The sequence below is a fragment of the Equus caballus genome, chromosome 1, assembly GCF_041296265.1.
Source record: "Equus caballus isolate H_3958 breed thoroughbred chromosome 1, TB-T2T, whole genome shotgun sequence".
Taxonomy (NCBI): domain Eukaryota; kingdom Metazoa; phylum Chordata; class Mammalia; order Perissodactyla; family Equidae; genus Equus; species Equus caballus.
The window spans coordinates 156,324,775-156,396,863 of NC_091684.1; the positions used below are offsets into that span (position 1 = coordinate 156,324,775).

Sequence of the window (72,089 nt, forward strand, 5' to 3'; positions counted from 1 at the left end):
TGTGAGAAATTTTGATTCTTGTTTTCTACATAGCATTCTTCCTGATTCTCAGTAAGAAACAAAGCTTATGGATTAATTAGGACAAATGTCTGTCTGTTAGTCAAGATATCACAAATATACCTGGTATCCCTGACACTAATATAAATTAATTACTTTCATTTTCAATGATTATTTTTGTCAATAAACCTAAGTGGAATTCAAATTCATAAATTTTCAAATGGTTGTTCTCTTCCATAAACATTAACCTTTATTTAGGATTTGGCGGTGTTAGATACATACATAAACAAAATGACTTGATGGTATTAGAGAACGGATTTTCTATGACCATAATCATGAACATGAACTTAAAACTTGGTCTAGAGCCATCCTGAGTTATGGGAAAGAAGTGAGAGTCAAGATCATGGTGAAGAGAACTGACAAGAGAACCAAAATCAGCCCACCATCCTATTATGCTTATCAAAAGTCTCTGATATTTGGAGGGTATCATACAAATATTTCAAGTAATAATAATAATAGCCAATTTTGAAGCATTTTTCATATCCCACCATTTTTCTAAGCCCTTTTTTGTCCTCATTTCACTTAATCCTTGTAATAATTTCATTAGTTAGAGAGATATTCTCTTCATTTTACACACAGGGAAACTGACATTTAGATTAGGTAAGTAACTTGCTCAGGGTTTCATAGCCATTAACTTACAAAGCCCTCAAGCTGGAGCCTACATTAACCACTATGACATATTGTATGCATGCACAAACCTCTTTCCAGGGCAAATCCCCAAGGATTAAAAAGCAGCAAGGGGGGGAGAAGTTCTTCCAATTTCTTTTTCTCCTTTGTAAAATTTATGCAATATTGCTACAAATCTCTCTCCATGCAGTGGATTAGGAGAGGATAAAAATACTTGTAACCCTTGGACACTTTTCTGGAGCTTCTTCCACTAATATTAAACAATCCCTATCTACATAGGTAGGGTAGACCAGAGGTCTCCTCAGGTATATTAGAGTTCTTGCAAATTAGATGAGATACAAGGTTAATTTCAAAACTTACAGTACAGTGAATATGCTTTGTACTCTCTTACCTTACTGCTTTGATAAATGATGCTCCCTGGGCTGAGCATGCCCTGGCATCTTTGTCCCTTTAGTCCCTTTACTCAGACACAGTCTTCAAATTCCATCCCAGATGTCCCTGGCTCCAGGGATCCTTATTTGAATCATTTTCTATTCCAAGCTGGCTTAGATGTGCCACTGTCACCACCATGGGCATTCTTAATCCAATACGTTTTGCTCTATGATAAAGCCTATTATACTTTTCTGAACTGTAATATTAAGCAGGGTCTAGCAGTGGTCGTTTGTCACCTGGATCTAAAGCTCTTTTTCAATGTTTGGGAAATGCTTCACCTTATAAGACTTGGTGAAAAGTAGACCTCACTTTTCTGCTATGCAGTAAACACGTTGTGTTCACGGTGACTTTGGAAGATTTGGATGTGCCTGGAGTGAGTTTCCCAGAAAAGAAAATTTCAGGGAAGGTGGGCAGAGTTTGGGAACGAAGTCACACCTATATGGGAAAGTTACTAGACTCTTTTTCAGAGTCAGCTCTTACTCTTCTAACTAAACACCAGATTGTGGATTAATTGGTGACCATATGATCTGAACAATTTATTGTAAACTGGGTTTACCTGGGGCAGGCCCCGTGGCCGAGTGGTTAGGTTCGCGCGCTCTGCTGCAGGCGGCCCAGTGTTTCGTTGGTTCGAATCCTGGGCATGGACATGGCACTGCTCATCAAACCACGCTGAGGAGGCATCCCACATGCCACAACTAGAAGGACCCACAACGAAGATTATACAACTATGTACTGGGGGGCTTTGGGGAGAAAAAGGAAAAAATAAAATCTTTAAAAAAAAAAAACAAAACTGGGTTTACCTAATACACTAGCTATAAACTCAGGAAGGCCCTTAATCACTCCATTGTCAGGTGGAAGTGGTACATAGAAATTCAGGCTTAAGCAAGTCCTGAAAGCACAATTATTTTAGATGAGCATGAAGTTTTCAGTCCAGTGCAGCTAATCTTGCCACATAGACAAACCTTCTTCAACCTCTATTGATGGATCAATCCCTATACAAGTTGACTAAGAAGGAAAACATTCCAGCTTGATTTACACATGATGTCACAGGTTAGATTCTCAGGAAATAGATACTGAGATGTAGTTTGGAGTACAGAACATTTATTAGGAATCAACACCTGAGAAAAGAAGGGAGGAAAAGCAGGATTGAAGAGAAGAAGTCAAATGATGATGGAAGATCAGCAAAACTTGGTCAATCCCATGGGAAACTCTAGAGCATATTCATCAGCATTGTCCTCCATTGGGCCAAAATGGCCAGGCATTTACGCTTCTACCTCAATCAGTCATTGGGTATGTGCTGCCCTGGGAAAGTTATGCCCTTTGGCAAGGTGGCTTTGGGCACTGAGGCAAACCCTAAAGGAGCTGACAGCCGGTGCCTGTCTGATGACAGATGAGGCAACTAGCCCTTTCTTAGAGGATTAACAAAATCCTCCTAGTGAGGCAGAACTTTAAGTGGTCTATCTGATTGTTAACTTTTCCTTGAAGGAAATATGACCTTAAGGAAAGCTCTTCATTCTGAGATAACAAAATCAGAAGATTGCTGTCAAGGAGGTTTGATGAAGCATCACTGGACCCCTTGGGATCAAAATGGAAGAACCTTGGTTCCAATGTAAACATTAACAAAAAGGCCTCTTTGGTAGATAAGGCTGTCAATAATCAGGTGGACAAGGTGACTGTCTTTGTGGATGTTGATCAGCCTCTTTCCACAGTCTCTCTAACTCCTACTCAATAGGCTGGAAAACAAAGTGGTCTTTGTATCAAGGATGAAGGTTATGCGGGAGCTCAACATTATGGACCTCACCTTCCCAAGGCTGACCTATTTACTTCCACTGATGAGTGATCAATCATTTAGCAGCAGGAGCCAGTGTTGAGTGACCCCCTCCCTCCCAATATGGGATAATATCTCAGGAGAGCCAGCCATCCAGTTGAAGTTCAATTGCACTGGATCCTTAAATCATGGAAGAAATGGCAATTGAGTATTTTTATCTAGTGATAGTTTTGCTTTCCCTGCTCACCATGCTAATATAGCGTCACCATCTGAGGAATCACAGAACGCCTTATTAAACTTTGCAGTGCACTACAAACATGCTTCCAACTAAGGAACATTCACTTTATGAAAACAGAGGTGGTGACAATGGACAGAACTGAATTCTCTAAAAGCAGTTTTTTAGAGATGGCCTTTAGAGTTTGATGAGATGGCCTATTAAAGACTCAGGCACTGCACCGGCAGCAAATTCTCTGAACTATTAGCCAATATATTTCTCCCATCATCAGAATATACAGGTCTTGGAACCAAAGGTTAGAAGTTGGAGAGCCTCCTGTTAATATTAGACCTAGTGTTCTAATAACCCACTTAAAAATTTTGCTCCTCTTGCCCTGTAACTTTGGTTTAGAGTTCTCAGTCCCTAATGAAGGAACATTTCCATCAGCACACATGGAGCTCTTGTCTTGAATAACTATCAATAGGTTTGCTGCTGCAAAATGGGAAAGAGGAGGGAATGGATAGGACCTATAGAATCCCCCATAATTCTCTTTTCGGTGGTAAAATTTAATGGAAGATAATAGCAAACCTGTATAGGAGTACCACAAAGCACTCAGATCCTTCAGTGATAACAGATTGGTCAGAGAACCCTAACCAAGAGAGGTGGTGGCTGAAAGAAAAGTGATAGAAGAGGGAAATAATGACCAAATATAGCCTATAAATCGGCTTCAGAGATGAAAACTATGGCTCTCATCCATGTTTAGTTTTTTGCTCTGTGTTGTATGTAATTATAAATTTTAACTTATTTTCTTCTTCTTTCCCTTTCTCCACTAACTTGTATAGATGAGCCGGGTGGTGTTGAGCCTTCCAGTCTAGTCCACACATTATAGTTAGATTTGTGACAGAACGAAAGGAGAATGGACACGGCCCAGAGATCTTGGCTTGTTGCTAGCACCAAAACTGTGAATTTTACTCCTCTTGGGAAGGGGGTAAGAGTGTTTGTGGTATGAGAGATTTTTGCATCATGTCAATGAAAGCACTTTTTAAAGTTCAAGTGTTTCTATTGTAAGAAATTTACATGTTCCTGGAAAACTCATGCCCTGCAAAATCACAAATAATTACAGAATCTAACAGAAAAAATAGACTGAGGCAAACATTCAAAACCTATGCAATTTTGTAACCAGAGAAATGACAAGTACAAGAAATTTTCTAGCCTAGTTTTTTCTTTTTTTAAAAAAAAGATGTTATAATTCCTAAAAAATATTACAGAATATCTTGGGCTTTATCTTTTTTAAGTAAGTTGCATGTAAAAAATCTGCTGAAGAGTTGAAGCTGCTGATCAGTGGAGACAAGGGCAAAATGCAAAAAGATTGGGCAGAACCATACAAGGAGGACTTGTTGAGCAGAGCGCATGCCCTAAATAAAACAGGAGGGAGAGCATGAACGGGCACCATGTAGAAGACTGCACTCCTCCACGTCTTGCTGAGGAAGCATTCACCAGTTGTTCCTTGATAACACAAAACGTCCGTAGGCTGAGAAAAATCATAAACAGACCAACGCAACTTCTGTGTTACATTAATATCATTCCCTTATCAATCATTGCCTTATCAATGAATTGTGTCTTTATAGACACACCATAGCAGGCTGTGTAAGTAAGGAAAGAAGAGAACACATTGATTTCAGGTAACCAAAATCAGGGACTATAATGGACATTTGTCACTGTGGTTGTCCTATATGTCAATACCATCCTTAAATTTGGAGAATTCCACTATAGAAGCTGAAATATCAGCTATTCACTTTCCTGGCTTCTCTTTTACCCAGCTCCAGGCACAGAACCTAGGCTCACAGTTGACAGACCCACAGGAGCTTTTAAACCAAGAGTAATAATGCAAAGAATCGGAGACTGGAAGGAACTCTTTCAGGGGGTGAAGACAGCAATTGCAGCAAAGTCAGTGCACTCAGCAGCAGGCAGCATGGGCAGAGGTGAACGCAGCAGCCTCCAGTGCCCCACAGCAGAGGTGTTTCCAGAGCGAGCAGCAGGGTCTGTTGCTTGTGCCTGTGGCACAGATGCCCTTGCTGCTTCCATAATGGTGCCATTTTGGACACTGTTTCTGGCTATTTCGACTTAAATCTGATTCTCTTGCTTTATGGGTGATTCTTTGAGCTACCTCATGTCCTTTACTGAAATTCTTTTCCTGCTTCACTCAGACAACATAGCTTATGTAGCTTGCAGCTAAGTTCCCTGACTGTCACAGTTGATTAGCCTGTGAATGACTTGAGAGAAAGAACTGTACCTCTTGTCACTGAATCCAGAGTGCCCAACCTTGGGCCTAGAAGGCAGGAAGTGCTCAATAAATGCTTATTTTATGAATAAAGGAAGTGGTGAAGTGATCGTAGGAAATCTATTGGCCACAAAAGCAATGAGATTCAAGTCATTAAAACAATAACTAATAGATTAAAACTAGAATAGCTTTAAGATACTAATATGATCCTAATAGTAAATAGTAATATTTTGCACAAATGGCAGGCAGTTCTACCATTTTATCTCAGATAACTATTTCCTGTTAGACTTGTATTAAGAAAATAAGACTTGGTATCTATCTGGTTTGTGTTTTGGTTGTTTTATTTTTCCTGCCTGGTGCTAAGATATTTGTCACAGTTCCCTTCATTATGCTCTCAACTCCCTGACATTTCTTGCTGCCGACCTTGGGAATTTTACTAATTATTCAGACTATAACCTCCATCAGCTGAAGAACAGCGACTCACTCTGAACTGTATAGCACTCTGTGTATAACTTTGCTTGAATCTAAAACCTGTAATATGTCAACTCTGCTTCTGATATTTTCAGAAAGGTAAACAACTGAAAAAATAAGGGGATTCATGATAATAACAGAACAAGAAGGAAGTAAAGAAATTATTTATAGGTTATTGAGAGTTGATATTTACATGCAAGATTTCCTTGTCTTTCAAGTTCAATGATTAATAATTAAGCGAGGATAATTCAAGATGTCTCATGGCTCCAGCAGCCCTTCCTCAGTATTCCAACCGGAAAAGTTTGGACAGGCATTAAGAAGCCAGCGTCTCAGATCTCTAGATCAGAAACAGTCAAGGTAAGAAGACAAGGTTAGAAATGAATTTGAATGAAGTCGGGCTACAGGATATACTGTGACCTGCTCTTTTGCACAGTAGCCGACAGCAAATGCCTATATGCCCCTTGAGTAGCATTTTCTTTCTCAAAAAGGAAGTTTTTGTTTTTGTTATTGTTTTAATCTAGACAACAGACAAAAGGGAAGACTACACATATTAGCAACATACTTTTCTCCAAGCTTTTTTCTTTCCCCTCAAAAAAGGTGACATGATACAAGGGAGGAAATACATGTATAAATACAATGTATTCGTTTTGGATGTGGATTCAAAGAAATCGGTGGGCATCACTGTTCCTACCAGCCTAGGCTGAAAAGTGCTTTAGTTAAGCAATTTCCCAGGTCTCATTCTACATGTAAACACCTCAGATTGCTATCTGTCTATGAAAAATAGAGAAATGCAAGAAGGAAAAGGCCTACTGTCTCCTCACATGACTGACAGTCAATTTTCTACTATACTTTTCTTTTCATTTTAAAATGTTCTTATTGAGCCAGTTTCCAATGCATTAACTTGGGACAGCTATTACATTTGAACATATTCCACGCTGGCAAACTGCATTTTGGAGTCACCAAGGGTCCCTTGATGCTTTACCATCAGCTGACTAAATTAGTCTCCATTCCTATCGTTTTACACTTGGATTGATGGATGCATTACCTCTCACTCTTGAACTCTAGGAGTTGTTATAGACTCTGAGGAATAGCATGGGGTTCATATTAGGAGTGAAATGGGCCCCGGGGCCCACTTAAGCAAATGCTCATACTGTAAAGATCACCGCTGGACTTTGGTTGGTTCCTCAGATATGAAGGAATCTCAAGGAGGTGAATTGGTTTGAAATTCTTCCTAGAGATGCACGATTACTTGGGAAAAAAATGTTTTCATTCTATGTGCAAAGTAGTAGGCTAGTCAGCAAGGAACACGCAAAAGAAGCACAGGTTCACTATCTGAGTGGCAGGCAAAATAACTTCCAGAGAATTGCAGAGAGCAAACCAGTTTGGCTGGAACAGGGGAGGAATGCCTTATTCTATTAGAACCTGTCATTGCTCCATCCAGGCCCCTGAGAATCCCTCTTACCCATCCATTCTGTGCATCCAAACCCCAGCTTCTCTGTGCTTGGCTTCTAATGGTTTCCACCGGCAGCTGTCTTCAGCTTGCCTTGGGCTAGGGGAACAGCTTTGCCTGCAGGTGCAGAGAATCAGAAGCACCTAGTAGTTTACACGCCAACACTTCCCTCCTGGGAGGAGCCAACAGCCAATAATTGACTGGTGTGGGAGTATGAAAGTCCAGCCCCCTTGTGTGGAGGCAGGACCTGAGGTGCAATTTACACTGCAGAGTTCTCCAGAGGATCAAGCTGAAGCTTGAACCCTTGCTTGGCTTCTTATTTCCTGTCCTGCTTCCCCGACTCTCTTGCCAGTTTTTCCTGAGGACACTTCTTAATAAATCAGCTGCTCAGGAATCCTTGTCACAGGGCTTGCTTCTGAAGAAGGTGACCTAACAGACCTTAGCGAGGAGTCAGGACTTGTTTCTGCCTGAACGAGAGATGGTATTGGATCTGGAAGTGAGGAGGGAGAAGCACTCTATCCCTAAGATGGCAGAATTAACAACATGAGTAAAGGACCAGGCTGGAGTCAGGAACTGGAATGGTGTATTGGAGTGCAACAAAGGGGGTGATATGGCTGGATTAAAAATTATATAAAGAAAAAGGAGAAATGTCTCTTCTTTTCATTTTTACATTCCCTTCAGGAAGTAAGCTTTTTAAAAACAAAATTCCCCTTCCTAAAACTTACGATTTAATTTTTTTTTTCCTCCCAGAAAAAGCTGGGAGATAAAATCATAAGTACTCACCTCAGGTTTAAAGATGTGCAAAATTAATCACATAGAAGGCCGAGAGGAGAAAATTTCTCTCTGGCCCTTACCATGCATGAACAAGAGATTGCGCTACAGTCAAGGGACACAGATAAATTAAAATACTCTGTTTATTTGTCAAGCACATACTTGAAAGTGAATGTTAAAAAGAAAATAAATGTTAATTAAAAAAATTAAAAACCACAATTATTCTTTAATCCTTAATACGGCATGCAAGGACCTTCATAATCTGGCCCTATGCCACATTTCAATCCTTCTCTTCCTCTATTTTCCTCCATACACATAACCGGTTAGCACTTCACTAAGCTCCTTGCCATTGTTTGAACACACTATACTGTTTCACACTCTCATGCTTTGCTCTGCTGCTCCTTGACATGCCCTTCTATCTCTTCTTTGGCTGATAAACTTCTACTCATATTTTAATGCCCAGCTCAAATTTTACATTCTCAGTTACCTTATCCTGTCTTTCCAAGCAATTTATCATTTTTGTCTCTGTGTTTATCATACCTGGAATATACCTTCAAAATAGCACTTAGAATATTACCTTTAAATGCAAACAACAACTCCATGGGATCCTGGAGAAATGTGTTCATTTCATCTTTGTTTCTTCTCCCCATTGTATTGCCTAGCACACTCCCAGCTCTCCGTTAATGTCTGTGGATTTTGAAATAAATTGAACAAATATGTATTAGTAAAGTGGAACCAAATTACAAAACCTCTTGGATGGCAAACTAACCTGAATTGTAGCCTATATTATAGGGTGGAAAATTTGGAATTCTTTGATTAAGAAACTCCTTCACTAAAATTTTTGATTTAATGAAAACATGTGTTAAGCATCTGGTGAGAAAGAAAATCATCACTATTTGCTCCTTGCCTCTAGGCTCTAGATCATACAGTGTATTTCTAGTAGCGAGGATGCCCAAACTAGCCAATAAAATTGTGATTAGTTTAAGCATTTCTTATTTCATATATTCACCAACAGATTTGAGAAGAGAAGTGATTTCCTAAAAGCATAATGATCAAGAGCAAGGAGTTTAAGTCTGGGAGATTTAGACTGAAATCCTGACGTTGCCAATTACAACTACGTAATTTTTGGCAAGTTGTGTTTCAGTAGTGAAATAAAGATAAAGGCAATGACCTCATACAGTTGTTGCAAAGAATAGTGTTCTGCCTCAAATATTAGTATTATAAACAGTAATATTATTGAGGCTTTCTTTGACAATTATTCCTCCTTTCATCAGGGAGGATTTCCCCAGGATGCCCCCTTCAAAATGTGTCAGCATTGTTAATCCAGAGGTGGTTAAGAGAAGAATGGGAATTCCAGATTGAGGGACCAGTCATTTGGAAGCATAAAAGCGTATTACTTGTTCAGACAGTATCATGGCTCAGTTTTCTGCTCCCATCCTCACACCTCCTCTCATAGACTGAAGCAGTGGCTAACCTAGGTCTGAACTCCTCAAACCTCAATATCCCCTTGAAGTATGATGGGCTTTCCAGGCCTAGCTGAGCTATAAAAATAGCCTCAAATCACTGACTGCTTTTCAACTCCCCTCTCCTCTGTTGGATCGACCTGGCCATAGGTCCTCTGGTTCCCAAACAGCAACTCCCCTGCCAGTCCCCTTTGTGACATAGGTAGCATCTAGGCATTTGTGACCACTATAGGATCAAATGTATTTCTTTACAAAAGACTGTATTCTCAGGACACAGAGTCTCATCTCTTCTATTTTGAATTTTATCTGTGGTGACTAATACTACAAAGCATAGCCAGAAATTCTAAAATATGAGGGAATCTCTTGATTTGAACCATGTTCTGATAAAGTGAGAACAGGGGCCCCAGGTGTGCTCTGGAGGTTTATCAGTTTCTCAGATTGTCTCACATTAGGAAAGAAGCTGTAACATACTCTAAACTTGTAGGTTCCTCTCTCCTTCTTTGCACATATTTTCTATCATTCTAAGGCCAAAGGTCTTAGTTGTTGAGAGAACAAAGTCCTTTTTCTGGTTCTCAAAGCTCTGCTTTATTTTAGGTAAAAACTGTTTTCCATAAAGGTCCAGTGACGTGGTAGAGTGGTTTCACCTACTTTTGATCATAGACTTCACCCGTCATCATGGCGTTCCACGTCCTCCATTGCTTCAACTCTTCTTCAGCAAGCCCACCCCACACTGCAGGGCTTGCGCTCATTACTGTTCCACCTAATAGGCTTTGCATTTGGAATTTCCAATTTCCCATTGAACAAAATGGGCAACAACCCATCCTCCTCAGTAAATGACCCCCCTAGATGCTCATTTCCTAATTCTCTCTCTCTTTCACACACACATACACACACACTCACACAAACACAAATATCAACCACATGTGACTGACTCCACAGATAGCATATTTTCCCCATCCTAGCATAACCATAAGGCAGGATGCACAATATTTTTTTATTCACACAAAAAAACTCTACACCACTAGGAGTAATGAGAAATACATATTCAAAATCCATAGGGATTATGGGGGCATGTAAGAAATAGTTGTATTATAACACATATGCAGCATCTCACCCCAAAATTCATAACTAGATTTTTCTATGTCTCTTCCCAAAGTCCCTCACCTGCCACTCACTCTTCTTCTGTCTCCTTGCAATAGTTTCCATAGCTTCTCAAGCTCTCTTGACCCCAGTCCTATGCACCTTCCTTCCCTCCTGGCCTCTCTATAGCACTCACCATGTTTTACTCACATATTTTCCTCCTCCAAACATGCATCTCCAAGCCCTCTTTAATAAAATCCTTGAGTTTACAAAAGATTCTCCAGTTACTAGGATCCACCTGTCTTGGAAAACAGATACAGAACTATAAATAGTACATTTTTGTGTTAGAATTGCTATTTTTCCAATCACACAAAGCAGAGGAATGAGATTTTAGTTCACATGAAGATAAACCAATGGATAAGGTATTAAGAGGTTCAGGGAGTTTATGCCAGCAAGGCTTTGAAGTTTTTTTTTTTTTCTTAATTGCTCCAACTTTCCCCAAATTTCCCCAATTGATTTGGTCATTTCCACCTAGAAGTAGCTTCATAACATTGAATGGCAATATGCCTAAAACTGAATTTACCCCCTCCACTCAATCTGCTCTCCTGATCAACTCCCATTTATAACACTTCCATTTTCCTTAATCATTCAGGCTTCAAAGACTAAAACAATCTTTGACTCATCTCTATTCTTTATTTTCTATAACCAGTCTATCACTGGTTTATTCTTCTTTTGAAATGTCTCAATATGAAGTCCTTTCCATTTCACTGTGCTAGGTTGTTCAAAACTCTGCCACCTTCTGCCTGACAATTACAAACCCTACTAACGAGTCTACCACCCTCCAATTCTAATTCTTCCTGCCCATCATTGACAGATAAATCTTCCCCCAAAAGTCACTGTCCTGATGCCATTTCTCTGCTCAAAAATCTCCAACGGCTCCTCAATGCCTACTTGTTGGATAAATAAGAACAATTAGTATCGTTAACTACTCTCCAATGACTCTGATTCAAACAAGTAAGGAATGAGAGTGGATGTGAGTTTGGCTCCTCACAAGCACCTTAAGGTATCAAGACGTTGCTCACATAATTAACTGTCTTCTAGAAGTATTTTGCCAAACAAGCAGGGAAAGAAGAAAGGTATAAGGGAGGTAGAAGGAGAGGGAGAAGAAAAGAGAAGAAGAGAAAGGGAGGGAGGGTGGATGAGAAGAAGAGAGGGACAGAGAAAGACTGGAAGAAAGGAAGAAACTCACCTAAGGATAAAACATAATTGCTTCTTTCCATATTGCTTCCTTCCTTTCAACATCTGGATTTCTCTTTTCGTGTAAGGCCAATTTTTAATAAAAAACAAGTTTGTTCCAAGTCAAGAAAAAATAAAAGTAAAACTCATGAAACTAAAGAAAAAACACATGATTTGCCTTGACTTTTATGCTTTCCTGGAAGATGGAAAGCCAAGATAGCACTCTCTGTTCCAATTTTCCAATTTAGAAAGGGAAAATAGAAAAATGTTTTTGTGGCTTTCTCTCATAAAAGTCAGAACATCCTGTATATTTGAACCCTACATGGCTCAGATGTGGTGCTTAACATCTTTCTCTCTTCTTTTAAGGTTGTTTTTTCTGCCACCTTTGCTTGTGTGTTGATTAGTATGTCAAAGAGAATATTGAGACTGAGAAAGTGTAGTCTGCATTTAAGGTGCTTTATTGGCATAAGATGTAGAAAGTAAACAACTTTAAAACTGGCAAGCAAACATTTTCAATTAATCTATGCTTTTAAGAGTGAATGCAGAGGAATAGTTGAGAGAATGAAATTAATGATCAAAGTATCTTTCAATGAAAAATAATTTGTTTTAAAGAAAAAGAAATAACAAGTAATAGCTGCTGCTAATTTTAATATTGAGCTTGGTTCTTTGTCACCCTGTGGAAAATCCATTGGGAAGTAGACCGTAATGTGAAGGAGTGGAGGTAAGGTCTTTTAATTAAATTTAAAGATTTTCTTACCTATGGGAAAGAGCATAATTAGCTGTTTTCTAACGCATTTGACCTGAAGATGCTTGAATCAGCAGATAATTGAATGTATTAAAAGAAGTAGCAAATTCTAATTATGAGACTTAGTTGTGGAGTGGGGGGTAGAAAGAAGTCATTTATTATTTATTCAAGAGAGTTCATAGAAATGTAGAAGGAGGCAGAGGAAGAGGCAATTACCAACTGTCTCAGGCCCAAGACTGCGCATCTTCACACAGTGGCACTTGGGAGGGGAATTGGGCAGCTCAGGACTTGAGTCGATTTTGTTATTCCCACACAAGATCTCAATCTGAATGCCAAATAAATTACCAGTAAAAATAGACTGAAGTACTCACAGCAGTAGAATGTACCAGCTGGACTGATGCCTGCATCACAGATTAACTCTGATATATTGGGCTTTGGTATGTTGCTGTGATGTTTCTGAGGGCACATATATTCAAGTCTACAGGCTAACAAGCTGTGCTCAGACAGAGTTCTAGTGAGTAAGTACTTGGGTCATATGGTGCTTACACAAATTTAAGTCAGTCACGGTCTCCTTTTAAAGGAAAACAAGTGACATGAACTCCAAGTCTGAAATTATTTTATTATATTACTTAAATATTGATACATATGAAAGCTATGAACTTAAATATGTATTCTTACACTTATTAATTTGGGTATAATTTAAAAAACAAGACAGGTTATAAAATAAATACAAACAATAAACCAATAAAATTCAAACTAATATGATGGATGATACTGTTTTGCTGAAAACGAATCTACACTCAAAACCCAGAATATGATATTGGCTACTATGATACAGATTCTGTAGAATTTTTCATGCCTAAACTATTGTGTACCTTGTGGTGATTCATTTCTCCATCATTCTTCTTTATTTAACTAATGCAAAACCGACCTTCCTATAATATGCAGTGAGGGCATTTGGCTTTTATTTGCATTTAAATACGTCATTTGAGTATTAAGCCAAACTTTGTTCTCTCTTATTGGTCCTGGGTCATTAATGTAGTAATATTGATCTGAATAAAACTAAAACAAACATAAACTCAGATGCTGAATATAGCGTGTAGTATGTTTTATTATTTCATTCTCTTAGCAGATATAGAAAATACTATTCCACTCTCCATTCACTCATGCATTCATCTATTCAACAAATAGTGTTTGCTATGTATTAACTACTTCAGATGATGATGATAATGATGATGATGATGAATACTGTACAATCCTTGGTCAAGAAAAGAAAAATAACTTTAAAATTAAGTGTTCAGCAATAAATCATATATCTAAAGAGCTACAATTTTAGGTTATGTTAAAGCCATTGGGAAAATGCATACATACGGTTAAGAGAGTTTGAAAGCAGAGCACATCTCATTGGAATGGGAAATATGACTCAAAATTGCAAATAATTACAACAATAGCAATGAAAATGATGCCAAGGATTGTATTTCACATATACTATTAACTGTTTATCAGGTGCCAGTCACTGATTAGTCGTTATCTTACTTAACCTTCAGACCAACCTAACGAGATAGTTATTTTTTCATCATTTTATAGATAAGGCAATTGATACCCAAAAGCACACAGCTAGTAGTGATAGAGATAGGATTTTAACACAGGCAGAATAGTTCCAAAATATGAGTGTTCAGCTATATTTCTACGTAAAAGCGTTGGTATTTGAATTTGGTATTTTTTATAATTAATGAATATGAATTGAGTGCATACAATATACTTCACAGCCTTGGATGCCAAGTTAGGTAGTTCACATAATAATATATTACATGATATGATGTTTAATAAATTATATCTCATGTATATGTATATGTTACAAAATATCATTAATAATAATATAAATTGTTATAAATTTGATAATAGTATGATGGTTAATTGTATGCATCAACTTGACTAGGTCACAGGGTGCCCAGATATTTGGTCAAACATTATTTTGAATGTTTCTGTGAGTAAGAGACAAACTAAAACCTTGAAAGGCATCCAATTTTCCCATAAGGATACTTGCTGAGTTCCAGTGCCGAGAGGGAGTCTGGTTAGCTGGGTGAAATATTCTAGAAGGGACAGTGAAATCCGATGTACTCACAAGGTGCTTTGCTTTCCTGAAAAACCTCCCTGGTCCGTTTCTAAAGACATTTACCATATTGGAAGGCTCATCGGGCAGGAAGCTAAGGAGCTTTGCTGAGACTCTCTGAAGGATAGAATTGCATTCTTGAAAGTCTTTGGTACTGAGAAGATGTATTTTTGAAAGGTTCTTAATACATATCCCATGAAGGACATACCTAGAGAAGAAGATGAACAAGAGTTAGGCTGAGTTTTTCTAAACCTGCAACCATGCCTTGACTCAGCTCAATTTCTTGTTGAAGTGAGATGTCTGACCCTCATCCCATCCGCTTAACACAGGAAAGGGGAAACTCTCACTGGTAGAATACAACATCACTGGGATTCTCTAAAGCTCTTTAGTACACAATGTCCAGCATACAATTTTTAAAAATTAGAAATGAGAATAGACAAGGAAACATCATAGAAGAAGAAGACAAACAACATCAACAACGATATAAACAGACCCATGTATGATCTAGACATCAGAGTTAACACACAAGGACTTTAAAATAGCTATGATTCTTATATCCAAAAAAAGAAGATAAGGTGTACAAAATGAATTAGAATATTGAGAGTTTTAACATAAAATTGGCACCTATAAAAATAATCAAGTGGATAGTCAGGAACTTAAAAATTAAAAAATAGGGGCCAGCCTCATGTTGTAGTGGTTAAGTTTGGCACATTCCACTTCAACAGCCTGGGTTCACAGATTCAGATACCACGTACGGAACTACACCACTTGTCAGCCATGCTGTGGTGGCGACCCACATATAAAGTAGAGGGAGATTGGCACAGATGTTAGCTCAGGGCTAATCTTCCTCATGGAAAAAATGAGGAAGATTGGGAATCGATGCTAGCTCAAACCTAATCTTCCTCAGCAAAAAAAAAAAAAAAAAAAAATTTAAAAATATATATCTGAAAGTAGAACCATATCAGATAGGTTTAACAGCAGATTGGAGACACAGGGTTAGTGAAATGGAAAACACTGCACAAGTGAAGTAGATACATGGGAACATCTCAATCGCATTTATAGTTGCAGTTCCAGAAGGAGAGAAGCAAGAGAAAGAGGCAGAAATAATGTTTGAAGAGACAGTGGCTGAATGTTTTCTGAAACTCACAAAGAACATCAACCCAAAGAATTCCAATGAGGAAAAATTCAATTCAAAAAAGGAAAAACACAAAGAAAACCACATCCAGTCACATCATAGTAACAATGTAGAATATCAAGGACAAAAAGGAAATCCTAAAAAGTGACAGGGATAAAAAAATATTACCTTTAAAGTAGTAATTCTAAGACTGGCAGCTGAATTCTCAACAGAACTGACGAAAGCCAGAAACAGCAGAATAACATTTTCTAACCATTAAAAGAAAATAACTCCCAACTTAAAATTCCATATGCAATAAAAATTTCTTTCAAAAGTGAAGGTAAAATAAAGTCATTTGCTGATGAAAATCTGAGAGAATTTTGTTTTACTAAAAGCTCTACACTAAAAGAAAATCTAAAGGGAATTCTTCAGGCAAATGGAAATTCATCCCTATTGAATACTTGACAAGGCAGAAGAAAAAGAAAAACATTATTGGGTCATTTTAAAGGAATATTGAGTATATAAAATTATAATTATAATGTCTTTTGCAGTGAAAACACATGTAGAAACTAAAATGTTAAAATTACTTAAAATGCAAAAATTACTTAAAAGTCAGGAGGAAATAAATAGAGTTTAAAGGACCTGAGGTTCAAGCAGTGTCACGTTTGGCATATAAGTAATAATTTGCATTAGACTTTAATAGTCAAGAATGAATTATTACATCTTCAGTGTCTACTAAGATGATACAAAGCTGGTTTGTCAATAGAAGTGAAAATGCTGTTACCAGTCATTTCATAGTTTTAATACAAATGAGAAAATATGAATGACAATAGGCATAAAAGCATAATCAGATGCTTGTTGGGTCTCAGTTTATCAATTGTATGGTCAATTGTACCTGAAAAGGATAAGATTTATAAAGACAAGAAAGTCTCAGTATATATTGTTGGAAACTGGAAATTACTTCTAAAATATACGGTGTACGAAATGAAATTTTATAACGTATTTAGCACTCTGGGAACAAAACCATATCTCATCCTTTTAAAAGAAAAGTCATCTTTCAATACTAAACTTCCATACGCATATTCAAGGATTTATAGAGAAAGTAGAGTACTAACAGTAGTCAGGATCCAAATGCATAATGAAAATAATAAAAATTGCAAAATTTCAGAAAAGTGAGTATGCCGTGACAGAATTTTCAGGAAAATCTTCATAAAATAGATAGAATCTAAAGTAGGCCCTGAAATATGACTGGCAAACACATTTCATTTCTTGATAAAAATGGATGGCGAAGAAGAGAAAGCAATGTACCTTCCTACAATCTTTGGCTAGAAATGGAAAATGAAATCTAATACCAATAGTAAAGATCTGAATTTGGACACAATTTCACTCACAACAGTATTAGCTCTTAAGAATGAGGACCTGGGTAGGAGAGGATGACTGGCACGGAACGGAAGATATGCTTTTCAGGAAACAGACCTTTTTAAAGTTTCCTCTCGCTTTATACTTTGCTACAAGTAGAGGATGCGACTTGGGAAATCTACATGAATTTTTCATCTTGAGAAGCAAGAAGATAGGAGGACTGAGTACCAATCTGCATAGTGAGATTATCAGAAGAGTTAAATATCCAAGCAGAAGCCCTGGAGGATCAGAGCTACATCTTCACAAATTGGCTTTTTACAGTAATAAAATTTTGAGGGTTAATTATCTTACCCAACCTCAGAGGTAAAACTACAAATTATTTAAAGCAGCAATTATTGATATTGATGATTAATAAGAAAGTATACAATTGTACTTAGGTGTCTATATTTTGTAGTCTTGTCTTCAAACACTATCATTATTCATTATAGATTGGTTCACAGTTACAATTTAACATGCAATTTTTGGTTGCATTTATAAAAATTGTAAATGAAAGGAAGTGTGAGTTCTAATGGCAATCTCAGTTAACTGTGGCTGTATCTGTTCATTCGGACCATGAAGTTATTATACAGGTATCACTATGCCCCCATTGATCATTTATCTAGACTGCAGACATAGTCTGTGGAAAGAGAGAAAAATAATTGTATGCCTTTACTCGGAAAACCCCAAACTCTGAGGAAATATCAATTGTCCTGAATAATACAACACAAATACTATAGCTGGATGTCAAGCATAATAACATAAGTTAATAAGGGATTATCCAAGGCCCCCATGGCTTGTAGGATTGTGGAAATAAATCTAGAGGTGCAATGTACAGTGCTGAATCGGATCCTGGGAAGCTGTAGCAACTCCAGCGTAATTACGCAGTGAAACTTTGAGTGGCAGCCATGGAATAACTAGTACTTTCAGTTTCAACAGATGGCTGCCTTTAAACCTAACTTTCTCCAGTACCAAATGTCTGAGAGTCCCTACAAAACTGTTTAGCATATTTTAAACAGTAACTTTATAAATACTTGATAAATTTAACTAAATTATAAACTTCAGATACACTTTGTAACTCCACGGAAACAGTTTTGCTCCTGAAACAAATCCTTTGCGGCTCTGAATCCCAAACTATGTCTGGTTTTGTTTTAGATCTCAACTGAATATTTTAGAAACACTTTCATCATGTCTGAAGTAAAATAATTAATGAAAGTTACACAAACAATATTCTCTGAGGCATCACTAACCAATCACCAAGGAAGGCATGCAAAATGTTTCTTAGAAGTAGCATGACAGCACATCGTTCTAAATTTGGTTACTCCCAGAGAGTCTAAAGAAACATTATCAAAAGATATGGCTCAGTGATTATGTAGCCTCAAGTAACGGAATAATTAAGTCGTGATTTAATCCAATAATATCACTGTCCTAATTTACTCTATCTCGTGGAGCTTTCCTACCTACAGGTAAGATCTAAGGTACACGAGACAAATCTGAAGATGCAATCCTCTCTAAAGCACATTTCCCAGACCTAGAGGCCCAATTTCCCCCAGATTCAGTACTTATTCTAATAGAGTGAATCCACTATGCTGACATTCCCCATTTAAAACATTCCCATGACTAAACATCAATAAGCACATATGATAAATTACAAGATCACAAAATAGTAAAGGCCAAATTATCATAGTAAGTTATGGGTATTTTTAATACGGATGTTGACTCGTGTTTTGCTAGCCTTGCACATTATTAAATGATTGTTTTGTGGCTACTACATTAACCCTAAATGTCTGGAAAATTCTTAAAGAATTAGCACTTAGAACTCAATCAATGGAACCTGGGGTATCAGGCAAACACAGTGTTATCAGAGAAATGAGGTTCAAATGTCAATGGAATCAACAGTAAAACTAAGTTCCTGTTGAACCAATGAGCAGCTTCCACAGGGTTTTATGTTGCTCCTGCCGAATCCCGGGGTTGTCCCTAAAGTCTATGTGGGAGAGTTAAGGAGACCCAATTGCTAAGGTTACAGAGATGTGCTCAAAAGGAGTTAGGCATTTGCAGGGACCAACTCTGTCAGTTCTCCCCACATTCAGCGGATCCCATCCTCACCCCTTATCCTGATTTGCCTCATTGTGCCCAATCCTTAGGTGAGAATAACAAAAGGATATAGCTGCGTGAGAGAAACAAAATTCTTAATGTATGAATCAACATTCACAGCCTCTCCTTTCTTGCCTCCAATAAGGAAAAGTCCTGACATTGCCTAATTGGCATTTCCTTTTTCTCTGATTTTAATCACAGGGGTTAAAGACCAACAAGAAGACTATTAAGAATGTGAGAGATAGATAGAGAGGCTTTGGAGAGGCTGAGTAGTTTGAGAGAGACAGAGGGAGGGAAGGAATGGGGTATCGTATCGAGACAAACTGCCTTGGGGATGAAGGATTGGATATTCTTTCATGTTCTGCAAAAGAAGAAGCAAAAAGCAATTGCTGGCACTGTATTAAATTACTTTTGGTCACTTGACTGTGCTTCTCTGAATGCGACACCTCAGCAGGACTGGAATTTTCAGGCATAGTTCACAGCATTAGCAGAACAATGGGTAACAAAGGTAGGAGTAAGGCCTGACACACTGCTGACCAACAACCACAGGGTCAGGTGGAACCTGTGTGGACACTGAGGAGAAATAGGCCTGCTGGACAATAGAACAAATATAACCAGAGGAAAATCCAAAATGATGACCAGTATTCAGAAGTGGATCAGAAATTAGAGTGGGACAATAATTATGCAATATTTTTTATGATAGGGTATATACATTTCTCACAATTTCACATTACTGAAATCACGATGAACCTTAAAATTAAACATAGTTGAATGTGTATCATTTCCCATTCTTCCTGAAAAGCTGTTATTAGATCAATGGGGAATCTATTGTAAGTTCCATGAATGTAGGAGAACCATGTCTATTTTTATCATTATTATTAACTATTTATTCAGCACAATATATTGTGCACAAAGCTGTAACATAATAAGTCCTCAATAAATATTTGCTGAATAATCAGTAGTGTGCCAGACTTGAAGAAATTGATCATATAAGAAAAAAACAGCTATTTTTTCCTAGAAATTTTTAGTTTTAGTATGTGCCAGATGGGGTATACCTGTTACAAATATTATTGCATTTAATCCTCCCAATATCCCTACATTATAAATATTGTTATGTTAGTTTCACAGCTGAGGAAACTGAGTCTCAGAGAGGTTAAGAAACTTGGTGAAAGTTCTGAACTAGGACGGAGATGGAGCTGCTTTGAAATTCATGTCTAGGTCACTGTAAAGCCCTAGGTCTTAGCACTACACTATGTTGTTTCAAAAGAAGAAGTTAGTAGACAAATTCAGTGAAGATTTGAAGGAGGAAATAAACAGAGTCCGAGAACCAGGTCTGAGTGGAGGGGTTATGGTTGGAGTCAGAGAGCAATGAGGAAAGATAGAGATGAAGTGAGGGGCTGTGACTGCCCTGAGCTAAATTCCAGACTCAGCTGTCCCCTGACTATTAAGGAAATCTGCATTTTCCTCACTGTTCTTTTATCCTTATAAAACTCCATTCAAGATACTTCAGGAGGAATTAACAATACCAGTAGCCCGAGTTTCAGATCTGTGTAACCCACCAACTTGAACTTAGTACATAATTTAAGGCATTAATTTTCCAAATAGTGAATTATTGATCCAATGACCAAATGAAGTTCCCAAAAGTGCTTAACATACTCCAAAGGGATACCTTGTTACACTGGGGGAAAGTAGAACTTCTTTCTAAATCAGTGTGACTTATAGACATACGGATTTTGCATTTATATTACATGAGCTGAAAATGTCATGCTGTAGTTCACAGATGCCATCTACATAAACAAAGGGAATGGATGCCAGTCAGTTCCTGCTAATGTACAATAAGCACAGAATAACAGAGAAGGCAATGACCCAAACCAATTATAAACGACTCAGGATGGGGTGGGGCTCAGTATTGGGAGGTTTGGTTTTCACAGACAGATGGTTTCCTCATCATTATTTGTGGTACCAATTAAAACCGGTGTGACTGGGAGGGAGACAACAGCTCCTGTCTGCACACTGTTCTATTCTGCAATTCCGTTCATTTTGTGGGGCCTCTCCTAGTAAGCAGTGAGCCTTCTTTCTCCTAGCTACAATGATTCTTAGAGTTGATAAGAAATCGCAGCTGTCTCCTAGCCTATTACATCTTCTCAATGACCAGAACAGTTCGTGCTTGTGTAAATATGCCTTTTCCTTTGTGGAAGCTGAAATCAGTTACACACAGTTAATCACACCATAGTCTTGCCTATACAGTCAGAAACTGACATTAAAAGTCTCTCCTTAGTCTGCTCCAAACTCAATAACCCCAAAGAATTCAGTGTGTCCCAGTCAACCCTTTAATCGCTATTTTTTTTACTCTCATATTCTATGGACTATATCCAAATTCTTCATTTTTCAGATCAATAATAGGATTAAAATGAATCTCACTACAATAGCAGTTAAGACTAGAACCACATGAACCATACTGGGAGAATCACTACATATTTCCAATGCCCACCTTTTAGAGCTTGATTTTAAATAGTGAGCACATGTTTTTGACTTCTGTGTTACCTTGTAATCTAGATCTTATTCAACTATTTGTATAGAATCTGACTGAAAGAATCACTCCAGCTCATTCTTAAGTTCTACTTACTTGCCCCAAAATAGTGTTCTGATTTTTTCTTATTTCTTCCTGAGTGAATTATACTGAACATATCAATTGAAATACCAAGCTTAATAGTTTATCCAATTTCTAAGGACATTTAAATTTTAATTAATTTCTGTAGGATCCTAGTCTAAGTTGTATTTCCCATATTAAAGTGTATATATATATATAATGTATATATATATATACATTAAAGCATATATATGTAGAGAGAGTATACATACATTCCTTATATTTATATATGTATAAAATATTATATAATACATTAAAAAACTTCTAAGAGTAGTCAATAATCATAGAATCATGGAATCTTAGAGACGGAAGAACATTATGCCAGATTCTATGCCTTCAGAGGCAGCCGCCTAGTTACCTTGGTTTTCAAAAAAGGAAGATGGCAAATTCTGTGATCTTGGAGTTTATAATCCTGCCCACCTCCAAGAATGTGGATTCTAATGAGCTTGACATAGATACTACAATAAGGAAAGAATCAAAAATGCTGTCAAGGAGGGGCTGGCCCCGTGGCCGAGTGGTTAAGTTCGCGCACTCCGCAGCAGGCGGCCCAGTGTTTCGTTAGTTCGAATCCTGGGCGCGGACATGGCACTGCTCATCAGACCACGCTGAGGCAGCGTCCCACATGCCACAACTAGAAGAACCCACAACGAAGAATACACAACTATGTACTGGGGGGCTTTGGGGAGAAAAAGGAAAAAATAAAATCTTTAAAAAAAAAAAAATGCTGTCAAGGATTGTTCAAAAGATGCTTCAAAAGTCATTCATCACAGAATTTGTTACAGAGGAAATAATTACAAATTCCCTAACTAAAATTCCCAACACTGAGAGTATGATTAAATGCTTATAGGGGAGTTGGCCTTTTTTTAACTTAATTAATAGGGGGAAATTCTCCATGTATAATTTTATTATAGCTTTTCGGCAACAGATTTGCTTCCAGAACACAGATACTATGAAAACCACTGCTAAATACAAGCCAAAATGGGGGAAAGAAGAGATTCATATTAACATTGACATCATTGGACATGTAGATTTAGGCAAGTCCACCACTACTGGCCATCTGAGCTACAAATGTGGTGGGATTGACAAAAAAACCATAGAAAAGATTTAGAAGGAGGCTGCAGAGATGGGAAAGTGCTCCTTCAAGTAAGCCTAGGTCTTAGATAAACTGAAAGCTAAATGTGAGATGGTATCACTATTGATATCTCCATGGGGAAGTGTGAGACAAATAAGTATTATATGACCATCATTGATGCCTCAAGACTCAGAGACTTTTTCAAAAACGTGATAATAGGCACATCTCAAGCTAACTCCGCTGTGGTGATCGTTGCTCCTGGTGTTGGTGAATTTGAAGAAGCTATCTCCAAGAATGGGCAGACTCATGAGCATGTCTTTTGGGCTTACACACTGGTTGTGAAACAACTAATTGTTGGTGTTAAAATGGATTCCACTGAGCCTCACTCCAGCCAGAGAAACATGAGGGAAATTGTTAAGGAAGTCAATACCTACGTTAAGAAAATTGACTACAAGCCAGATGCAGTAGCATTGGTGCCAATCTCTGGTTGGAATGGTAACAATGTGCTGGAGCCAAGTACAAACATACCTTGGTTCAAGGGATGGAAAATCACCCATAAAGATGGCAATGCCAGAGGAACCACACTGCTTGTTGCTTGGACTGCATCCTGCCACCAATTCATCCAACTGAGAAGCCCGTCGGTCTGTTCCTCCAGGATATCGAGAAAATTGGTGGTATTGATACTGTCCCTGTGGGCCTAGTGGAGACTGGTGTTCTCAAACATGGCATGGTCATCAACTTTGCTCCAGTCAATGTTATAACTGAGGTAAAGTATGTTGAAATGCACCATGAAAAGATTTGAGTGAAGCTCTTCCTTGGGACAAGGTGGGCTTTGATGTCAAGAAAGTGTCTGTCAAAGATGTTCATTGTGGCAACGTGGCTGGTGATAGCAAAAATGACCCACCAATGGGAGTGACGTCAGTATCATGGCAGTGTGAACTTGCCTGGGATTTTCTCCCCTCCAACATACAATGAAAAGGAACATCCATACTCCAACAGAGGACATCCTAACACAGCACAAAAACATTGGAGAGACATGCAGCCTTAAGATGGAGGGCAGAGAGACTGGAGTCCCCCTTGGAGGAGCTGGAACAGGGTAAGAGAGAATTTCACTCCCTCTCCTAAAGACTGCTATCCAGGACCATGTGAGGTTCTGAGAGAGAAGGAACAGAGGAGGGGATGTTTGTTCGTAGGAACATCAAGGACCCCTGAGGATCCTAGAGGCAAGGGCCCTACCTTCCTATGCAGCCTAGAGGGAAGACATCTACTGGGCAAGAGCTTTTGTGGGGGGTGACCTCATCAAGCTAATATGCCAGGAGAGCAGATAGCAAGAGCAGAGTAAGAAAGACCAGAGTGCATTCAGGAGAAAGTGCTCCTCCTCTTCATGGCCCTTGCCTGCTCCAGTTCCACTGCCTATGATCACAGCTGAAGGCAGAGGGCTCAGAATACACTGCTCTTGACCCCCACCAAGTGGCAACAGGTGGTACCTGAAATATATCAGGATATATTATAATCATAATATACCAGGATAATAATATCAGGATGCGTAAGATCCAAACCAGCTCCCATATCAATATCAAAGATTATATCAAATTTCCAGACCAGAGGGAAAACAACAAGTACCCAGAATGCAGTCCTGAGGACACAGAAATATTTAATCCAAATGATGATGAATTCAAAATAGCTATCATCAAAAAACTCAGTGAGGTAAAAGAGAATGTAGAGAAACAATTCAACGAGTTCAGGAGCTACTTATCAAGAGATTGAAACTATAAAGAAGAATCAATCAGAAATATTAGAGATGAAAGACACAATGGAAGAGATAAAACAAAATATGGATTCCCTGAAAGCTCGAGTGGACATCATAGAGAAGTGTATCTGGATAATAGAAGATAGACATGTTGAAATGCTCCAGACAGAAGAGGAGAGAGAACTAAGACTAAAAAGAAATTTAAAAAGTCTCTGAGAAATATCCAACTCAATTAGGAAATGCAACATAAGAATTATAGGTATTCAAGAAGGAGAAGAGAAGGAGAATGGAGCAGAAAGTGTGTTCAAAGGAATAATAACAGAAAACTTCACAAACCTAGGGAAAGGGAGGGAAATCCATGTGGAAGAAGCTTCCAGATCTCCTAGATACATCAATGTAAAAAGATCTACTGCAAGGCATATAGTAGTAAAACTGGCAAAAATGAATGACAAAGAAAGAATACTAAGGACAGCAAAACAGAAGAAAGTAACCTACAAAGAAACCCCAATCAGGGTTTCAGCAAATTTCTCTGCAGAAACCTTACAGAATTACATATTCAAATCTTTAAAAGACAGAAATTTTCAGCCAAGAATACTCTATCCAGCAAAAATATCCTTCAGATATGATGGAGAAATAAAAATTTTCCCAGACAAACAAAAGCTAAGGGAGTTCGTAGCCACAAGAGGCCCCCTACAAGAAATCCTCAAGAAGGCCCTCATACCTGGAAAAAGGAAAAAGGGAGAAAGGGGTCACAAGGCACGGGATAAGGAGATAGATAGGTAGACAGAATCAGAATAGGATAGCAAATTCTCAAGTATAGCATTAAAGATAAAAGGAAGAAAAATACCAAAAACAAAGATAATCTTGTCATTTGAATCAGAAACTCACAACACAAGATGGAATAAGATGTGAGAAAAACAACTTAGGAGGGGAAGAGGTAAGGGACTGAATCAGTTTAGACTAAGGAAATAAGAGGCCATCAGAAAATGGACTATCTTATACACGAGATTATAAATACATACCTCATGGTAACCACTAAACAAAAAAGCAGAACACAAATAATAAACAAGGAGAAAACAAACATATCATAAAAAACTACGTAATTCAATGGGTAAAACAAAACACACTGGATGAGAAACAAAGGAAATGCAGGAGAACCAGAAAATGAGAAATTAAATGGCACCTTAAGCCCTCATATATCAATAATCACCCTAACTATAAATGGAGTGAATTCTACAACAAAAAGACAGAGTGGTGAGATGGATTAAAGAACAAGACCTGACAATATGCTGCCTCCAGGAAAGACGTCTCAGCTCCAATGACAAACACAGGCTCAGAGTGAAGAGATGGAAGATGATATTCCAAGCTAATGGCAAACAAAAGAAAGCAGGTGTTGCAATACTTATATCAGATAAAGTAGACTTCAAGATAAGACAGGTGAAGAGAGACAAAGAGGTGCAGTATATAATGATCAAAGGGACACTCCATCAAGAAGAAATAACACTTATAAATATCTATGTACCCAACGGAGGAGCACCAAAGTTCATAAAGCAACTATCAACAAACCTAAAAGAAGATGTTAATAATAACACAATAATAGTAGGGGACCTCAACACTATGCTCACATCAATAGATAGATCATCCAGACAGGAAATCAACAAGGAAACAGTGTAATTAAATGAAAAGTTAAACCAGTCGGACTTAATAGGCATATATAGAGTACTCTGTGCAAAAACAGCAGAATACACATTCTTCTCAGGTGCTCACAGAACATTCTGAAGGCTAGACCATATGTTGGGAAACAAGGCAAGCCGCAATAAATTTAAGAAAATTGAAATAATAACAAGCATCTTTTCTATTCACAATACTATAAAGCTAGAAATTAATTACAAGAAAAAAGCTGAGAAAGGTACAAAGATGTGGAGATTAAACAATAAGCTATTCAACAAGCAATGGATCATTGAAGAAATTAAAGGAAAAATCTAAAAATACCTTGAGAAAATTGAAAATGATAACATAACATACCAACTCATATGAGATGCAGCAAAAGCTGTATTATGAGGGAAATTCATCACAATATAGACAGACCTTCACAAACAAGAAAAATCCCAAATAAGCAATCTTAAATTACACCTATCTGAATTAGAAAAGGAGAACAAACAAAGTCTGAAGTCAGCAGAAGGAGAGGAATAAAAATAATCAGAGCAGAAATAAATGCAATTGAAACAAACAAGCAGTAGAAAGGATCAATGAAACAAAGAGCTGGTTCTTTGAAAAGATAAATAAAATTTACAAACTCCTAGCCAGACTGACAAAAAAAAAAAGAGAGCAAGCTCAGATAAACAAAATTAGAAATGAAAGAGGAGAAATACCAACAGACACGACAGAAATACAACAGATTATAAGAGAAGACTACAAAGAACTATATGCTGAGGAAATGGATAAATTCTTAGACTCTTACAATCTCCCAACGCTGAATCAAGAAGAAACAGATACTCTGAATACAGCAATCACAAGGAAAGAGATTGAAACAATAATCACAAGCATCCCAAAGAATAAAAGCCCAGGACCAGACCCCTTCCCTGGGGAATTCTACCAAACTTTCAGAGAAGATTTAATATCTATCCTGCTCAAGCTATTCCAAAAATTAGGGAAGAAGGAACACTTCCTAACATATTCTGCAAGGCCAACATCACTGTGATACCAAAGCCTGAAAAGGACAACACAAAAAAGGAAAACTACAGGCCAATATTGCTGATGAACATAGATGCAAACATACTCAACAAAATTTTGACAACCTGAATTCAGCAATACATCAAAAGGGTCATACATCATGATCAAGTGGGATTTATTCCAGGGACACAGGGATGGTTCAACATCCACAAATCAATCAACATGATACTCCACATCAAGAAATTGAGGAATAAAAACCATATGATCATCTCAATAGATGCAGAGAAAGCATTTGACAAGATCCAACAGCCATTTATAGTAAAAACTCTTAACAAAATGGGAATAGAAGGAAAGTACCTCAACATAATAAAGCCCATATATAACAAACCCACAGCCAACATCACACTCAATGGGAAAAATCTGAATGCCACCCCCTTGAGAATAGGAACAAGACGAGGATGCCCACGATCACCACTCTTATTCAACATAGTACTGGAGGTTTTGGCCAGAGCAATTAGGCAAGAGAAAGGAATAAAAGGAATCCAAATAGGGAGAGAAGGAGTGAAACTCTTGCTATTTGCAGACAACATGATCTTATATATAGAAAACCCCAAAGAATCCATCGGAAAACTAATAGAAATAATTAACAACTACAATAAAGTTGCAGGCTACAAAATCAACTTACAAAAATCAGTTGCATTTCTATACTCTAATAACAAACTTACAGAAAGAGAACTCAAGAATACAATTCCATTTAAAATTGCAACTAAAAATGTCAAGTACCTAGGAATAAATTTAACCAAGGAGGTGAAGGACCTATACAATGAAAACTATAAGACATTACTGAAAGAAACTGATAATGACATAAAGAGATGGAAAGAGATTCTATGCACATGGAATGGAAGAACAAACATAGTTAAAATGTCCATACTACCCAAAGCAATCTACAGATTCAATGCAATCCCAATCAGAATCTCAATGAGATTCTTCATGGAAATAGAAGAAAAATTCCTAAAATTCATATGGGGCAACCAAAGACCCTTAACTGCTAAGGCAATCCTGAGAAAAAAGAACAAAGTTGGAGGCATCACAATTCCTGACTTCAAAATGTACTACAAAGCTACTGTAATCAAAACAGCATGGTACTTGTACAAAATCAGGTGCACAGATCAATGGAACAGAATTGATAGCCCAGAAATAAAATTGCACATCTATGGACACCTAATCTTTGACAAAGGAGCCAAGAACACACAATGGAGAAAAGATAGTCTCTTTGAAAAATGGTGTTGGGAAAACTGGACAGCCACATGAAAAAGAAGGAAAGTAGACCATTATCTCATGCCATACACAAAAATAAACTCAAAATGGATCAAAGACTTGAAGGTAAGTCCTGAAGCCACAGAACTCCTAGAAGATAATATAGGGAGTACACTTTTTGACATTAAACTTGAAAGGAACTTTTTGAATACCATGTCTTCTCAGACAAGAGAAACAAAAGAAAAAATAAACAAGTGGTAGTTCATCAGACTAAAGAGCTTCTGGAAGGCAAAAGAAACTAGGATCAAAACAAAGAGACAACCCACCAACTGGGAGAAAGTATTTGCAAATCATATATCTGACAAGGGATTAATCTCCATAATACATAAGGAACTCACACAACTGAACAATAAAAAAAACAAACAGCCCGATCAAAAAATGGGCAGAGGACATGAACAGACATGTTTCCAAAGAAGATATACAGATGGCAAATAAACACATGAAAAGATGTTCAACATCACTAATCATCAGGGAAACGCAAATCACAACTACACTAAGATACCACCTCATGCCTGTTAAAATGGCTGTAATCACTAAGACTAAAAGTTAACAAATGTTGGAGAGGATGTGGAGAGAAGGGAACTGTCACACACTGCTGGTGGGAATGCAAACTGGTGCAGCCATTATGGAAAGCAGTATGGAGATTCCTTAAAAAACTGAAAATAGAACTACCGTATGACCCAGCTCTCCCACTACTGGGTATCTACCCAGACAACTTGAAATCAACAATCCAAAGTAACATATGCACCCCTATGTTCATTGCAGCACTATTCACAATAGCCAAGACATGGAAACAATCCAAGTGTCCATCGACTGACGATTGGATAAAGAAGATATGGTATATATATACAATGGAATACTACTCAGCCAGAAAAAAGACAAATTAATCCCATTTGCAACAACATGGAAGGACCTGGAGGGAATTATGCTAAGCGAAATAAGCCAGACTGAGAATTACAAACACCAGATCATTTCTCTCATATGTGGAATAAGAACAAACACATGAACAAAGAAAACAGTTCAGTGGTTACCAGGGTAAGTGGGATAGAGGAGGGCACAGGGGGTGAAGGGGAGCACTTATGTGGTGACAGTCAAGAAATAACATGTGGGGGGGTGCTGACCTCATGGCGCAGCAGTTAAGTTCACGCATTTTACTTTGGTGGCCCGGGTTTCGCTGGTTCAGATCCTGGGTTCAGACATAGCACCGCTCAGCAAGCCATGCTGTGGTAGGTGTCCCACATATAAAGTAGAGGAAGATGGGCATGGATGTTAGCTCAGGGCCAGTCTTCCTCAGCAAAAAGAGGAAGATTGGAGGCAGATGGTAGCTCAGGGCTAATCTTCCTCAAAAAAGAAAAATAGAAAGAAAGAATGCACAACTGAAATCTCACATTGATGTAAACTATTATGAACTCAATAATAATAAAAAAACAAATGACCCACCCATGGAAGCAGCTGGCTTCACTGTTCAGGTGATTACCCTGAACACTCAGGCCAAACTGGTGCTGGCTATGAACCTGTGCTGGATTGTCACACAGCTCACATTGCTTGCAAGTCTGCTGAGCTGAAGGAGAAGATTGATCACCATTCTTCTAAGAAGCTGGAAAATGGCCTGCCTCAAATTCATGAATCTTGTGATGCTGCCATGGTTGATATGGTTCTTGGAAATCCCGTGTGTTGAGAGCTTCTCTGACTATCCTCCTCTGGGTCATTTGGCTGTTTGTGACATGAGACAGACTGTTGCTATTGGTGTCATCAAATCAGTGGACAAAAAAGACTGCTAGCGCTGGTAAGGTCGCCAAGTCTGCCCATAAAATTCAGTAGGCTAAATGAATGTTATTCCTAGTACTTGCCACCCTAGACCGCCTCAGTGGCGGAAGAAGGTCTCAGAACTGTTTGTCTCAATTGGCCGTTTAAGTTTAATAGTAAAATTCTGGTTAATTACAACAATGTAGTATAAAACCTTCACAGGAAAAAGAGGATGTTTTGTGGATCGTTAGTTTTTTTCTGTGGCAGTTTTAAGTTATTAGTTTTTATAATCAGTACTTTTTAATGGAAACAATTTGACCAAAAATATGTTACAGAACTTTGACACTCATTAAAACAGAGTTTAATGAGAAAATAATTCAGTGTAAAAAACAAAATACAAAACTATACCTATAAGATCATCCCAAAAAATCAAAATAAAATTGGTATATAGGTACACGGATAAATATACACACATATAGAAATGTAAAAGAAATGACTGAAGGTAATCAATTGATAGCCGTAATTATCTCTTGGTAATTACAGGTGGTTTTTGTTTCTTTTTTTCTAAAATTCTGTTTTCTAACTTTTTAAACAACACATGTGCATTGTATCTCTAACTTGAAATCAAGCTACTTTTATTTTACAATTTTGTGAATCCATAAAATTAATTGTTAGTCTTCTTTTTCGCATTCCTTAGCTTGGTTGCTCTTAAACTAAGATGTTTAACTTCAAAGATAACCTGAGTCACTAATTAAAAACAACAAACAAAACAAAAGCACCCTCCACTTCCAAAATGGATATTTCTCCATGGGTGACATCAAACAAGTATCTGGCCCACAAAAAAGACAAAAAAAATCTATAGAAAATCTTGGAAATGCGAGGAAGGTGAGCTGGTTCAGGAGTTGAAGAGGCTAGACTTGAAACAGAAAGTCCAAGGAAGCTTCTACACAATCCTGATTTGGTCAAAGTAAAGGGTACATAAAAATCACAGGAACTGCAGTGAAGAAACTTTGAAAACACTGCTGCAGTCAGGTGATCAAGGTCAACCTCAACAGTGATACGCCTTGTTGATAGCAAGCCACTCTTAATGTAATGCGATGAAAGTGGTACTTTACTTCTTTTGTCCTCTTCCCTGATACCTATAACTTCAGTCTAATCATGAGGGAAACATCATACCCAGTTGCGGGACATTCTTCAAAATACCTGACCAGTACTGCTCAAAACTGTCAAAGTCATCAAAAACAAGGAAAGTCTGAGAAACTGTCACAACCAAGAGGATCCTAAGGAGACATGATGGCTAAATGTAATGTGGTATTCTGGAAGTGATCCTGGAACAGAGAAAAGACAGTAATTTTAAAAAAGAAAGAAAAATTGAATATAGTGTGGACTTCACTTAATAATAATGTATCCATATTGGTTCATTAGCTATAATATGTACTATAATAATGCAAAATGTTAATAATAGGGAAAACTGGGTGTGGGATATATCAGAGTTCTCTATTCCATATTCATGACTTTCATGTAAATCTAAGTCTATTCTAAAATGGAAAGTTGATTTAAAAATTATACACACACACAAAGGAACCTGTACACAGCGTATTCCACCACTGCTGACACCATTGACACCTCTCCTCAACCACAAGCTCTTGATACAAGGATATTATTTGATTCATCTTTGTATTTCCTACGACTACTTAAACTATGCCTTTTACACAATCATTACAGCATAAATGCCCCCGGAATTGGAAGAGAGGATGATCCAGTGTCTGGGGTCCAGCTGACTGCACAGGAAGAAAACAAAAGTTTCTATTAAGATGCACTTGTTCCAGTTCTACCAATTATTGCAGAATTTAATCTCACTTAGAGAGAAAGACCCATAATGATGGACCGAAATTGAAAAAAAGAAAAGAAAAATGAACACAGGGTGGCAGCCACAGCACCAACGGCAACGTATAAGAATCTCATAGAAGCTGTAGGCATCTTAATTTACCTTAAATGTCATCGCTTAAAGCTTGAAAGTCAAAACAGGGAGAACATATTAAAGAAGATAACACATAAGAATTGCATTTTGAAGGTTGTTCTGATGATCAGATGAGAAAAATATGTGAACACCCTTCAAAATCATCACACAGTCAAAAAGCAGTTTTTAAATTTCCTCAGGTATGGAGCACCTGAAAGTCATAGTGCTCCTTAGAGATCCCAGTGAATACTGATGTGTTGAATTGTATTAGAGGAACCATTTTTACGGGAGAAAATATAACAAGTGAATGCAGAATGAGATCACAACTATGAGCACGTGCCACACACACGTACACATAGACACACAGAAAACTCTTGGACTCAGCCTAATTGTTCCTTGATGATTTCTTCCATTATTATTCATCTGCTATTTTGTTCTCTTCTTTTTCCTGTATCTGCTTGTTAATTATATGTCTTCCCCACTAACCATAAGCAAGCATGCACATCTTGTTAATTCTTGTATCTTCAGAATGTAGTAGGATTTGGCACATAATAGACCTTCATCTATTCAATAAATATTTCTAGAGCTCTTACTAGAAGTCAGGAAATACAGTAAAAAACCAAGATTCCAGTCCTCACAGTACTGACATTCCAATTCAAATGGGTTAAAATACTGGAAGGGAATAGAAGAGATGGGAAACAAGCAGAGCAGAGAGAGAGGGAGGGAGGGTTGGAAAGGGAAACAGGTGCGATGGTAAACAGTGCGGTTGCATTGAGAAGGTGAGAAGTGAGCAAAAACTTGAAAGAAGTAATTATTTGAAGCAAGCAGATATTCACGGGCAAAGCCTTCCAGGCAGAAAAATAGGGCGTTGGCCCAAAGGTGCAAGGCTACCTGGCACATACAAAGAGCAGCCAGGAGGCCAAAGAACCTGGAGCAGTGTGTGTGAAAGGAAGAGGAGGAGGCAAGGTCAGGGAGGGCCAGGCCATGTAGGGCATTGTAAGGCATTATAAAGACTTGTGCTTTCCTCTGTGGTGAAATGGGGAGCCATTGCTGAATTGTGAGCAACAGTCACATAGCTGACCATTTTCAAAGGCTCATTCTGGCTGCTATGTGGAGAATAGACTATGCAGTAGCAAAGACAGAAACAAAAAGACCTGTTAGAAGGTGATTGCCACAGTTTTTGTGGCTCAGACCAAAGTAGGAGGTGTGTCCATGAGGAAAATTAGTTGAATGCTGGCTATATCAAAGTAGAGTCAACAGGATTTTATGATGCATTCAACAAATTGTTTAAACGGGTAAATACTGGCAAATGTTCATTAGTAAGCAAACATCATCAAGTGCCAAAGACTTAATAAACATTTATGGGCAAAGCAGCTTAAAATAAAACAAAAACCATATCTGCTACATTAACATTATGTCTATTACATTTCTATTATGTCCACAATGACTAATTGTTGGACTTGAGCCTTAGAACATTGGCACCCCGCTTGCAGACTCCCAGAGATTTTTAGAGACAGAGTTTGAGAATCATTATGAAGCACATATGTGAGGAATGATGATGCTGATACTGAAATGGGTTTTTCATGGGTAGTAGGAGGCACTTCTCACCTGTTAAAAGGGTCTGAATTCAACCTGACTTTGGGGAGTGCATCTGGAGCCAGACAGGTGGAAAGGCTCTCAGCGCTGAGTTCTGGCTCTGGCTCTGCTTACCAATCGATACCACTTTCTGGTGCTCATTATTTTGATAAAGATATTAGCAAAGCAACAGTAAAAATTAAAGTGCTCCATAATCCTCAGCACCCACCATTAACTTCTGAAATATTATTGCACGTTAGCTTTTACTGTTATTTTACAGAAGCACTTACTGAAAGGCAGGGAAGCTAAAACAAAAATCTGCTGCTGGTAGTAAAGGAGAGGGTGATTGCCTCTTTGCAGTTTGTGGTATCCCCTTTCCCGAAGCAACAGCGGGCACAGAAGTCTTCTGATTCTCCTTTTTGCTGAACTTGGCAAGAAACTGGCAGATACCTTCTAGAGTATGTGGAGGGCAAAACGTGTCCCTCTTGAGATCAAGAAATGGGTGAGATGTGCCTTCTGTTTTCCTTCCTCACTCTTTTCTTACATCCTTCTTCTCTGCTTTTACTGGCCTACCAGGGATGGAAGCCTGCTCAAAGGAAATGAACTGAGATGAGTTATATACTTTCCATGGGCGCTCCGTCCAGGGGAATCACATTATGGGCTTACGTTGTGGAACATCTGATTTTGTCCACCTCCTATCCACCATGAGGAGACATTGCTTTATTTCCTCAGGGGATTTATAGAGTATGGTGTATTTCCTCGGGGGAGTGGGCAGGATTTGGGTATTTGGGGCACGTTCAGGCTCCTCAAATCAGCCACCCAGCAGCAGCAGCCTTCTCTAATTTCCATGCCTAATTCCAGTCGTGCTGAGAATGTGTGAGGCCCCAAAGTTTCTCTTTGCAAAATCGTATCACTATATATACTCTGCCTCACAGGGCCTTTCTGAAGACAAATGAAATAATGTCAGCTGTTCAATACAAGCCTGTCCCCCCACAACTCGATGAAAGATGCTATGTATTACGTATGACCAAGCTTTCTCTTCAGCTGAATTTAGAAACTGCAGCTTACAGTGCTTCTTATGTTTATTCACAGTGGTATCTAATTTTGCATAGGAAAGTGGAGGCCTGGGCATTTACATTTCTCCTACTGGTTCCACTCTCCTGGCCAAGAAACACATGAAGAAGGGTCTTCACTGGCCCAGAGGCCCTGATAGGATTCCATTCATGCCCGCCACTCACTGACAGAGAAAGCCCCCCCACAAGAAGTCGCAGCTCTCATAAAGAGCCCTGCCGGATTTGGGAAGACGTGGCTTTTTGTTTGTCACCACAGGACATTGTGTGACACTCCATGGCCCGGGCTAGGGGTTGTCACAGCAGCCTTTCACAATTCAAAGAGAAAGGGAAAATAGCCTGCCTTTGAGCATCAGAGATGTGGGAGAGGCAGGAATCAAATCATGAATAAATAAATAAAAACACCAACAGCTGTGATATTTAAAACAGACAATCACTATAACAGCAAATGACAACCCTGCAGCCCGCAGAATCTGCTAATAAACTGTCTGCTGTGACTGTTATTAAAGATAATCTTATAAGCCATGATTATTCAACCATTAAACCTAAGTGGAAATCAAAAGAAGATCTGTGTCAGATGATATATTTGGGGCCGCATGGCCTAGAAAAATTACTCATCAAATTTGAATCTTGATGTCTCTGTCCTCTGAGGATGGGTCCCCTGAAATTTTGGCACTATTTATGCAAAGCTTTCTTCTCTTTTTCCTTTAATTATAATTGTGGTTTGCTAATGTGTGGCTTTTTGTTCTCAATAAACCGCTGTGATCAGCACATCTCATCTCATTATCCACAGAATAATGGGAGTGCCAATCAATTCCGCGAGGGCACAGCTACTGGAAGACAAGAACCTAAGACCTCCCTCACGGCCGCCTGCTGACCAGAGTGCCTTCAGCTCTCAGGCTGACGTTGCAAAAGCTACCTAGGAGTCTGGATTGTGAGTAGTTTTGTCAATATATTAGCTAATTTAACCTAACAAGAAACCAGTTCCAGTTCAGAGGTCAGCCGATTTACATTTCACTTGGAGCTCAATCACTGCCATTGCTATTACAGTAGGTGACATGGTTAATAGGAAGAGTGGCCTATTATGGCAGAAACAACATTATAGAATAAGACTATTATGTGAGCATGCCATTCTGAAGACATAAAAGGATGGCACAGATTGAAAATAATCTTCGGTTAATGTTCTACATACAGCAGAACATAACAGTAGCGTCAGAGCTATTCAGTCTGGTAGGGTTTTCAAGGGTTGCCTTTCAAAGCTCTGCTTGATGTTGATATTTCCTAAGAGCTTTGAATTAGGAATTTGAAGTAATCCCCAATAACCAAGACAATAGTCTTTAATTTTTTAAAAATAAGAAAGACAATATGAACTGCTGAATTTGCACAATCTAAAGTGGTGCAAAAGTGTGCGACAGGTTAAGAGGATAAAGAGTCAATAAAACTTCACCTTTTTGATATCCTGCCTTTTTTGTTTTGTTTTGTTTTGTTTTGCCCTTCCCACTTTACCCACTCTAACATCCCCATTTAATGCCCCTTCTGCATAGAGACTTGCTGTGGTTGGGGGTTCCCCCTCCTTTGTCCTCTCATGTCCGCAATAAATGTACCTGCTTGGAACGTGTTATATACTCAATAGGTGTTCAAAGAGTAAATTAATAAATGGCCTAAGCACTTGGATACAGATCTAATTCTCAAATTATTTTGGGTTAGGGCATAAATGGGGGAAACGTATAAACATGGTGTTCATAGCGTACAATACAAAACAGAAGTCAAGAGGCCAAGCACCAGCTGCATACCAGAACCACGAGTAGGAAATAAGCCCACATGAAGTTGAATGGGGATTCAAAAGGTCAGTGCTGACTACAGGATGACACTCCATCTCTTAGGCAACATTTACGCTGAATTCATGGAGGCCTTCAAGACAGTCATTCTCATACGTGGCTGGATGTTAGAAGCACCGGGAAAGTTTTCTTTTTTTTTCTTTTCAGTTCACATTCCTTGGTCACCTCTCCAACCAGATAAATAAAATAACCAAGGAGGGCACCCATGAATCTGTCTTTATATTTGATAGTGACTACTGAGCAGATGACTTAACCTCCACTTGACCTTCACCTACTCTGTGAGCCACTTTGTGAGAGGGACAAAGTCCCTTGAAGTAGCCATTATTTTAGCAAAGCCAAGGTTAACCTAAACATGTAATTAATTAATTAAACAATTAATTAATTAAACAATTAATGCAACTGAAGTAATATGCAGAATGATAGAACTCAATCCTGTGCTCAATCCTGGAAGATCACAAAATGGAAGAGAAGCTGAAATAAACCTCTTTGGATTCAATAGGTCAATGCTACAGTATGGTCTAGGAAATAACCAAGAGCTTTCCTGTTATTCACTGGTTGTCTTTATCATGAAAGTTTACTTGGGAGAAGTAAAGCCACATGCTGCATCTAAAGAGACCCTCCTGCTCCCAAGGGCTCAGCAGCAATCTGAATGCTGTTCTCATCTCATGATGTGAGAGCAGAATGTGCCTTGTTCTGGTGACAGATGTGTTCCCTAAATGTTTTGCAAACTCTGAATTTGTTAAGTAGTTGAAATGATGAGCTTGCTATTTAAAGAAAACATGAAATGAATTATTTTTTTGTTTTAAAAAGTATTTAGAGTTTCTAAAACCACCTCTGAATATGTCTGTTTTATCTGAGTTTTATACTGTGGGACTATTTAATAACTAGATTGTCATTACATGGGCTTGGGTATCATGTTGTCCTCTGAAACACAAAGCAATACATAACAAAAGTCTACTGTAACCCAGAGTTATTAGAAAACGTTGTACCAGAATTGTTGAAAAAAGGACACATCTGCTTTCCGAGGAAACCATGTTACTAAAAACATAATTTAATGATCACTATTACATGCCCAAGTCAACAGTTTTAAATGTGGATACAACATCATTCTAAAAATGGAAAAGAAACCAATGTGTTATACTTTATACCAAATTTTCAGAAATGTATATGTTCCTTAAAGTGAGTCAAGCCATCAAAACTTGCATTTATATGAAACTTTTATTTTTCAATTTTTATTCATATGAGCCACTTGATTATATCCTTATTAGTGAGTGACAGAATCTTTATAAAATTTTTGTATGGGAATCAAAGCAATGAAGCCAATGTCCACTGTTGTTTCTATCCCCATTTTACAGAGGAGAAAACAGGTTCTTGGAAGTTAAAAGTTCTGTCCAAGGTCACACATGGAGTCAATGAAAGAAATGGAAATGCAATTCACATCTTTTGGCTCCCAAGTCATTTTCATCAGACCATGAATGCAAAGAAACAGCTTGCAAATGTTAATGAACAATTCCCTTTGGCTCCATATAAAGTAAAGCCAAAAATGTCATTTCGTAGGGCCCAGAAACGAATTCTTGGCTGAAAATAGAACAGCCATCAATTTCCATCCAAAATTTACAGTATATTTAGACCAAAAATCCAGCAATAATGGTCTTTTTGCCTACGGTGGTCAAAAAACAGAAAGAACAAAGTTTCCCAGCAAAGCTATCCTTTACTTTGAGCCTGTTCATGAGTCAATTGGTTTTTGGTGAAAGGAAATGAAACATTCATCACCTGGGGTGACTGACTGTTCATATGACAGGCATCACGATACATAAAGAAGCAATGATAGAGTGTATGTGGTAAACCCTCATCTTAAAGCTCTAAGTAAAGGTGATGAATATCAATTCTCCTCACTGAATAACTTAGAAAGGTGGGATGCGGACGTGGGCAGGAAAGAATTAAGACCTGCACCAGAGCCCAGCACCTTGCCAGATGTATTTGGTACATGGTTTTGGGGAAAATACTTATTCTCCACCTCTTATGTTTCCTTTCATACAGATGAATATGTGTTAACATTACAATCCTGGTCTGCCTACATCCCCTCATTCACTCCACTGTCATTAGTGAGGTTGGAAGGAGAAACTGGGCAGGTATAACTGGAGCCTTCCTCCCCTTTTTTGAGTCAGCCTGTCCACAGAGATCATGGGCTCCAAATGGTGCTCTCCCAAGAGTAAGTCTCTCTACTGAGAGGCCCTGTCCCCTTATTAGAGATGTCTCAGGTGGATTGTCTGAGAAGCAGACTCTGAAACAGAGAGTAGCCTGCAGGATTTGAATAGGAGTCCTCTTTCCTAGTTCGCAGACAAGACCAAATTTTTATGTCAATTTCTAAGGCCACCACACTTACATACAAGGAATGAAGCCTTCCATATTTCCCATAAACATTCACTTGGAAAGTAGTATATTTAATCTAAAACTCTATGAATTTAGTTATGGGTAAGTATGTGCTCAAACATGTATGGTAACCATTAAAACACATTTGTATCTGTGGTGCCAAGACAATTAAATGGGAAAAGAATAATTTATTCAACAAATGGTGCTGGGAAAACTAGATAATCATGTAAAAGAATTAAGTTGGACCCCTACTTCACATCATATACAAACTTAAGTGAAAATGAATCATAGATCCAAATATAAGAGCCAAAACTATAAACTTTCAGAAGAAAACATAAACTTTTCTTACCTTATGTTAGACAATAGTTTCTTAGATATGATACCAAAAGCACAAGAGACAAAAAAAAAAGATAAACTGAACTTCATCAAAATGTATAATTTTTGTGTTTCGAAGGACATCACAGAGAAAGTGAAAACATAATCCAAAGAATTGGAGGAAATATTTTTAAATCATATATTTGAAAAGGGACTTATATGGAGAACATAAAAATAATTCATACAACTCAAAAATAAAAAGACAAATAAGCCAAGCAAATATTTTGAAAAGGCATTTATTGAAAGAATATACAAATGGCGAAAACAAGTACATGAAAAGATACTCATCATCATTAATCGCTAGAGAAATGCAAATACAAACTACAACAAGGTACCACTTTACACACACTAGGATGACTGAAAAAGAAACCAACAATAGCATGTTTTGGTAAAGATATGAAAAAAATTAAGACCTCATAAATCATACACTGTTGGTGGGATTATATAATAGTACAACCACTTTGGAAAACAGTAGAAAGTTCTACAAAATGTTCAATGTAAAGTTACCATGACAATAGCAATTCCACTTCTAGCTATATGCCCAAGAGTAATGAAACATATGTCCAAACAAAAATGTGTTCACGATTATTCTCAACAGCATCATTCATAAAAGGTAAAAAGTGAAAACAGCTTAACTGCCCACCAACTGAAGAATGGAAAAGCAAAATGTGGTATCCAGTCAACGAAATATTATTCTACCATAAAAAGGAATGAAGTACTGATACATGCTACAACATGGATGAACCTTGAAAACATTATATTAAGTGGAAGAAGGCAGACACAAAAGGCCACCGTGATGTTTAATATTATGTGTCAACTTGACTGGCCTAAAAAATGCCCAGACAACTGGTAAAACATTATTTCTGGGTGTGTCTGTGTGGGGGTTTCTGCAAGAGATAAGCATTTTATTCAGTAGACTGAGTGAAAAGATCCACCCTCACTGGTGTGGGTGGGCATCATACGATCCATTGGGGGCCCAAACGGAACAAAAAAGTGAAGAAAGGGCAAATTCTCTGTCTTCTTGAGCTGGGACATCCATCTCCTCCCACCCTTGGAGATCGGTGCTCCTGGTTCTTGGGCCTCCCTACTCTGGGAGTAACACCATCAGCTCCCCTGATTCTCAGGCCTTCAGAATCAGCCTGAATTATACCACTGGGTTTCCTAGCTCTCCAGCTTTCACACAGCAGATTGTAGGACTTCTCCACCTCCATGACCATGTGAGTCAATTTTTATAATAAATTTCCTCTTATATACAACTATATATACATCCTGTTTATTCTATTTCTCTGGAGAACCCTGATATTTTACATATCTTACAATTACATACAGCCACATATCTTACAATTCTTTTTATATGAAAGGTCCAGAATAGACAAAGCCACAGAGACAGAATGTCAATTACTGGTTTCCAGGGGTTGGGGGGTAGGAAGAATGGGGAAGTTATAGCTAATAGGTATGGAGTTTCTTTTGGGGGTGATAAAAATGTTCTAAAATTAGATAGTGGCAATGGTAGCACAACTCTGTAAATGTGCTAAGAACCACTGAACTGTACAATTTAAAAGGATGAACTTTATGGTCTATGAATTATATTTAATAAAACTGTTATAAAAATGTTTGCATTCATAAACAGTGGTAAAGAGTGTCACTGGGGCAACTGCTGAATAGGACACAAATCATCAAGGAAAGAAAGAATTTCCCACATGCATTTAAGAAAACTAAGAACTCATGGAAACCTGGTCAGACAGATCTTCTGATCTTGTTTTGCTGGAGCCCTTGAGATCCAGCCATTTGTACTCAAAAGTGACGCTCTGGTTTAGGGCAGATTGCATGGCAAAACAAGCATCTTTTAATTGAAAGGTGTACGAAAGCCTTGGTCTGGCACTCAGAGCCTTACAATGTTACCTAATGTCAACCTAACCCAAGCTTATCCATCAGTTTCCCTATTCAATATCCTTTGATAAGAAAGAACTGTATTACTCAGCATTTTTCCTAAATCCATCTCATTCTTTACCACCTACTCGTGCTTTTATAGTCCCTAAAATGCCCTACTCCCTTTTCTCTTTATAGGTAGATTCTCCCTATCTTTCAAAGCCCTTCTTACATGCCATCTTGTCTATGGAGGCATTGCTAATTTTCTCCAATTAAATATACTTCCCCCCGCTTTGCTTCCCAGTTTACTTTGCTTGGTAGTAGTTATCGATACATTGATATTATTTTCTCTCCTTCTAGGGCCATCTCAGTGGCAGTTGGTGAGAGCAGAGACTCTATATCACTCCACTCTACGGCATTTGCAGAATTCACACTTGTTTGTGGCAGGGATTCAAACATTTGTTGATTGGATTGGACTATCTGCCGATTTCACAGTTTTTCAACTTCATTTGCATGTGTAGAGATAAAACATTACATTTGATTACTTGACATTTAAAGAATCCAAACTTTTACCTATTAAACTATCCCTTTATATGGAATATCCTAACACAGGAACATCATATATGGTTATATTTATATATTCATATTGTGATTTTTGTCTTAAAATTTAAATGCAAAGTGAAAGATAAAATCTGTTTCCTAGTACAGTACCATTCAACTTATTCAGCATGGTAGTGAAACAGAATTTTCCAGGTGATAAAAGCTTACCTCTTCAAGTACCAGAATTTTGAATGATTTTTATATATTTGGGAATGGAAATTTTACCAAATTATACTGCATATATTATTATATGGCAAGAGGACTACTTAATTGGAACATTTTGACCTTAAGCTAGGCTTTTATTGAGGCGTCATCCTCAAAATCATGCTGTTATATTAAACATAGAATCTCAATTATTACTTATAACCTAAGTTGACTGGCAAACAACAAAGTACGTTTGCACTAAAACCTGGGGCAGGCCCGTGCATGCCCGTGACCTACAAGCCCTTATATCTTGTTTGCCATATATTTCTTCTTCATAGACTATCATGTCTCTGAGAATACGGGCTGCACCTTCCATTTCTCTGTGTCAATTTTATTGTGTTTCCATGTGTGCAGAACAGTTATTGCTGACTTTCATTTCAGTAAAAGAAATAGATTACCTATTAAAAGGAAAATCATGCTTTTCAAAAGGTTGAGTATGATAGTAGTTTTTTAGAACTTTAAATAAAAACTCAGCTGCTTAAACTAAAGCCATTGAAGAGAAGCTTAATTGAAGAATATTGTTTGGCTCTGAGCCCACTATCTTTTCATTTGATTGTAAATTGGGTACAATTTTATTCACTCCAAGCTCTTGTCTTTCAGTATTTTATTCCACTGAGACCAGTAAATAAGTGTTAATAGCCATGTTGAGCTCAGTTAGCCTACTCTCTTCACTTAAATTACCCATTTTGGTTGTGTTATTGCCAGCCAGCCTTTTGCTTGTTGACATTTTTATTGAATGATTGTGGGAGAAATGTTGATATCTTCATATATTGTTTTGACCCTTCACTAACCCTCTTTGTCTGTCATTTCTTTCATCTGAAATATCTTCTTCTTCCCCCATGCTTTATTATCTATCCATCAAAGCATGCCCTTTTTTCCTCCTATAAAATGATGCTGACTTGTGTCCTTCAGGAATCTTTCCAGAGGATGTCACCTCTTATTTTAAGAGTAATATAAGCCAAGAAGATGCTGAATTTCCATAATGGACGAGAGTTTCACCTTCTTCTTTGCCACAATGTTGTGTTGTTTTATGGAGGAAGAGAAAATCGGTGAGGTGTGGAAATGTTTGAAGGCAATGAAGGACTGCTTGTTGAAAAAATTCCTTTTCTAAGGGCTTCTTGATGATTTGTGCTTTGCTAATATAAAGCATTTTCTAAGTAAAGCAGATTTCGAGTAATATCAACAATTGAACCATGACTCTCATGTCCACATTGTTTCCCTACAACTCCCAATTGCGTTTCTACCTAAGTTTATAACCTTAGAGTTGTACTCAAAATTCAGCTCCTTCATTGTTCTTATCTAGTCTTTATTCACATGGAATAGTCTCATACTAATATATTGGGGCACGTACTATGTAGTAAACAATGTGCATATACAATGATAAGCATGTTGGAGATATATTCAGTAGGCCAAATGAAAAGGAACACAACACAAGAGAGGGGATACTTCTAGACCTGTTGAGCTTGGGCTTTCTTTTGGGTGTTCAAATGGACATAGCCAAAATGCAGATGGATATACAAAATTTGGTTCAGAATAAATAGATCTTGGCAGACATAATAATAGCTAACACTTACTGAGTACACGCTTTACTACTATATGATGCTTTTTCTATTTTATTTCTAGATAAGAATTATAAGCATATAGATGGTAATTGACATCTTTGCAATGGATATGGTCACTGAAATGGTGAAATAAGAGAATCTCAGACAGAAACCTAAGGAATACCCAATCTACTGCTCTTCCCTATAGTCTTTAAGGTTCACCTTCTGTTCTGGAAGTTACTGGGCATCCATGTCTGTAGTCCAGCACCAACCATTTTGGCAACTTCTCCCTATCCAACTTACCTTACAAACAAATCCAGGAACTGTATCTCCAAACCTGCCTAATGAGAACCTGAATGGATTTTAATTTTCACTTTGAACCGTGAAAAAACTCCTGGTCATAAGCATTAAGACTTCACTGATTATTACGACTTTCTTCCCCCTGCTACTTTCCATTATATACTCCTTTCTGGCTGCACAAACACAATTATTGTGACCAAGCCTCATATCTGTTTCTAAACTACCTCACTTCTTTTTCTGAGATGCTTTCCCCACCTTTATCTCCTTATGCACCAAAGTACCTCTTGCCTCTCCTGAAAAACATGCTCATCTTCTTCAGATAGACTTTTTATACAAACTCCTACTTAACCCACTTCCATCTCACTCCCATTATAAATCACCATGATTGCTCAATGTGCATAAGCAATTCTGTGCAGATGTTGCTAGAAGCAAATGTTTATCTGTTTCTCTAATTTTGTTTATAAATGATCAGAGAATGGGGTACTCTAGTTCATCACAGTTTCAAGTTACTAGAGATATATAATATACACTGTGCATGAATGACTAATTGTCTATTCAATTGTATTGAATTCAATTGTATTAAAATTCAGTAATAGCCTCAAACCTAAACCATACTGAAAATACTTTAATCTTCCTTTAATGATTCTGAAAGCACTTTAGGGTTTTGCAGAGTCTCAAGGTTATCATTATTATTGTCCTATATATGTAGGGAAGTAATAAAGATTTCCAGTTCATAGGTTATCAGATCGATCAGCTTTTACTGCATTTCTTTAGGTTTGCCCCTTTGTATTGTAAGATCTTTAAGAGCCAGAATCATATCTTCTATTTATTTTGCACTTTGCATCAGACTTTACCCAAGTGGGTGCAAATTTCATATTTTTTGTTGTCTAGATTAGAGATTAGAGTGCACAGGGAGACCCTCATTTTAATGATTTCCTATCTTTTCCCTTTACTATATATGTCAGAACTTACCAACTTATTTTTCCATCCCACAACTAGAGGAAAATACAAGCAACGGCCACCTTACCCTCTGTTACGAACTGACTAGTGACACATGATCCTTTGACCAAACCTCTGTTGTATAGGATACTGTAGCAGCCAGCACTTTTCACTAATACCTGATTCTCCTCTATTTACAGGCACATGGGGAGGTTGAATTTCCCCGCCAGGAAATTAAGAATGGCCATACACCTTACTTGGGCAATGAAATACAGATGAAAGTGACAAGTGCCACTCCTTAAAGGAATGCTTGATTCTGATGCTCTACTCTCTGGCTCTCTCTTCCTCTGTCATGGTGATCCTGAAATCACCTGTTGATGTAGGATTGCCACAAGATTGAAGTAGCTGGAACAATGAACACACGCACGGAGGCACTCAGACCCACAGCAGGCAATGCATGAAAAAGAAATAAAAACGTGTCATGCAAAGCCACATAGATTTGGGGTTGTTGTTTAACCACTGCATAACTTAGCATAACCTGATATAGAGTTTACTTTATAAATGTCTTATTGTGTATTTCTTTCCATAAACAGTACATTTCTTGAGGGCAGCGACCATGACTGAATCATTTATTTACCCTCAGTATTTTGCCAAGATAATTTTTAGTAGGCTGTCAAATAGTATTTGTAGAATGAAAAGCAAATAATCTTTTTTCCATAAAAAATATGATAATATTCTTCACTTGACCATTTTTTATAGAGATGAAAAAATTAAGAACTACAGTTTAGCCTTAGGAATGTACAGTCCTACTACAGTTTTGACAGTCTGAATTTTCTTCAAGCTGCCAAATAATCATAAATTGTCCCTAGATAAGAGTCCACCTCAAAACTAAAGTGGGTCCTCAGTCCCATCTTGGCTCACTTTGTACCCTTTTCTTTTTTTTTCTGAAGCTAATTTTCTCCTGCTTTTTCTTGTGAGGAAGATTGGCCCTGAGCTAACATCTGTTGCTAATCTTCCTCTTTTTTGCTTGAGGAAGATTATTTCTACACTAACACCAGTGCCGGTCTTCCTCCATTTTGTATGTGAGACGCCACCCCAGCATGGCTAGGTGAGTGGCGTGTAGGTCTGCCCCCGAGCTCCAAACCTGCAAACCCCAGGCTGCCACTTAACAACTATGCCATAGGGTTGGCCCCTTTCTTATGCTTTTTAAAGCTGTTGTTCATACTATTGCTTAGGTTATTTCCTTCCAAGTCTAGCACCACAGTAGGAGACCATTTTCTCAGCTCCCTCTGCCATCATGATCCATGAAACAGGCCTGCTGGACTATCTCATGGGAAATGCTTCTCACTAACTCTATGTGGAAACAGACTGGGAGTGATGGCTGTAACTGATGTGCTGAAGTCACAGATATCTCTGAGGTTTCCAAAGTTTTCATGTCTCCTAGTTTATAATTCTTAATTTTTGTGGTAAATGATTCAAGGAAGACTTCCTGGGATCCTTCTGGAATATGAAAAAGTCAGTTTAAAGTATAATCCCAGGTAGATGTGAAATGATCCTTACCCATCTCTTATCTAGCTGGGAGTACATGGTGTTAGGCAGGAATTAGGCAAAGGTCAATGCATTGGGCCAACTCCAACTGATCCAGGTTATGTGACCAATGAATCATTCTCTTTCAACTCAACAAGCCAGAAGGTCTTGAAAATTAGGCAATATTTAAGCATGATAAGTAGGTACAGGAAGGTAATATCATGTATTTAAAATAATACGGCCTTGGGAGTCTGACAAACCTGGATTCAGGTTACAGATCTACCATTTACCTGTTGTATAAGACCGTGGAAAAATTGCTTCTATGGAGATAAGAATTTTTCTTTTTGCTTTACACACACACACACAAAACAAGATTTCTGTTCAACATGTACATGCATATTAATTTCAGTATTTCCATTTTTTTCTCAGCTTAGTTTTACAGTTATTATTATACAGATTTTACTGGTATTTTGTTAAATTTATTAAAAAATATTTTATATTATTGATGCTATTGTAAATGTTACTTAAAAATTTCTCTTGTTAGACTAAATATTACAGTCAAAAGGCAGATATTGTTAGACTAGCTCAAAAAGCAAGACCAACTGTATTCCATCTATAAGAAATGCACTTTAAATACAAAGACCTAGAAGTTGAAAATAAAAGCAAGAAAACAAGTCTGTATAGTCAAGACAAGAATTTTGAGGTGGCAACATCAATATTAGACAAAATAAGGAGAGAAGAATCTTTTCAGTAAATGGTGTTGGAACAATTAGATATCTTTATGGAAAAAAAAATGAACATCAATTCTTATCTCACACCATAAGCAAAAATTATCTGAAAATAGAACTAAATGTAAAACTAAAACTCTAACACTTCAAGAAGAAATTACAGAGGAAAATCTGAGTTCAGAATAGACAGATTATTTAGGAAAAAACCCAAAATCATGAATCATAAATTTGATAAATTTAACTTCATGAAAATTAAAAGCTTTTGCCCTTGGAACATCATGGTTAAGAAATGGAAAGGCAAGCCAAAGAATTATGTATATCATATATACATACATACACGATGGATTGGTATCCAGAATATATCAAATATTCTTTCAACTCAGTATTAAGAAACAAAAACAAAAAATAAAAAAATGGGTAAAAATATTTGAACAGACACTTCACAAGATATTCAAGTAGCCAATAAGCACAGGAAAATGCACATCATCAGTGACAAGAGAAATGCAAATTAAAACCACAATGACAGACCACTGTCAACCTATTAAAATGGAAAAAACAAAAAAGACTCATAATGCCAAGTGTTGGTAGAGATGTAGAGCAACTAGAATGCTCATAAAATTTTGGTAGGAACGTAATATAATAAACAACTTTTTAAGAAAAGTTTGGCAATTTCTTAAAAAGTTAAATTTTGACTTATTATATGACCCATAAAGTCTACTTCTAGGTATTTACTGAAGAAAAATGAAAATGTGTCCACACGAAGACAGGACAAGAATACTCACAGTGACTTTTTTATAATAGCAAAAACCTGGTTACTACATAAATGTTCATACACTGAGGGATGGATAACAAGTTGTGATATTTTTATACAAAAAAGTAATATTCAAAAGAAGAATGAACTTCTGATGTGTCAAACAAGGTGGATGAATCTTAAAAATGAAAAAAAGATTCCTGAGTGAAAAAGTTCAGATGCCAGAGAGCAAATACTCTATGGTCCATTTTTACAAAAGTATAGAAAATACAAAAATAATCTATAATGATATAAAATAGATCAGTGGTTGCCTGGGGCCAGGGAGTGGGGGAATTTTCAGGGAAAGGACATAAGAGAACTTTCAGGAAATGAAAAGTGATGGAAAATTTTCTACACCTTGTTTGTAGGAGTTGATACACAGTGTATAAATTTGTGATAATTCATCAGAATATACAGTTAAAAATTTATGCATTTTTATTCTATATAAATTATACCTATTAAAGTTAAATAAATAAATCCTAGAGATCATTACATAGAAATCTATCTTATTATATCTCTGAGCATAAAGATAAAAATGAAGCCGCTCCTTTCAATTTCCCTAGTGATGAGCGAGCAAAATATTTTCACTCCAAACCCACAACTTTGGCTCTGCTAGTCCAGAGGGCTTAGTTCCCAAGGGAAGAATGCTTCCACCAGAGGACACAGCTGTGGTTCTCTTAAAACTGGAAGTTGACACTGCCACCAGGCCAGTTTGGGCTACTCATGCCAATTTATCAACAGGCAAAGAGAGGAGTTATCTTGTCAGCTGGAATGATTGATCTTGACTTTCAAGGGGCAAACGGGCTGCTATTCCACAATGGGAATATGAATGAGTATGTTTGGAATACAGGTGATGCCCTGAGGAGCATCTTAATAGTTCCATGTCCTGTGATAAAAGTTAACATAACAGTACAACAATCCAATATAAGTCGGACTGCTACTGGCTCATACCATTCCAAAATTAAGTCTTGGGTCACCCCACTAGTCAGGGAACCACTATCAGCTGAGGTGCTTGCTGAGAACACAGGGAATACAGAATGGATAATGGGAGAAGATAGTTTTAAATTCCAGCTATGACCAAGTGACCAGTGATAGAAACAAGAACTGTAATTGTTATTAATGTCTTCCTTATTTTGATATGAACAAATGTGTGGATATATTCATCAATTTCTTCCTTTTTTCCATTTCGCTTAGGTATGTTAAAAGCAGTTAACTTTATATTTCGGTAATTAAATGCAGGTATGCTCAGCTGGAAGAGGAATGAACATCCCCCAAATACAGATAGAGGGACTTTATATCTTATTTTGTAAGAAGGCTAGTAAGGAATTGAAGTATGAATAAAAGAGGTGCAGAGAGACGCCAAATTGACAAAGAGTGGACTGTGATGGCTTGGTGCTGTGTCACTGTAGCTAAACTGGAACTGAATGTTCCAGACTTCTCTTCTGTATGCAATTATGGGTTAGGCTTGGCCACTTACCTTGTGTAATATTTTACCTCGTATGATAATCTATCCAGGATTTGGAAAGCAGAAGTAAAGAAGCAGTAATTTTTATGTTCTGAAGGCTAGTGCAGAACAGTAGGCACTATGGCCACGTCTGCACACTTTCATTCATCTACTGGCTCCCTTTGTTGATGTGGTCAGCACCCAAACCCACAACTCCTCTATCTCCTTGCAGATCTTTTTGCTCAGCTCTCCAAGTCCTGGTCCAGACACGTGTGTAATAGTGTATCCTAAGACACTAGCTTCTCCCATAGGTCACCAGCATCACTAAGCTGGAAGCGAAGAGAGACAGATGTGGGTTCCAGTTTGTCTTCATGGGTTCCTGCTTCTCTTCACTCCTTCCACTTCACCTCCAGCTTTCCTTCCCAACTGCCAGCCCAGCTGACCTAAAGCTGACCTAATTCCCTCTATCATCAGTATACTTCTTTTTCTCTAGGAATCTGCTATTAATAATGTAACAATTTGATTGATTAAATTATATAGTAAAATCACCTTTTCACAGTCAGGAAGAGATTTCACGTTCTCTGATGTCATTTTATCATTTGAAAAGTTAGCATGTATTTCATGAGTTGCAATATAACCTTTGGATAATGAACAAATTTTTAAGGAAAAGTTAGAGAAAGAGAGACAATGTGAGAGAGGACTTGATATCTTGTCTAAAGATGGGAGATCTAGGACAAGTGATAAATGTCACTAGGGAAGAGTGGCCACAGGACCAGGACTATGCTGAATCACACAGAGATCAAATCACTAGATGCTAGATAAACTGGTACTGCCTGTGCCATGTTTAAATAGCTAACGGTATTTACCCACACGTGACTCAATGACCATTTGAGAACATGCACTCAATAAATATAATTCATACCAAGGTCCAAGGGGGAAAATCTTTCTCCTCAGAAACTGATATGACTTTTTGCCTTAAGAATACAAATTATGTAATCAAACACATCTTCATTTCTTTTGCTCTGGCCGCTTGGAAGCTGTTACTTCTAAAAACTAATTGTAGAAATATTTTTCTCCCTATTCTAAATTTTTCTGGTCTTTCTATGGGCAATGAATTATATTTTTGCAAATTATGATATATAGTCTTATAAGCTACCAGAAATATTTATTTTAAAAAATTGAAACAGAAAGACGTTAATACATGAACAAACGAATGAATGAATGAATGAAAAGCAAACAAATTTAATAGGCATTTTTCCAAATGAATACTCCAATTATAAATGACTGATTTATACTGTTATTAATGCTAAATATATATCTGCTCACTTCATTTATTAATAGTAAAGAATCTTAGTCATTTGAGATTATTTTATCTAATCTATTTCACTTAGAACAATGTTTTGTAAAAGACATGATAAAAATTATATTTGATGGTATATATGTTTAACACTCAACCTTTTCACGTCAGTGGTCTACGGTTCTTTAACCTAGCAGCATAATAGAATTAGTTCAACTAATAGATTATCTTTATGAAGGTCAATTCTAGGCACTGACAATTTATAGAACTGTAGCCTTTACTTTATTTACAGCAAATTTAAAATATTTTCATTTTTAGCTATTACTCAGTTTTGGCTTATTACATGATATGATTTAAGACAATATTTGAAATTGAGGAAAATATTAACCTGTAAAGTCTTATAGTCAGTTCATTTCAATCGGTATATCATGGGGGTTGTTTGCTCCACTGTGAGAATATTCTCATGTTTTCCACGTCAGTGTTGCTTTAGCACATGAGATATAACAAGACAGATATCACAGTCCTTCCTGATTCCACATGTCCTAGTACCATTAACATGCATGCTAAATGAATGTCATTTACCGTAATAAGAAGTCCATTTCCTCTGTCCGTTTACTGCCCTGTTAAGAACACAATTTTCCCTTCTAAATCTGCTGCAAGGCATGTGGGCAACCAGTAAACTGAGGACTTAAAAAAGATTTTTACTTTCTATGCCTGGAACTGAATTGCTCTTTATGGGCATTCTAAAAGCCGATGGGAGCTATGGCTGTGTCACAGTCTTTGCCTTCTTTCCTCACATCTTAGTAACTTCCATAGTGTTCCCACCAAAGTGGCTTTTCAATAATCTAGTAATTGACTATCAACCTTTCAGTCTCATTTATTTTTTGATGAATTATTTGAATTTTTAATCTTTTTTAGAAATGAATGTTTGGGTACCATTGTTATGACTGAAAGAAAATCATGGTGCCATATTAATCTCAGGTAGATGTTATATTTAAGTATTTGAATGCCTTTTTATATTTAGATGATTGAAGTTCACAATAAGAAAGCACAAATTCTAAGAAATTATGTGGCTGTTGAAATAGAGCTGCCGTTTTCTAAAGCACAGCACCATTTCTTGTATGAATTTTTATTCAAGATGCTGAACTGCAAACCACAGAGAATGAGATATTGGCAAAGGAGATGCTATAGAAAGAACAAAAACAATCCTGATGGATTCCTTAATCATATAAGTCACTGGTGAACGATAAAACACTGTTAAGATTGCTTTAGAAATTAGGTCTTGACCCGACTTTTTGAAAAATGGCACAAAGTAAATTGAAAACATAAATGGATAGGTGTTTTTGAGAAAGGTTGGGAGAACGGCATTTCAATATAATGAAGATAAAGCATGTTTGTTCTATCAAACACAAACATTAAAATTAATGACACCAATCCTAAAAAGGATGAATTATTCAATTTTGGAGAATATAGCATATATTCGTGTCACAGGTATGTTATAGAAAGGGTGTGTCTCTACTCACAAAATAATTTGACTTTATGAGGAAAATCAAGCCAGGAAAGCATACAGTTCATTCAGAGGTGCGTGTCACAGCCCCGCCAATTTAAGGACACAAAGGAGCTGTGGTATGTCCATGACCATTTGCAGGTGTGGCAATGTTATCCTCTCGGGCCCCACCGCACAGTTTCTTCCTCTCCCTGGAGTCTCTGCTTTCCTCTAGCTTCCCCACTTCACTCAGCTTTCTTTCCCTGCTGCCCAGCCCTCCCCTTCTTGGCTCTTTTCACCACCTGTCTGGTTCTAGATTTATGGGTGTTTTCTTCCAGCGCAAGCTTGAGACTGCTGAGCTAGCACAATGCACGCCCCCGGGCCAGACTCCCTGGCCTTCAGTCTCAGTCCTTAAGACTCAGCACTGCTTACCACAGGGCCAACGACTGCATCATCTAGTCCTGTTTTGACCATTTTTGTGCTTATCGTTATCTAAAGTTTCAGAAGCCAAACTGAAAGCAATACCTGCCCCCTTGGTTATTGCCATGGCCAGGGGCTTGAGGAGCCGGGTGCTCCGGGAGCAGAGAGAGAGCAGCCTGGCGACTTTGGCATTTGCCTGAACGAGATTCACAAGGAAAACACGAATTAAAGAGAGAATAGTTTCAGTCAACAAACCAAAGTTAGACAATTTACAAACCAACACTATTCGGATCCACATGATGATAATTAAGCCTAAAATATCAAGTGATAAGAATTGCAAAACTACCTGGTACACATGATATTTATAAAGTTTACACTGTTTAAACTTTTCTGGATGATTAGGTATTGTGCAAAGTGCATGGTTTTGGTTTTTTGGTTTGTTTGTTTGTTTTAATCAGAGATCCCACAATAGTGACTCTGCGTTAGGACTCTGCCACTTAGAGCTGGCTTGATTCAGTCACTTAAGCACCCGGAGCTACAGTTTCTACATTGTTAAAACTGAAATAATATCTACCTTACAGAGTCACTTGAAGCATTTAAGATAACATTAACAATCTAGTGTACACTAGGCACTCAGTAATATATTTACTATCATTAAACTAAAATTATATAGCATACCATATATGTAAGTAGGCCTATATGTAGCATTCTTATAATTAGTCTGATTACGTATAGACATATATAAAACACCATAATTAGTGATTTTGTCACCACCAAGGAACTAAAGGTTGGGTTTGGAAGCATTTAACTGTTTTGCCAAATTGTTATTTTTCCTTTTATTATGTTAAGGAGATGCAATCACCAGCCACCCTGAACCAGACCAAGCCTCACCAAAAAAGCTAACACCTATGACCTTTGCCTTATTTTTAATTCTAAGATCTCTCCAGGAGGAGCTTAGGCCTTACTACTATACCTGCAGTGTATGTGGAAGCATGTTTTCCAACTGAGCCTGTGCAAGCGAATACCCACCTCTCCCTTTTGAATATTCATTCCCCATCCGAAATAAATGTCTCTGTTTCCCTTTATTTGGGGATGCCATGACTCTGGAAATGATCCTTCATGGTCTCCTATTTGCTGCAAATACACTGTACTTTGTGAGACAACTGCTTCTGGTGGAGAGTCTGATTTACTTGCCAAGAGGCAAATCCACTTTGGTTTCAGTAACGATATTAAAGAAATGTTACAAATGAAACAATGGACTTTCCCCGCAAAGCCACAGTCTCTGACATTCTGTCACTTTGCCTCATTTCCTCCTCCTCATCTCAGCTCATAACAAGTTCCTCTACATTCCCTTTGCTAAGGAAGTTGACAGCCTATCTGGTCCCTCAGTTCCTAGGAAGGAAGAGAGGAAAGCAGAGAAATCTCCACACTCTTTAATACATCCTGTGAAGAACAAATATGTTTCAGAATATGTCTGTCCCTTCCAGTCTGTTTTTATTCAACCTAAAGTGATGTTAACTTAGAAAGATCAGAGAGAGGTATCTTTTCACTTAAAATCAGCTTTCACTCCTGACTAGTCCTCACTTGAAATACTACTGTCTCTTCTTTCTCGTGTGTTTCAAACTTCACTCTGCCTTTATAGCTTTAGGCAGATTGTGCTGTCACTGGAATGACTGTGCTCTTGTCAATTTGTGCCCTATTAGCTGAATTCCTTTGATGACAGAGCCCCATCATGAAAATGGAGTAATCAGGAAAAGTTATCCTCGCTTTCCTTGCACTGATGGATGTGTTTATTCACAAGCCTGTCATTAACTGTTCACCTCTCTACATCTCCCATAAAAAGTGCCCCGTCCCCTCGATTTCCCTCCACATGTTGGAATTTCCTGCTCAGGTAACATCACTTCCAAGGCTTTTTTTAGTTGTATACTTCAATGTTTTTAACTTATCTTAAATACTTGATATCCTGGTATCAGTATATTTGCACAGTTTGAAATTGCTCCAGATACAAACAGACCTCAATAATAGAAAGGATGTTTATGTGAATTGACTTGTTTTCAAAATGGTCTATCTAGGATTACCTTGACATTTCTTAGACAAAAAGAAGTGTATTTCCATATATAAAAAGACTCTTAAACCCAGGTAGAATCAGAAAAGCTAGAAAACCTGACTATATCAAATGAGAATTCCAGCTTCAGGAGTTGAAACCCCTTGGGGGGGGGGGGGGTTGTCTGTGTGTGTCTCACACCCCCCCTACTCCAAAACCCATGACTCTATAACTGTTACTGTAACAGAGAAGCCCTCTCCTTCCCTTCTCCTCAACTACTGAATCACACCATCAAGCTTTTTAACTAAAAAAGACCTCAGAACTTCATACTTCATCCCATTTATTCTTTATTAACAGCCCTGTGAGATGGGTTGTATGAACCTCATTTTAGAGGAGTGGAAACAAGGCTCAAAAAGTTAAATAACTTGCCTCAGGCCCAATAATTAGTATATAGCATAGCCAGGATTTGGACTGAGGTCCATCTAGGGTCAAAACCCACGCTAAATCCATAAAAGAGTATTTCTCCTGAGAACATCATGGAAAGGTTGATTATTTTCATCTAGAGAAGTCAAGAAGCGGGAAAAGGGCTTTAAAGAGGGCAGTATTGACATTCACAAATTAAGGAAAAAATACATTAAAAAACAAAGAGAGTGAGCACAGAAACAACACAGTACTGGCCAAATTTGCCATAAACTTTATTTATGGCTCAAACATTTCAAACGGAAATTTTGAACTCCACATTCCAAGTGGAAATGTTTGAGCCATAAATGAAGACTCGTAAACCATCAGGTTTGGTTATTTTGTCCAACATGAGGGAGAGAATTAGAGAGATGTTTGGAAAAGGAGGCTGGGGACAACCTGGGGGCTTTGAATGCTGGGCTGAGCAGTTTGGACTTCATTCATGGGCCATGGGGAACTGGTGGAGGCATTTGAGAAAAGGGATGTACTTCAAGAAAAACAATGTGGAAGAGGTTCACCAGGAAGAAACAAGGGGAAAGAGACTTGAGCTGGGGTGTCCAGTTATCCAGCACTTACAGGGGTCCAAAGTGGTAGTGAAGACTTTTAATGGAGTTGAGACCATGAGAAATAAAGGAGGGAACAGCTGTAATGTTAGAGGAAGATTAAATATGCAGTGGGAGGCTATCCTGAAGGACTCTCCCACCTGTGTTTTTCTCAGTTGCTCACAATTTGTATGCAAGGCCTAGTCAATATCCAGCAGTTGTAAAATATAGAAACTGTAAATTTAGATCAGAAAGCAATTAGAAAGTTCGGGCCAATATCATGAAGAGATGGCACAATTCTAACTCCAAGCTACTGGCACTAAAATTAAATATTATTATCCTGGGACGATAGGGTAAACGTAAGAGAAAATGAAGCTGACAGATGAATCTCCATAATTAGCTTGATATATTTTCTGTTGAAATTTCATTATTGGGAAGAAGAAAAAACATACAGTGGGAAACTTAAAGGGCTATTTAGCAAGGTATTCAGAAAAACAAGGAATCCAGTTGCTCTTGTTTAGGTTAGGGACTGTCCTCCAGCGGCTCACCTGATTCCTGCACTTCCTCTTGCCATTAAAGATAAAATAAGGTGTAAAGAAAATTGAAACCACACATATAAAGCAAATACACACAAGTTAAATAAAAGAAGACAATATAGGACAAAATAAACAAGATAAAATAGCAAACTAAAACTTCAGGCTATATAAGATACAGTAAAAAGATAAGACAATAAAACAAAAAGATTAAAGAAATTTAAAGTAAATAAGTAAACATTGACTAAATGAGTACACTAAGAAGATAATTTTTTTAAGGTTAAAGAATTCAGCTGAAAGAACACCCTTTAAAACCGGATAGAAAAATGAAGAAGTCCTGCCGAGCTCGGAGTTAACCCTTGGGACAAATTGAGCTATGTTGATTTCCAGCAGTCACCCTGCTACACATCTTCCTTCTCAGGCTGGACTTCACTCTAGAGGGTCCACCATCAAGAGTAGGGGTGCCGGGCAAATGTAGTGGGGTAAGGAAACCTGAGAGATTTGTCCTTTAGGAAGAAGGCTTTCATTTCCAACACCTAGGCTTCTCTACACATTTGACAAATAGTTCCAATGGCACAATTCCAGCCAATTTTTCTACCTAGGTCCTGCAAGTTAGCAAGTCTGTCCTACACAAAATAAGGAGATGAACTGAGAATATTCAGCAGTTAATTCAACGTAGGAAAACAAAGGAATGGAAGAAACAAAGGTTCCAATGTTATGTTTTCATCGAAGCCTATAGTAGGCACCAGGGGGCATTAAAAATGTGAGCTATGTTCCCTTCTTATGTGTGAAGCCATTAACACAGAAAGAAAGTAGCTCACAGATAAATCACATGGAGATGCACCAGCAAGAACCACTACTAGAGAAACATTTGTGTCTCTAGTTAATTTGATTATTGGAAAGAATCATGCTTTTGATCAATTCTACTAATATATCTCTTAACGTCATTGATGAGCCAATGACTCAAAAATTCCGGTTAGTTGCCAATCCCCCAGTAAGTCTGGAGCTCTTATACTAGCCAAAGGATACCCTAAGGTAGTCAATTTGATGGTCGGTAGCTGTAGTTTCAGTCGAGAGTGTGAAGGTGTGCCTTTGGAGCCAGCCTGCCCAGCTTGGCCACTGGCTCTGCCATTTCCTAGCTGGGCAAGCTCTGGCAAGATACTTCAACCTTTATGTATCTCAAGATTTTTACCTGTCAAATGGGGATAATGCTGTAGGGTTGTTATGAGGCATAAATGCATTAATCCATGTAAAGCACTTAGAACTCTGCCTAGCACATAAATGCACTCAGTAAATATTTGCTACTATTATTATTATTCTAATAACAATGACTTAATGTTTGGAAAAGATGATAGCCAGAATATCTTGAATTCGTAAAAGAAATCTCAAAATATAGTGCAGCATCTGGGTAACAGCTATAAACCTAGGACAAAGGAAAATAATTTCAAACTTAAGACAAAATGTCTAATACCAACACTTAACCTATCTTAAGAAAGTTTTGACAAAATTTTGGTTAAAGATAAAGGGCATAAAAATAACAAGAGCTGGCATTTATTTGCATACTTACTATGAGCCAGGCACGATTCTAAGCAGTTTACACTTATTAGATTATTGACTCCTAATAATAATGTTATGAGGTAGGTAGTACTATAACTAACCCAGTTTACTGATGAAAAGAGAGTGGTTAAGTAATTTGCCCAAAGTCATACAGCTAGTTTGTAGAGGAGCCAGGATCAAAACACAGGCATAAAGCGGTGGAACCTGCTTGTTTAACAGCTAAACCCTCTGAAAGAATTCTATTCTTCTAACGAAGTAAAATTAAATTTTCTCCTCCTCACAGAGGACCACATTTATTGGGTGCATAGTCGTTCCCAGAGCCTATTTTCCTTTGGGATTCTTTAGTTGAAACTTATGTTTCCGTGAGCTTTACTGATGGGAGACTTGGTTTCTTTCCCCCCTCTCCCATTCTCCCCTTCTCTCTTCTCGGGTTTTGTGTGAGTCACAGCTGGAGCAAGAGACCTAAGAGAGAGACAAAGCTAAATCTAGATTAAGATCTACATACCAAAAAAGTGACCTCTTTACTTCAAAGACTGTTAGATGGAAGCATTTGTTTATTTTTGAAATGTATTTGAAATATGTGTGTGTATATATATATATATATATATATATAATACTATTCCCAGAAATCACATTCTGTTTGCAATTCATATTATGTTTCCAACATTGTTCAAAAACAAATTCTGAGTAGTCGGCCACAGACTTCTCTTGGACATTTACTTCTCTTTCTTTTTAATTGACATTTCTAATAGTTCAACCCATTTGCTTTTCAGCCATCCCTACCCTCTCCTGCCACCCCATTCTGTAGGCATAAAACTATAAAATAAAACCCTCTGGCATAAAACACAGGGGAGCTAACGGCCTTAGGTTGAACAAACAGCTATGAACAAGATACCATTGAGAAGTGTAAAGCAAAACCAGATGAGCAGAGGATCCAACGATTTGGATTGAGGGAAAATAGTGACTACACCACATGGAGGGGACTACAGCACAGAAATAGCAAGAGAATATTGTAATTACCATCCTCACCCATTGATCTATGGAGCCAGGGTTCCAGAGGCCCCACAGAACTGGTATCCCAAGGGGATAATGCAGCACTACCTAATCAATTCATGGGTGATCCCACTGCATCTGTCAATGGAGGTTAGCAGTCATTTTAAATTCACGGTGAAAGAAGAGCTTTTAAGGAAGCCCTTAATCAAGTGTAATTAGTCCAGAGGGTGATTGAGGACCCATTTAGCCATGTCTATGCGAAGTAATACAAAGTAAAACTAAGTAGAGTTGGCCTTGGGGCATCTTGTTTACGAAATCAAATTTAGTTTGATTTTATGCTTTGCTCAAAAGGCATCTGGAACTTTCTTGCCTTTACTTACCTAACACAATCCTGGCCCATTGCAATGACCTAAGAAGTCTCTGTGGTTTGTCTTTTCACATTCTACCTTCTAGTTACAAAGAGAAGCATAATTGTTCTCACTGACAGCATATATCATTTTCTTTCTGATTCATGGTTTGTGATAAAAATAAATTTCAAAAATATAGAGAATTACACAGAAAAAAGATCAACACTCAGCCATAACTACTGTTAACATTTTGATACATGGCTTTACACTTATTTTTTCTTTGCCTTTATGCATTTGGTAATATCTTGAGCTTTCCTTTCTTGTGCTTTCTTATCTTTGAGTCTTTCCTTAGAGAAATCCACATGGCCTCCAGCAGATTTGGGGTTCTTATAACAGGAAGGTAAAGACACAGTAAACAGCAAACTTCAGTCTGCTTGACCGATGAACAGCAGTTAAAGTGAAAGCAGAAGACTTGAGGGGAGCTAAGCATAGAGTTTATCAGAAAACGATCGATTGAGGAAAGAATGGGAGATCAGAGTTGTCTACCCCTTGCAAGTCTGATTGAGGGTCACTAGAGAGGTGGGCTGACATGAGTTGGGACAAGTCGTGGGTGGGGCGGTGAGCAGATGAGCAGACTGGAGGGACGATGTGTGGCACAGTCATATGAGGATTGAGGGACTAGTGAGAGCCATCCTGTTCCAGCACCTCTGAGAAGCTGAGCCAAGGTTTGCAGGCCTCCTGAGCCATCTGTGCTGAGGAGATGTGTCAGCCAGTCTTGTAACTCTTAAGAGAGGTCCTTCTAATCACAATAGAAAGCAGGCTAGCTAGCTAGGACTGTTCCCGAAAGGAGACATGCAAAGCCTGCATTTTCAACCCCCAGACAAAGGTGAATAACTTACATTTTCATATTTGGCTGTGGATTCTGCTAGGCTACCTGGATGGTCTTATGGTTACTGTGAAAAGACTAATCTCTTTTGAGTTCCTCAGATAAACAAACCCCAAGAAGTCCCTTTCTATTTGAGGTATTTTGAAACATATGTATATGTTCCTTATTTAAACCTAAAATCACTGGATTATAACTTTAATTAACAGAAGACTGATGAATCAGAACTTCACAGCTTTTTGCCACCACGATCATATTGTACCCAAGCATATTATTCCGAGAGCTGCAAAAAAGATTTTGAATGTGTTTGACATAGAGTAAGAAACACCGGGCCTGCAGACATATGGTAACGATATGTATGGGTGCATGTGAATAGAATCAATGGTATCATTTGTTCAGCCCCAAACCCCTTGGGGTACAGTCAGTTCAGTTCTCGCTTCAGCTCAGGCACATTGATGCTCCATGTGAGGGAAGAAGAGCTTCCTCCACGCTGATCCACATCGCTGTAGCAATCACATCCATCAGCTTGGATACGCATCCCTGTAGGATGCCCGTGGGAGTGGAAGGGACTGGCTTATTGCTACTCTACTGCCTCCCAGAAGGCCGGGCTGGCAGCAGGTTGCTACCTAGCCATGAGAGAGCTTGCCTCTGGGGAGGTAAGAAAACTTATTCTCTAGTTGGAAAAAGAGAGAGCCAGACTTTATTTTTCTGATATGTACTGGGAAACCCATACTACTTTTCTACTTTATCAGTGATGGAATAATAGCACCAGGTTTCAGACTTGCCCATAACCTACAGAGCATTCGAGTCTGAATTTAGAAATTCCCAAAGCCTGGTTTCCAGTGGACAAGTTGGGGCTTCCTGCCAGTTAGACCCGTGGTCACCATCCTTTATTTCTTTCTTTCACATTCTATTCCTCTCTGTACCCCTTCCACATGGCAGCTGCTTTATGAATTTTCATTGACTCTGTAATAAATCAAAGTGTGACCCTGGACATGCGACTGTCTCTCTGGGACTTATTTCCCATCAATAAATGAAGGGTTGGACTAGATAATTTCTAAATTGTCTTCAAGCTCCAGAATCTTCTCAAGTTTTGCCATTAGCACTTTACCTCTACTACCTGTTTTCCTGCCCCGGCTGCTCTCTTCCCTGGACCAGGGCAGAGGGTACTCTGAAGAGGTCCATGAGCCCCAAACCTGAGGCTCGTCTATCATATCATACACCAAAAGGAAGAATTTGCCATCTGAAGTGGGGGAGCAGTGTAGAACACGGAAGTCTAAGAGCAAATCCTGACAATATAAGATGGGAGGGCAGAGGAGAGAGGCTCGGGTTCACAGGCGTGATCACTCAGGACAGAATGCTGTGGTCAGGGGTGCTGCTGCAAGGTTACTCTGGCTTACATGAAATGACCCTTCCTCATGCCCTCCTCCTCTATTGTCCAAGTCATTTTCTGACACTAATTTGACTGCCCAATACCAAGAAAGAAGTTAGGCTGCTTTAATCAATGGGAAAGCATATTTTATATTCTCTCTTAATTAATTAACATTCTGATTTAAACACTGTGGTAGGCTGAATAATGGGCCCTAAAGATATCCAGGGCCTGATCCCTGGAACCTATGAAGGTCACCTTATATGGAAAAAGTGGCTTTGCACATGTGACTAAGCTAAGGGTATTGAGATGGGGAGATTATCCTTCATTATCCAGGTGGGACCTAAATATAATCACAAGTGTACTTAGAAGAGGGAGACAGAGAGAAATTTGACACAAAAGAAGGCAGTGTGATGACAGAAGCAAGACGCTATGCTGCTGGCTTCAAAGATGGTGGAAAGGGTCATGGGCCAGAGAGGGCAATGGGCACCGGCAGCAACCTCTGGAAACTGAAAGAGACAAAGACAGATTCTCCCCTGGGTCCTGCAGGAGGGAGCCCTGCCAAAACCTTGACTTTGGCCCAGTGAAACTGATTTTGCATTTCTGGCCTCCAGAACTGCAAAAGAATGTGTAATATGTAATAATAATGTAAGAGAATACGTTTGTGTTGTTTTAAGCCACTAAATTTGTAGTAATTTGTTACAGCAGCAATAAGAAAATAATACACACATAAACTGCCTTCTAATGTTAGTACTAATCATATCTTGTCTAATAGACTAATTGCTTTTAGCTAGCTTAAAAAGTATATTAAAATCTAGTTTCTGGACTTGCAGACCCTGGACCGGAGATAGCAAAAACCATTCGAGAAATCCCCCGCTCCCCTCTGGCGATGCCTTCAATTTTGATGCGCATCCTCTTTCAGACTGCAAGAGGACACAGTTTTCCCCACCACCAAGCCACTGAAAAAGAGGTTGGTTAGTTGATTCTATGTGCAACTATAAGGAATCTAATAGAGTTTAACAAAAATAAGCCAAATGAAAGTACCAAGGTTACCTATTGGTAACAGGTACACCCACTCTCATTCAAATGCAGCTAATCTCCCTCACTTCCTTATTACAGGATGCCCTTATTAATCTTCTATAGGCATCAGTGCCACCCAGCCCTACCCGGACTTGCTCCTAGACTGGTATTTCTCCAACTTAAATATGCAGAAGAATCACCTAGAGATCTTATTAAAATGCAAATTCTGATTCAATAGGTCTGAAGGGGGACCTGAAATTCTAAATTCTAATAAGCTCCCAAGTGATGCTGATAATGCTGGTCTGCAGATCATGCTTGAAGTAACAAGGTGCTAAACCCCATTCTGGAAGTTTTGGCCTGAGGTAGAGTCAAATTGGCACTACCAGAAACAAAATCTTGTGGGGTTTTGAAATCCTTGAAGAACTTACTTTGAAACACCTTCTCTAGATGTGGTGCTTTCGCTCACCCTCCCTGGTCCTGGCCTGGCCTTCTGAAACTTCTTTCCTTATGGCATAGGCACTGACCTTGCAGGGATCTCTCATGCCCTTTCTAAATGTTAGGACCGCTCCAGTTCCATGGAATCTTATCCTAAAATTTTCTTCTCTTTCCTGTTCACATGTATCCCCAGGTTGGTAAGACTGGATCAGACCTTAAATAAAGGTTTTTTCTCTTGATTTGGGTTTGTGTCGAGGCCTAGACTCACTGGGGCCTTGGGTCTCACCAGCACTCATGGGTCCACCATCACTCCCCAAGCTGGCTTGCCTTTGTAGGCTCCCAGCAATATCTCAGAGCCTATTTTCATCTCTTCCTGTTTTAAACCTGCCTCTCCCTATTGCATCCCCTATTGATTTCAGTTTCTGTTCTGAGTAATGATTCTGGTCTTCAGCTAATTTATGGAACACAGACAACTGGCATACCCCGCGCCTCATAAAGGATCAAATATTTCCTCCTTCTCTACCTGCCAGAGTTCTCCTGCTCAGCCTGCTTCCTCTGGCCTGTAGCAAAGGGCTTCCCAGCTCTCTGCTGCCCTCTCCTGGCATCCGTTAGCACCGGCTCACATCACCCCTTGGAGCACCAAAACCAGTTCTAGATCATCACAAACCTGGCATGATCTAAGAACCCTGGGAGGTGGATCGAACTAGTAAGATGAACTGGGCATCTACTGCCTATATTTTTTTTTTAAATTGGGGATTTCAACAGAGACATCGAAGGAGAACCTCCCTAACAGAATTTCATTGCTAACAGAATGAAAATCATGAAACAAGCGTAGAGGACGGAACCTATTTAAAAAGGAAAGAGAATCCCAATTTGGCCAAACCAGTGGTTCCCAGTGCTAGCTGGAAGGATGTATGAAATATTGTTCCCTGCATCCCACTCCAGTCCAACTAAATAAGAATCTCTCTGGGTGGTCCTGATTACTTACACTTTTGGCAACCTTTCCTGGTGATTCCAGTGAATAATAAGAGATCCTTCGTTAGACTGTAAAGTGTAAGATTTATGAACTTAAACCTGGGTCATGTTATGGAAAATATTAAATGACGTATTTGTAATTTGTAGATAATTTTTGAATCTCCTTTAAGGAGCTGCCCCCAGCAGACCCCACATAGAAGTCTACACCTTCATTTAAGCCAGCAGTTCCTGAACCTCCCAAATGGACCTTGCTCTCAGGCCGGACCTCAGGTCTCCGGACTTGCTCAGCCTTCACCTCACTAGGAGTTCTGCACTCTAGCTTCAATGGTGACCCATAGACAGGATAAATGGCTCTTCCTCACTGTGCTCTGCCCCTGCATCCCATCCCAGCAGTGTTGCAGACTAACTCAGGGAAGGCACCTCCAGCTTCACGCATGTCAAGTAGTATGCCTTACCCCCTCTGCAAGTTCCCCATCTCCTTGGGGAGACCCAGACAGTGAAGGGGTGGGGTGGGGGAAACAACCGGAGTTAAACTAACAAGTGACATGACAGGACTCTCTGATACTGTTGTCACCACTAATGTTGCCTCTATAATGTTCGAGTCTATAAAAGTGATTGTCTCAGCCATGATCTTTCCCATCCTTTATTTCCACTCTACTTAATGGAATCACCACCCTTTCCCCAAAGACTTTCCTGACCACGCCACCTCTTGCTCAAAGTTCCCCAGTGTTTCTCCGGTGTACCATTATTTTGCATTTATATTATTTTGTAATTATACATGCATACTTTTTTTTCTTCAGGGTGTATAAGTTCTCTATCTTCATTAACTTTCTATATGTTTAATTGTTACATTGCCAGGGCATCTCATCTTCTTTAGTCTCCTTAATTACCCTGGAAATGCATGGCATAACGTCTTGCACATAGTCAGTGTTCAGTTAGCATCTGCTGATTGGATTTCCTCCAAGCATCACTGCTTCGGTCCATGGGAATCAAATCCAAACCCTGCTAAGCATCCTTCTGGGAGTCTTCACTTTTTCTCCCCGCATTCACCAGGGCTTCCCCAGTCTCCCGGCATTCTTCAGAGGCCAGACTACACATTTCTTTCCTCCTTCGGCACATAGGATCACTTCAAAGATCTAACCAACCTCAAGCTGCCTTTTCTCCTCCCCTGTGTTTACTCTGCTTAGCTAGAAGATCACTGGCCAATTCAAATTTGCATTTTTAATCAGGCGTTGCAGCAGATTTTTACCCTATTATTCTGAGTTCCTCTTACATTTTTAAACTACTGCTGGGTGTATAGGTGACAGCATAAATGTAAATAAGAAAATAATTTGCTTTTCCTCATCTTTAGAAAAAACTCTAAGCCTTAGAGAATCTTATATGAAGCACTGTCACTTTTTCTTCCTTGCACGGAAATGTTGCCAGTCATTTTTAAGGTAGAAACAAAGGCTCTCCTAGGGCAAAACCCACCTATCCCAAGCCGTTTCTAGGAACACCAGTATTTAAATTCAGTCAGAGCATTGGCCCAGGGTGCATTTCCAGAAGGGGTGGAGGTGGTGCACTTTGTCTTGCTCTGTTCTGCTCGGCTCCGCAATGCTTCTTACCTAAAATTCTTGTCCTTTACAGCTTGTCCCTGATCCTGGAACAGGGTGTCTACCTACTCTCTTCATGGATATATCTGATTCTGGCTAAGCTGCCCGACTCCAGGAAAACCCCGGCTCTGCGACCGTGGCATGGAGCTGGTATAACCTTCCAGGTTTCTCTGTTAACAGTTTACTTCTTATGCGTCTGGGTTCCCCACTCCCGGGTGTTTGGCTTCCTCTATCATCCAAGTGAACCACACAACCAAGCGAACATCCTCAAATGTTGCCTGCCTTTAGGCTCTCTGTCGCCCTCTTCTGATGTCCTTTAACACTGACACACCGTCCCAGGAACACCCAAAGTCAGCCTTTGTGTTTCTCCTCTCCCTATGATCCCACTCCCAAGTCAGACAGCCCCCGAATGATCTTAGGATGAACCCGAGAATTTGATCATCTGAAATGGAACACCAGTGATCTCTGCTCTTCAGATTAACTGAGAATATAAAGGGACCCCCAAACCATAACCAGAAAGGTGATGGGACCCCTTGCAATGTGGGAAGCTGATAGATCTGTGCAGGGAACTCCTCTGCAGGCAGCTGACGGAGGAGACAGATAAGACACAGGCTCCACCAGCTCTGCCAGTTACGAGGATTATTTCCTTACGCCAAGTTGTTTAGCCACTTATGCTCCATTTTTCACATCCACAAAATGAATATTACCTCTGAGCTACCTTAGTAAGAAATTAACAAAAATAGTTAGCATTCATATTGTGCCACGCACTGTGCTGAGTGTAACATATGTTTCGTCTTTAATCTTCATAGTATTCACAGGAGATAGATAGTATCCTAATCCCATTTTACAGATGAAAAAACTGACACAGTGGCTCTGGAGGCACTTTTTAAAATTTTGCAGTATGTTGTATTTGACTGAGCCATTGACTTAGAGCAATAGAAGCTAAAGCCAAGAAAAATAGCCGCATAGTGAATATGTTACAGGAAAAATAAAGAAAATGCAGCAAACAGAGCTCGGGATGGAGTTAGAATGTCCTGAGGAGTGAGGGGAGGGAAGTTCTAGACAATTCGGAGCAAACTGAAATTCGGGAGAGGAAGTCATGGGAGCTGTGTAGGGAAGGCCATGAATAGAGTGTGGAAGACACAGCTGTGGGCTCAGGCTTCCTATATCTAGATCTTATTTAGCCAATTATTAACTACCTTCAGGCACTTAACCTTTATAAAATGGAGATAATAACAAAACCTACCTCATTCGATTATTACAGATGAAACCCTTAGCAGAATGCCTGGTATATCGTAAGTGCTCAATAAGTGCTAGTTTTTATTAATGGCTTAATCACCCGTGAGTCTACATAGGTTTTGTCTAAGCAGGGAAGATCAAAAGTCATAGCACCAGCAAGCCATTTAACATGTAAATAAAAATGTCTAGGGTTATGACATTTTCAAGAATTCAAAGGAAATAGCAATTGGACAGAGGCACAGGTCAGAGTTCCTGGATCGTAGCATGACATACTTGTAGACACTTGCCCGTAGCCCCAAGTGTGACTTCAGACTAAGAGAAAGTCCAGGGGGAGGAAAATGGAGAAACAGCAGTTTCCTTTCTTTTCTGTTCTTGTCATATACATGTGTGTGTGTGTGTGTGTGTGTGTGTGTGTGCTTGTATTGTGTATTTAGACTTTCTCCTTCTATGGTTGAACATATTTGCTTCCCACCTCCTCCCTTGGGCTATCTTCACATTCCAGACAGTGCTCTAACCCTCGACTCTACCCAGAACATGCCTGGATCCTTGCCTGGGAACCCTGGCCAAGTAGAAGGTCCCAAACAGCTAATTAACTAGAGGTAAGGCCACTTTACTGATGAACAGGAGAGTCAATAATCAGTAGTTGCAACAGTGCACAACACTGGATGGGAACCATCTGTCTAGCAGGAAGGGTTTAATGGGACTGATTCTTAAAGTAAAACTTGGCATGTATCTGACGGCCCAAAGCTGCCTGGCTGCCTCTGCTTTTCACTTCAGAACAGGGACAAAGACAATAAGGATCTGAAGATTTCTTTGAAGATTAACTTTGCCAGTGTGGTTATTTTGTTACTCCCCTAGCTATTTTTCTGTAGTGTTTTGCAATAAAACCCTTAAAAAGAAAAAGAACAGTGTGTTTATTTCAAACATATAAAGGAAGAGAGAGAGAGAGCGATACATTTTTATCTACTTCACACACTGTCTACGCTTACAGGGAATTCCTTAGAAAATGCCTGCCTTCACAAACCAAGGGGTGATGGATGACCCTGTCTGAGGACTTAACTTACCCGAGGGAGAAAGTGAAGGTGAGTGTAGGGCGCAAGGGAGAAACTTCTTTGGATTTTGTCAGCGAAGATGGAGTTGGCTAAATTTTTTCTGGCCATAGCTCAAAATATCCACCAGATTGGGCTGCCTATTTTTTCCGCCTAACTTTTTCTTTTAAACTTCCGGATGGACAGGCTCTGAAGTCTAGAGGAGATAGCTTCTCTTCACTCTAGATTTTCTCGGTTGAAGCTGTACAGACAGCTTGAAATTTGCACCTCTACCCCTCTTCTCTGATGCCTCCTTCAACAGCTCTTGGAATCCTTGCCTCTAGCTGACTTCTTACATTTCAGCTGGAACTTCATTTTGGAAAAGACCATTACTTCTCATCAACGTTAGACTTTGTTCTTTCTCTGTGTGTGCCTTTTTATCCTCCCTGGCTGAACAACTTGTCGTTGACAGAAAGACTTCATTTTCCCTCCAGCTAAGTTAAATCATTAGGAGCAACTTCAAATTTAGAAAACCCTAATTCCTTACAATTTTTTTAATGATTTATTTTTCTGAGTCTTCCAAGTAAAATCAGTTTTTTCCTCACTCAAGTTATATTAATTCAAAAGTGTTTCCTCTGGTTTTGTAGCTCCTAAACTATATTGGACTAAACAGACACCTCCAGGAATTGGGAAGGTTTAAATACTAAGCAATTTTCTACTTCAAATAGGGGGCGAGCCATGAGCTAGATCTTTACCTCTCTGTCTTTCCTCCCGAGACCCTGAGGCTGCCTTTATTCCCAAGATTAACTGTGACTCAGTCCCACCTGTGAGCCAAACTAGGCTAGAGCCGGGATTACCTATAAGAAGAACACAGAGTTTGGGAGCTCCTGGGGGTGAACTACCTGGATGAATTATAGACTGAGGACCATTTGTAGCACCACGAGGTTCCCTGAGGCAGGAACATGAGTTGGGTAACCACGAGAGGAAGTCCCACTCAGAATTTAGAAGGGTGCCTTTCATGTTGATGAGTCCATCGGGATTCACCTGTTTCGATTCAGAGACATTGCGATGCAAGATTTTAAAAAATACAAGTTATTAAATATTCATTTGTGTTTAAATAGGTAGTATCATTCCTTCCTCATCCTAGTGTTAAAAGATAAACTGAGACACATTAACATTTTCAAGAGTGTATGTGAGCAAACACCAATGTGAATTGGGCAGTACCAAACTGAAAGTGGTTGAGTGCTCCATGGAAGGAGCTGAGGGGAGGTTTTTATAGAGAAGACTTGGAAGCAAAGCAATGAAATTATTTGATTGGCTATAGCTTAAGCAGTTGCCTTATTTGGGAAAGTCTAATTGGCTGTTTGTGATCGGTTGTTCTTAAGTGCATTGACTCTGGCTTAGGTTTTGGTTTGCCTGCATTGGCTGCGAAGGCATCAGAACCACCTCAGCCCAATGGCCTCCTTGTCCAACTACTCTAACACTATTTAGAGATGATGTGCAGCTCGGGGACGCTTGTTGGGCCCATTTTTCAGTAATTAGAAACAATTATCTTTTTTAAATGGTGGCATGGAATTGATTCTATTAAAATGTCTTGCTTTGCTCTTGGAATTACCTAACCATGGTTGAACTAAGAGGGATCAAGCCTATGCGGAGACAGATCAAGCAGGACCAGTGATGACGGGGAAGGAAAAGACAGAGTAGGCAGCTTGGAGAGCTTGCACTTACCTTTGCTAAATCATTGACATAGAAGAATGTTTCCCACTTCTCCTTTAACTTCCACACCACCTCTGTCTCCTGATCCTTTTCCTATAGCTCTGACCATTTCTTTTCAGTCTTCTTATCTTTTTCCCAGAACATAAACATCGATGTCCCCAGGGTAGTATTCTCATGTTGCTTTTTATTCACTCTGTAGATGTTCCAAGACAATCTTAAACACCTTGATGGATTGCTCTATCACACACAAACCAATAACTTCCAGTTCCACATCTCTCACTCAACTTTCTGTCCAGACTCATATTTCTAATTTCTACTAGACATCTCCACCTGGATCATTTTTTTCCTTCTCCTTCTCCCCAAAGCCCCCTGATACATAGTTGTATATTCTAGTTGTGTGACCTTCTAGTTCTGCTATGTGGGATGCTGCCTCAGCATGGCTTGATGAGCAGTGCTAGGTCCATGTCCAGGATCCAAACCAGTGAAACCCTGGGTCAACAAAGTGGAGCACACAAACTTAACCACTTGGCCACAGGGCCAGCCCCACACCCAAATCATTTTAAAAAACTATAACTCAGTGTGCACAAACTAAAATTATCATCCTCCGTTAACACGTTTCTTGTTTTATGTCATCAATATTTGCTAAAGTTTCCCCAAAGCATTTTGATTCTTGACCCCTCTTGGCTCTTCGTCCCCCTTCCCATCTCTAGAATTTTCAAATCTAACCCTTTATCTCTATTCCTACCTCTATGGTATAAGCTTTCATTTTTATTATCTCTCATCTGAATTATGTCAGTGGCTACCTCAAAGAGTTCCACACTGTAAACAATTTTTTTAAAAAAAATAGATAGCTTTTGGTTTTACTTGTTACAAGAGTAATGGAAATAAATTGACATTTTAGAAAACAAAGATAAAAATGAAACAGAAAAACCACTTAAAATTCTGCCACCCAGAGACAACTACCAGCTATTTAGATGTTCATACAGAAAGAAATTTACACAACTCAAGCTGGTGCCTTAAGTTGGGTTCCCCCAGAAGTTGACTTTGAGTGAAAGATTCGAGTAGGAGTATTTTATTTGGGAGGTTATTCTAGGAAGCACCAGTATGAGCCAGGGAAGGTCAGCGAAGGAGAGGAAAAGAGCCGAAAGGGGTACGTTAAGGAGCAAATTACTGCCATGAGCACTGGGGCTCAATTCCACCGGAGATATATAGGAGACTGTATAGAACGCATTTGAGTTCACCCAAAGGGCAAGAAAGCTGGGGTATTTATCCACCAACTCTTTTGTTCATATTTAGCTGAAAGCTGCTCCCAGGTGGTTAACTCCCTGGCATTTCCGATCTGTGCTGTATGTGGGCCAAGTACACTCCTATAACCCGAGAAAGCTTTTGGGCTGAGAGTTACAGGTGCCATTGGCACGTAGAGTGGAGATTGCAGTGGGAAATAGGCAAGACTTTAACAGCATCTGCTTGATCCTCCTCTGCTTAAAATCCTTCTGCAGTTTTTCACCAGCTGCGGATTTATGCACACTCCTCCTCTTAGCTTACAAACTCTGTCCTTCACCCATCCTTGGAAAATGGTCTTCTACCTCTGAATCCCAGAGGTCACACTCTCTCACACCGCCACTCGCTTGCTTGTGCAGCTGCAAACTGGGTTATCATTCCTCATTAGGACTAATGAACGTAGCTTCTCCTTCAGACTCAGTTCAGGAGATATCTCTTCCCTGATCCTTTTTCAACAGTTATTTGCCTCTATTTGCCCCCATTGCACATTACATAGACTCTGTTATAACATTCTTCTTTTGTATTTGTTAATGTGTAATTATAAAATGGATATTACTTAAACAGGAAAAAAATGCACTGTCACTCCACCTAAAGAGATCAGCGTCTTTACTATTTTGGCAAACATCTTACCAGACAATTGTTTATTTCTTCACAAACAAACACAATCACATAATTTGATATAAATAGCACCATCCGCTACTATACTATTTTTGTAGTCTACTTTGTTTTCTTACTCAACAATATGTCTCCTCTTTCCAAGCCAGTGAATGTAGATCCTTACCTTCATGTGTAATGGGTGGATATGTTTGATTGTCAATATGTACTCTAATTAATTTATCCAAGCCTCTATTTGTGGGTCCTATAAGTTGTTTCCAATAGCTTGCTGTTATAGGCAATCTTGAATGGCCAGTACCCCGAGGGTCATTGCTTATTTATTTGACTGTCTCCCCGTCTTGGCCCACAGCTTCTCCGGGACAGCACCTTTGACTGATCACACTTCCACTTCTTTCTTCTGAGAAGAAAGCTCTTTCTCTTTTCTCAGTAGTTTTTATGTCTTTTTAAAATCTGTTTCTACCCGGCGAAAGTAGGCATTCACAGTCCATTAAAGCCCATCCCTCATCCGCTATTGTACAATTAAATCAAGGAGCGCCTCTCTATACTTTAGGGCAGTGAGTTTTAAACTTTTTTGACCATGACCCAAATTAATAATTTTTTTTAAAT

At 38.6% G+C, this 72,089-nt stretch overlaps 1 pseudogene; it reads left to right on the forward strand.

The window, feature by feature from the left end:
* Positions 1 to 6,103: 6,103 nt before the first annotated feature.
* LOC100070433 (elongation factor 1-alpha 1-like) lies at positions 6,104 to 30,594 on the forward strand (annotated as a pseudogene).
* The last annotated feature ends 41,495 nt before the right edge of the window (positions 30,595 to 72,089 follow it).